At 42.5% G+C, this 71,147-nt stretch overlaps 2 protein-coding genes across 3 annotated transcripts; one reads left to right on the plus strand and one right to left on the minus strand.

Annotated features, from left to right (window-relative positions):
• The first annotated feature begins 11,976 nt into the window (after positions 1-11,976).
• CCNYL1 (cyclin Y like 1) lies at positions 11,977-49,403 on the plus strand. 2 transcript variants are annotated; one of them, XM_027588000.2, is made up of 10 exons: positions 12,011-12,483; positions 23,583-23,657; positions 25,287-25,321; positions 30,675-30,775; positions 33,844-33,879; positions 36,323-36,374; positions 37,634-37,753; positions 41,726-41,892; positions 45,190-45,352; positions 46,745-49,392. In XM_027588000.2, exons 1-10 carry the CDS (start codon positions 12,258-12,260, stop codon positions 46,859-46,861), a joined length of 1,092 nt encoding a protein of 363 aa, XP_027443801.1. In that variant the 5' UTR covers positions 12,011-12,257; the 3' UTR covers positions 46,862-49,392. The 2 variants fall into 2 exon arrangements, with proteins under 2 accessions (XP_027443802.1, XP_027443801.1); XM_027588001.2 differs by lacking the exons at positions 30,675-30,775; positions 36,323-36,374 and having other exon boundaries at positions 11,977-12,483; positions 46,745-49,403.
• Positions 49,404-53,334: 3,931 nt separating this feature from the next.
• On the minus strand, positions 53,335-60,622 carry FZD5 (frizzled class receptor 5). Its single transcript, XM_027587999.2, has 2 exons — positions 60,492-60,622; positions 53,335-60,214 (listed from the first exon to the last, which is right to left on the minus strand). Exon 2 carries the CDS (start codon positions 59,949-59,951, stop codon positions 58,179-58,181), a length of 1,773 nt encoding a protein of 590 aa, XP_027443800.1. The 5' UTR covers positions 59,952-60,214; positions 60,492-60,622; the 3' UTR covers positions 53,335-58,178.
• Between the last annotated feature and the right edge of the window lie 10,525 nt (positions 60,623-71,147).

Consider the following 71,147-nt stretch of genomic DNA (forward strand, 5'->3'; position numbering starts at 1 on the left):
TTGATAGCATAGGTTGGCCTCGGCGGGGGTGGACATGTCCTGACCCTAAGCAGGAAGCAAACATATGCACAGTGTTAAACGAAGCTACTGATGAGGGTTCCTGCCGAGAGAGAGGACCCCTAAGGAGCCTAAGAGGAGTCTGGAAACTAACAAAAACTTCCCTAGAGGGGCACACAGGTCAACGTTCGTTCGGCCCAGCCCTGAGCTAGTTACTGCCCCTGTGGCCATTACCTCTGATCTGACAGAAGGCGTGAGGCTTCAAACTGGGCAGAGGAGCCATGGCCTCAGTCCCCGGTCTGACTAACGGAGTCAGACATCATCTCCTTCGCTGAAATCTCACTTGCAGATCTCAGATAAGACTCCCACTTCTCCATTCCCTAGGGGAAGGCAGGCATGAGGGAATGGGAGGGAGAGACGGGGAGAGAAGAGTGAGATGGAACGCTGGCAGACGGCAGTCGGTGAGTTGGGGTAGAGGGAGTCTGAGGATTGGGAACCCGTGTGTAAGCTCGGGCAAGGGGGAAAAGAGATAGGGAGAGGAGGAAGGGAAAGCCACCCGAAGGCCTTAACATGGGGGAAGACAGGTCTCGCTGAATGAGCGGGACCTTTCCAACCTGTGGAAAACGACTCATGGAAAAAAGTCTGAGGCTAGTTTAAAATGATGGCTTATCCAGTTTGTCAGATGGGGGAGTGGGAGGGCCAAGGGGGATGGGGGGGGGGTGCACAGAGGGCTTAGGACTCAGGGCCCCCGGCCTCTGCCTGCGAACCTTTACCTGGCACTGCTATGTCATTTCACTGATTGATAAGAGTGTTGCAGCCTTTCTGATACAGCTACGCTGTTGTGAAAATATGTCAGGTCCGGTGGTTCTCCAGTGGTTTCCTATTTCCCAGAATACACTCTGAAGTCCTTTTTGAGGCCTGCAGGATACTTTAGGACAGAGTGGTACCTGCTTCCTCCTCTGACCTCACCTCCTTCCATTCCGCCTTGCTTCCTCTCCCACTTGCCTCCTCTCACGCTCGGGCCGCTCTCTGCCCCTGTTAGTCTGCTAGGGCCGCTGTAACAAAGTCCCCGATTGGCGACTTAAACAACAGAAATGAATTTTCTCACAGTTCTAGAGGCTGGAAGTCCAAGACGGTGTGGCAAGACTGGTTTTCTCTGAGGGCCATGTGGGAAAAATCTGTTCCGGGTCCCTCTCCTTGGTTTATAGGTGATTGTCTTCTCCCCATGTCTTCACAGGACCTTCCCTCTCTGTATGTCTGTGTCCAAACTTCTTCTTCTTAAAAGGGCACCAGTCATTTGGATTAGGGCTCACCCTAATGATCTAATTTTAACTTACTACCTCTCTAAAGACACTATCTCCAAATATAGTCACATTGTGAGGGAGTGGGGGTTAGGACTTCAGCATATGAATGGGGGGAGGAGGCAGTTCAGCCCCAAACAGCTTCCTATCACAGAAGACTCCCTGACAACATCCAAAATAGTGTCCCTATTAGTTGACACACATTTTTAAAAAATATTTTATTTATTTATTTGACAGAGAGAGACACAGCGAGAGAGGGAACACAAGCAGGGGGAGAGGCAGAGGGAGAAGCAGGGAGCCGGATGCGGGGCTCGATCCAAGGACTCCTGGATTATGACCTGAGCCGAAGGCAGACGCTTAATGGACAGAGCCACCCAGGCGTCCCTAACTGACACACATTTATTCATTTATTTTTCGAAGGTCTTCCTCTATTTAATTTTTTTAAAGATTTTATTTATTTGTCAGACAGAAGAAGGGAGATCACAAGCAGGGGGAGCTGCAGGCAGAGAGAGAAGCAGGCTCCCCGCTGAGCAAGGAGCCCGATGCGGGGCCCGATCCCAGGACCCTGGGATCAGACCTGAGCGAAGGCAGATGCTTAACCAACTGAGCCACCCAGGCGTCCCCGGTCTCCCTCTGTTTAAATGTCAACCCTAGAGGGACAAATTCTGTTTGGTTAACTGATGCATCTCCAGTGCCTGCCTAGTCACTGCCTGGAGAGTAGCAGGCCCTCAATAAATATTCATGAACCAGTGAATGCATATTATGAAGCTATTGCAAATTACACTGCAAAAAATCAACGACAGAAAAAGATGCTCGCGGGATACTGTTAGGAGAGCATGGTAAAAACAACTGCGTGTGTAGCATCATTTTATGTTTAAATCGTATGCATGTAATTTATCTTTATTAAAATAAAACTTGGAAATGCAACAAAACGCTAACAGTGGGGTGGTTCTTGGTGTAGGATTTTGATTTATTTTGATTTCTCACTTATGTGTATTTTCTTATTTCTCTTCAAAGAATATATATTACTTTTGTACCAGGAAAAAAGTTATTAAAAGTTAACAGAAGATATTTTTGTCATGACTTTTAGCTGGCTATTAAGAGGAAAAAATACATTATTAATCCTTTTTGTGGGGACACAGTGAATGGGCAGTCTCTCAGAGTACAGACTACGGAGTCAAGTCCTCACTTTCCACTTTCTAGATTTGTCTTCTTAGGCATGTCGGTCACATGCACTGAGTCCCTGTTTCTCATCTGTAAAATGCGGTAATAGTGGTCCACAAAAGACTTGGGCTGTCTTTCATCCCTGACTAGAATTTGATTATTCTCATCTCAGTGATTTGGAAATTTCAAGACGCCAAGGATCAGAGACCAGTCCAAGGGTTTGGCTCACCCTCTCTTCCCCGCCTAGGGCAGGCCAAGGAGTATCCAGATAACCCTCCCATTGTTTCTGGGCTTAAGACCTGGTCTGAGGAGAGGTGAGTCAGGCACTTGCCACAGGAGCCCCATGTAAGGGTGCACAAACACTCAGTAATTAAGATAGATAAATAAATAAATAAATAGCATGTTTTGAAAAATAAAATTATGTTAAAAATCTATAATGAACAAAATACCAACAATTTTAATAAAGATGGGATAAGCATTACCAATTTCCCCTTTGCCTCAGGCTCCGTTATGGCTCAATGTGTTACTGCTTCCAGCCCACGGCCTGAAGGTAGGGAACCTGCAATTATTCAAATCATTATTAATTACTACTCAATTATAATTAATTATCCAAAGGATCATGAGCCTCAGAATTGCCATTGTTCACTCTGTGATTGTTTTGGCTTCTAGACAAGCCCCTGTAGGGATACCCATAGAGAAAGGCATATTTTTCTGACCCTGTTTCTTTCTTTTTCCTCTAGAGACACCTAATCCCAATTGCTAACTAATCAGCCATCTCCCCTCACCGAAGACTCCGAGGGGCAAGCATCTCCCTATTCTTTTATAGAAACATAAATTGCCAGCTAAGTATGATTTCTACCCAAAAGAGTGCTAAGCAGAGTTTGCAGATGTGGCAGGCTCCTCCCTTGATACTTTTGGGAAGGGCACATAGACCTTGGCATACCTTGCTTCAGAAGTAGGCAATAGCAAACAGCATGCTCCTTCCGTCTACTTCCCAGAAGGGAAAGTCCTTATGTAATGGGAACAGATGGGTCAATGGTACCAGGTGGAGAGTTGCCCTGAGGGGCTTTCATATTACCACATCCTGAGATTTTGGTGGCTATATTAGTTTATGCATGTAAAGCACTTCACAGTGCATGTTCGCAGGGAAATTACTAGTTAAACATAGCAATCACAGTAACATTTAAAGTCATGTTTTCATGAGATGGTTTCATTTTACACTGGACACTTCATTTGCTGAAACCATAGATTCTAAGTTGCTCTACCAAAGTAATCACTAGAAAAATGCGATGTTGTCAGCATGTAGATTTTAGGAGATTTCTCCGATTGCTCCTAAATTTGATTTAAGGTGAACACTATTTTCAAACATACAATTCGAAACATCACAAAATGCACATAACCAATGGCAAATTTGTTTCTGAAAGCACCTGCAGAAATCTGTGTTCTTCCTAACTTCTAAAACACTCAGAGAGCAAGGAGGGAAAGGGATTGCTTAGATGCCAGGTAGTGCAGAAGATTTAGATTTGGTTACAGTACATTTAACGTGATCCATTGTAAGGTGATGATCTGGACAAACCTGATCATAGTGAAGGAACTGGCTTGGTTGGGGGGGGGGGTGTTTTAATTGAAGGAATGTTGCTCACCACACCTCTCCCTCCCTCCCCCACATTTTTATATTAAATAGTGTTTACCAGAGAAGTGAAACCCACTGGGATTTTATATTTGTGTCCAATAAGAAGTCTGACTACTCTGAGACCACCACACCCTGAGGGATACCCAACCGGTCCCTGATGTTCCGGCCTCTGTGGGCCAGGCCCCTGATGTGTGAGTGAAGAAGCTGCCTGGGCCCTCGGGCCTCGGGAGTCACGACATACAGAAGGCCGGAGGAGCCCAGCTGACAGCCAGAACCGCTGCTCCAGACGGATGGCCCCAGGTGAGCCAGCCTGGCCGGCTCCAGTGGCCAGACTCACTCCAGCTGAGGCCGCGGGGGTGCTGGGGCGGCGCGCGTGCACAGTTCTCACCGTGTCCTGCCTGCTGTCCTCACCCACACACACTTGAGGGCATTATAAAATAGCTGTGGTTTTAAACAATGCTGTCAGGGAACAGAAACTAGAAGCAGAGGCACAAAAGAGAATAGAGAATACCAAAAAATAAGGAATGGTTATAATCGCTCTTGAATTGTGATTGTTGGTCCTCTCAGATTCAAATTTTTTCATTCATGTATCCTCTCATTCCAGAAAAGTGTATGAAAGGGCTGCAAGCCAGGCATTATACTTAGCGCTGGGGATACAAAACCTGAATAAAATAGCTCTGTCCTCTGGGGAGTGCCTAGTTTAATGGGGGTGGGGGGGTGGGGGGAGGCCGTTCAAACAAGTAAGCAATTCTCATACAATGTGATACAAGGCTGCATCCTGGCAGAGGTTTGCCGAAGGGACTGATTGCCCCAAAGATGCAGAATTTTACAGTCTTAAGTCAAAGAAGCTTGGCCGCAGGCTCTGCTTGATATAAGCCTCAGAGCATGAGGAGAGGTTGACCGAATGGCCCAGGTGGGGCAGCTCCAACACTCCAACAGGCAGACTGGGTTGGGGTGCGGGCTTCGGCTGCTACCACTTCTGTTGTCTCAGTTTTCCTTTGCTTCTTCTCAGCCAAGCATTGACTCTATAACCAGACTATCTTTTTTTTTTTTTTTCCAGAAGAGTATTCTATGTCATCTGCATAGTAAATAGAACAGAGAAGACATAGCTCATGGGATGTGGGGCATCACTCGGGGAAGCACCCTTACAGAAGCGGGGCCTACTCAGCAGAGGGGCCAAGGCCCTAGCTCCTCCCTCCCCAAATGCAATCTAAGTTGTTCGTTTTGTTGTTGCTGTTGTTTTTTTAAGTGCACTTTCTCTACAAATGTGTCTCTTAAGACAAATTTCCTGGTCCCTACATCTATCCAGTTTGCCATCCTAATCCCTTATGATAGAAAATTCTAGAGGTAGTGCAGGGTGGACTCTGCGCTGTGAGGATAAAGATGGATCTGTCTCCACAATAGGGCAATAGAGTCATCACGAGGAAAAGATCATGCCCTGAAAACTATGAGCTCTGTTCCTAGGGGACAAACTTGGTTAAAAAGGCTTCTTTAAACTTTTCCCTGCTGTCAAGTTTAATGAGACTCCTCCTCCTACAGTGTTTCTAATATCAGCGTGACTTCAGGAAGCTGCTGTCAAAAAGGCTACCCGAAGACACAGAGGGGAACATGTTAAATCACTGCGAGAGAAAGGTTCTAACTTCAGTAAGCCACCTTGGCCAAGGATTCCATTTTAAGAGTAAAAGTGACACATCTAAGATTGACACATCTTAAAAGCAACAAGGTATCACACAAGCGAAACAAGTGGAAATAGTGAAGCCTGGGGTGGTAGGGTGGGTAAGGAGGATCCGCGAGAAAGGGAAAAACAACCGAAAGCTAAATAATGTATTTATTTCTCCTCAACCTAGTTCTTTTTTTTTTTTTAAGATTTTATTTATTTATTTGAGAGAGAGATAACACCAGTGGGCTGAGGGGCAGAGGGAAAAGCAGACTCCCTTCTGAGAAGGGAGCCTGATGCAGGGCTTGATCCCGGGACTCGGGGATCATGACCTGAGCCGAAGGCAGATGCTTAACCGACTGAGCCACCCACAGACTCCTCTACTCCGCTTTCTTCTAAAGTGGATTTGGCAGTGAGTTTATTTCTGGGGCAAGTGTGCAGGGCAGCTCTTTCTAGAAACTGGTTAAGTACAGATCACATGCCTTTATAGCCTTTGGATCTGGGAGTAGAACTGGCATCTGCTTCAGAAAACCAGGAGCCTGAACAGCTGTGGGCTAAGATTTTAGATTTCCTATAGCACTTAGACAAATGCAACTGGAAGCAAATAAGCCATTAAACAGCAAAGAAGAGAAAAGCCTCCAGGAAAAGCAAAAAGAAAATCCTGGCCTCTTAAAACCGTAGGCCCTTCCTAGAACTTGTCCTAGAAAGGGACCCGATGTTTGGAGTTGTAATCACAGTGGACATTTGGGGCCAGAACCGACCTGTCCAATGAACGTTAACTGCTCTAATGGTATGGCAAACTAACACCTTTTTATTTATTTATTTATTTATTTATTTATTTATTTTTTTACTAACACCTTTTTAAAAAAATTTTTTTCAGAGCATCATTTCAAATAAATTAACATTCTGATCTCAACTGACTCAGTGGGCAGAAAGAAACCTGCATCCTATGAAAAGAGAGAAGGCAGGAGAGCAGTTCAGAAGGTGTAGAAAGAAACAGATGGAAGAGGCACTGGATAGTTTTCTTAAGTATGAGTACCAGCACTGTCAAATGCCCCACTTACTGAAAAATACCAATTATAATTTTCTAAAGTCAGGAATGAGAAAAGTCAAGTTGTTCCACGTCAGATCAGATATAGTAATAATTCTTAGCATTTTGTCATTAAGAATATGGTGATAAGGGGAGACTCTCTGCCCAGAAAAAAATGTACATATTACCTACACACAAAATCCTATTCTATGACTAATCATTATAGTCAAGATGGAATCGAATTAGGCACAACACACCTGTAATATATATTCCTAATCACTTGACTGCCATAAAATCTTTCTTGCATCTAAGCTAGTTTTATTCTATAGTTTAAGCCTCTCTCCACTTTTTTCTGTCCTCTTAGCTTAAGAAAAGATCATTACAGAACTCTGTGTATAAGTTTTTGTATATGCTTGCAGAGGGATATGAAATTTTACCATGATCCCTTTTGCTTTAAGCTGAAACTTCTCTAATCTTTTCTTACAGATTTTAGCATAGAGTGCTAATTAATGTACAATACGCAGTTATCCCTTCAGCATTAGTTACTCAGCTATATGATTACGTTTTCTGAGCCCCTCTTGCAGTTACGTGTGGCCATATGATCAAGCTTTAAGTCAATGATATGTAAGTTCTATGCTATGTGCATCTTCTTAAAAAATCTCCATTCCTTTCCTCCACCCTGATGTCTGGAATGAAGAAAAAAAAGTGAGGCAGGAGAGGAAAATTAATTATAGTCTCTTATATGGCTCAAATAGAATAGAATACAAGGCCCTAAAAATGTAACTACCAATTATTAATCTAATTAAAGAGGCACCTGGGTGGCTCAGTCGTTAAGTGTCTGCCTTGGGATCAGGTCATGATCTCGGGGTCCTGGGAACCAGCCCTGCATGGGGCTCCCTGCTCAGCCGGGAGCCTGCTTCTCTCTCTCCCTCTGCTGCTCCTCCGGCTTGTGCGCACTCTCTCTCTCCAATAAATAAATAAAATCTTAAAAAAAAAAAAAAATTCCTCCCAGGGGGTATTCAGCCATCAGCAGGCACAGACAAGTTCTCAGGTTCTATCACAGAATCAAACTCTGCTTAATTGAAATCACATTACTACTCTTTGCTTCCCTTTGTTCTGTCATCGGAGGATAGAGTTTTTTTCTTAATGCTCTCCAATGTCCTCTTCACACAAAATATTTTAAAATCTATTTTTATAACAATGCTTTCCAATGTTTTCTTAGCAAGATTTAAGATTCTTTAATTTTCAAAGTCATACATATCTATTTTGATGTGTGTCTATTGTTAAATGCAAGCACTATTTTATAACATAATCTTAGGCATCGTCTCAAGTCTACAAGAATCATCCAAAATGGCATTTGTAGGGGTCTCTGGGTGGCGCAGTTGGTTAAGCGACCGACTCTTGGTTTTGGCTAGGGGTCCTAATCTCAGGATTGTAGGATTGAGCTCGCGTTGGGCTCCACACTCAGCGCAGAGTCGGCTTGGGATTCTCTCTGCTCATCCTGCCACATGCTCATGCTCTCTCTCTAAAATAAATTTTGGGGGCACCTGGGTGGCTAAGCATCTGCCTTCAGCTCAGGTCATGATCCTGGGGTCCTGGGATCAAGCCCTATGTCTGGCTCCCTGCTCAGTGGGGAGTCTGCTTCTCCCTTTGCCCCTCCCCCTGCTTGTGCTCTCTCTCTCAAATAAATGAAATCTTAAAAAAAATAAACAAAATGGCATCCATGACATTCCTAGAACTTCAGACAATATTATTATTATCATAGAATGTAGTCACTGAGGATTTAACAAGATATTCACTGAAACCTAAACTTTACTGAACCTTTTACCATTCTACTGTGGTTTCCCACATTTCAATTTATTGCCTATTTTTGTCCCCAAACCTTATTTACATCTTTTAAACAATTAAATTAAGCATTAATCATCCCTGCTTCTCTGAATTTTAGATCTTTATCTTTTTTTTTCTTTTGAGTATAGTTGACACACGATGTTACATTAGTTTCGGGTGTGCCTGCTTCTCTGATTTTTGAGGTTACCTTTTCTTTCTGCCATCCTAATAAAGGAGGACATTCCTCCCTTTGGTCCTTTTTTGGGTACCTTATGTGGTTAAAGGTTTGTAAATGTTCGTACTTTTTGCAATTACATGTCATTTTCTTCTTAATTTTGTTTTTACTTGCACCCCAGAGTTGTTGCAATTTCTTTTTACTTTTTGGGGGGAATAATGGCCCCATCTACTTTTGCGACATACCTGTTTATACTAGAGCTCCTTGATTCGTGGTCAAATCTCTTCAATTTACCCACCTTTGAGGGAAGATATTTACATTTTGTAAATAAGTATATTGAGCTTTTATGAAGTGCTGACTTCTCTACACATTGTCCTCTCTTTCCCAGAGGAGCTTTCCAAATAGAAGCTTATTAAAATAGAGGAACATAGAGTCACCAGATGAGCACTTCCTAAGCCTCTCCTTTATCATAAATGTCTGTGTGGCCACACAGATCCTTTCTTCTTCCTTGCTTTCCTATCAGTCCAAAGCTAATCTATCCTGGCTCTGGAGTACATCCACTTCTGCCTCCTTGGGGACCTTGCTCTTTTAATTCTCTCATCTTCTGTGACTTCAAACTTTTTTTCTCCATTGACTCTTACCTTTAACATATAAATAGACTCACTTTTTTGGGGGGCGGATATTAAAAAAGAAATCCTTGATCATACAGCTCCCTCTAACTACTACTGCATCACTCTTCTCAGTCAGATGTTTGGGAAGAGAAGCTCTCGGTTCTGGGCTCACCTCTGATTCATTTCTTTATTCACTACCTGCCATCTGCTTCACACACATCCTCAGTCTCCCAGTCTCCCAAATGCCAATGGCATTTGTAACTTTCCCCACCCTTGACTCCTCAGGGAATTACTTATTGCATGTGTACTGGCCAGGCACTGTTCTAGGAGCCGCCCTGTAATGAGAGGCAGATGTGACCCCCACCCTCACGGGACTCACCTGATCCATCAGCCATTCCTGGTCCTTTGAATTCACCACTCACCTTTTCAGGCTTTACTTAAATGCTGGCTTAAATCTCTCTATTCTCCAGTCTTTCTTTTTTTTTTTTAAATCTTTTTAATTACACACATCTTTTTAAGACAATCATTTCTGTACCCATGGCTTAAATTACATTCTATATATTCTAATGACAACACAATTTTACATGTTTTTTCATTTAAGTTTTATTTTACATAAAATGCTTCATTTGCTAAAACCGTAGATTCCAAGTTGTTCTACAAAAGTAGTCATTAAGAAATGTTGTATTCTTAGCATGTCAAATTTAGGAAATTTCCCCAATTACATTTTTTTTCTTTTTTGGTTTAATATGTGTGTTATTTTTGAAAATACACAGGTTGGGCTATCACAAAACAGACTTAATCAAAAGAGGTATATATCCAACTTTCCACCAGAGAGCTCCTTTGGGGTGTTCCACTTAACAGGCGAAAATTATCTTCCTCCTCAAGCCTGTTCCTCTTCCTGTATTCTATCTAGGAGAGAGTCACTGTTGTCTACCCCATCCTCTAAGCCAGGACCCTAGCGGCCATTTTTACCTCCCCCTTCACTTCTCCCTCCATATCGAGTTATCAAGCCCTTTGATTCTACCTCCCCAAAGATCTGAAGTCCTTTCCCTCCTGTTCAGTCACTGCCACCGCCTTCTCTCCTAGCTGAACTTAAAGTCTCTGAACTGGTCTTGTTGCTTCCTTCAGTCTTGACTGTCGCAAGTGACCTCCCTACAAACAATCTGATAGTGACTCCTCGACTACATATTATTCAATTGTCTCATGTTTGCAGGATAAAATCCATCCTCTTTCCCCCAGCGTCTACTTTGGGGTCCGATAGGTCTAGGTTTGAATCTCAGTCTCAAGCCCTTTCCCTCAGTCTGACCTCAGACAGTTGGACTCTCTTAAGTCTTTTTTGTCATCTGTGTGAGCTCACTGAGGGCAGGAGGGTTTCCTGCATACAGTGCCTAGCATGTGGGAGAGAATGTTGAATGAAGAGAAAACATTTCAAAATCTACATTAAAAAATTGTCCTTCCTTCAAAAAAAAAAATCCTGATGTAAAATGTCACTTCCTCTCAAGTTTTACGTCTATCTTTATTTTCTGGTAATCACGATGAGGTGCCTGTCGTGATCTGCACTATCTAGGATCAAATCCTGGCCCCACACCTGAGCAATCACGTGGACTTAGGAATGTTATTTCATCTCAATTTCTTCTGTAAAAGGATTATTTTTGAGGGTTAAATGAATACCTCGCTTGGAATGGGGTTGGGCACACACTTAAGTGCTTGCCGAACATTAAACTATCATTATCATCAAATCAGGACCGTGTCACCCCACTTTGTGGTTCTCAACTTTGTATGAGAAAATCGTGCTTTATGTGCTGTTGGACAAAGAAGATAAACCTGGAAACTCCTGTCGTGGAAGGGAGAAAGAGAAGGGAGAAAAGCGAGTTGGTGAATCCCAGCGTTTCTGGGCTGGGAGGTACGAGTTCGGTCCCTATTTTACGGATAACGAAAGGGAGGGTAACCTGTCCTCGAGTCTCATGCAAGACACACAGCCACAGTGCTTTATTGAGAGCAGGACCAGGGCTCCGGGAGTTGCTGTGGTCAAGTTGCAGGCGAAAACTAAAACTTGGAAGGCAGGAGAGGAGGAGCATTTAGTTACAAAAACGGTCAACAATTCGGGTGGAACTAAGTTCGGTGACCAATACATAAAATGAGTCAGCTGTCAAACGGTGGAACAGAGTTGCTGAGGAAATCGGCTCTATACTAACAAGACTTTCTATAAAGCCCACCGACCCAGGACGGCTTGGAGTAACAAACGCCCGCTGCGCTTCCCGCAGAACCGGAAAGCTCCCGGCTGCGCGAGATGAATGGAAACCCGAGTCCGTGGCGCGCCGCGCGGAGGGCGGAGCAGCCGCGGGGCAGGGGCGGGGCATTATGAGTCACGTGCCTCCGCTCCGAGGCGGGCGCGTGGAGGGAACTCTGGGCGTGATTGGTCCCTTGTAACCAGGTGACCACAGAATGCGTTCCGGTTGGCAGGTGCGAGCCAGGCAAGCGGACTTCAGTCTGGAGGTGGCGGCGGAAGGAGGAGGAGCTCCGACCGCGCTCTCTCCCGGCAGTGGCTGCGCCTCTGAGCGCTTGTCGGGTCCCCACCCCTTTTAAATAAGCCGGGCTGGTCGCCGCCCTCACAGACTAGTTGGCTTGGGGGAGGCGGCGGCGGCGCGGCGGCGGGGGTGCGGCCGGGGCCGGAGCCCTGCCCGGGGCCCGGCGGCGGGGCGGACCGGCGGGCAGCGGGCGAGGCCGCGCCTCTATGCGCGGCGCAGCCCCGGCGTAGCCCGGGGCTGCCGGTGCCGACCGCGCCATTGTTGGGGGAGGGGGTAGCTGCTGAGCGCGGCGGAGTCAGGGGCGAGCGAAGGCGGCGAGGAGTGGAGGCGCCCCATGGGGAACACGTTGACCTGTTGCGTGTCCCCCAATGCCAGCCCCAAGCTGGGCCGGCGTACGGGGCCCGCGGAGCCCGACTACGAGTCTGAGATCTACGAGGCGGCGGCCGGGGACGCGGTGGCAGTAGCGCCGGCGCCTGCTGCCGTGGAGCCCGCCGAGTTGGATTTCGGAGCGGGTGAGGGCCACCACCTGCAGCACATCAGCGACCGGGAGATGCCTGAAGGTAGGGAGGAGGCGGGCACCTCTCGTCCCTCTCGGGGGCCGGCGCTGTCCGCTCTCGGGCGGTCCCCCGGGACGGAGCCGCCGCCTCGGGCTCCTTCCTGCCGGGAGCCGGCTTTCCCAGGGCTGGGCGCCGGGGATGAAGGCTGGCTCGGCTTGACGTCCCCACCCCTTATTCTTTCCTCGTCGTGTCCAGCCAGTTGCTCTCCCTCTTCCTTGCCCCGAACGCTCAGTTCTTTACCGTATTCCCATTTCCCAGCCCGGCCTGAGACCCTCCAGTCCGCAACCCCTTCCTGTTTGTCGGTCTACTTAACGTGTCCGGGGACTTTATAAAGACTTTTTGGTATATTCACTCCCCAAAATGTAATTACCCCAACTTCAGAGTATCCACCCCATCTCCCTATCCTTACCAAAGCGAAGAAACCAGGTAAGAGCCTGATGGTATCCTTCCTCCCTGATACGCGGGACAGTTAAGACGTATTGTTAAGGATTTGTTATTTAAATTCAAAGTAGAGATTGGCCTGTGAGAGTCTATGTGGTGTTCTTAAGTAGGCTGTTTTCAACAGCCTCGATAGAAGCTGCCTTCCTCTAACTATAATTTGAAGACAGACGGAAAGAAAATGATGGGAGGAAGGGGCTTGAAATAACTGAACGGTGTGAAATGTTACTGCCAGGGCTGCGACAATAGTTTTTATACCGAACGGAGAGCCCAGGGAGTTCTCATTACTTTGAAATTCCCACTTTGACCCAAATATGTCTTCAGCCCTAACCTCAGTGACTTAACAGACTTCACTTACTTGTTGCCTGTTCTAAAAATGAGAAGAGAGGTGGTCCATGAGACTATTGGTCAGAAGTTTACAAAGAGAAAAAAAAAAACCCATAAATTTAGACCTTAATTTGTAATATAAAGGTTTGGTAATTAAGGTGTCATCTTGGGGCGCCTGGGTCGCTCGGTCGGTTAAGTGCCTGCCTTCTGCTCAGGTCGTGATTCCAGAGTCTTGGGATCAAGCCCCTTATGGGGCCCCCTGCTCAGCAGTGAGTCTGTTTCTCCCTCTTCCTTTGCCCCTCCACTTGCTTGTGCGTGCGCGCGCTCTCTCTCTCTCTCTCTCTCTCTCTCAAATAAATAAATAAATAAATAAAATCTTTTTAAAAAAAAAAAGGTGTCAGATCTTGCACAAGAATGTTTGTCTCCTAATCTCCCTCTCCTTCCCCCCCAGCTCCTGTCTGTAGAATCTTGTTCAACTTTAAGAATGTTGGCGTGAAAGTTCTTCTGACTAACTGTTGGGGGAGGGGAAGAGAAAAGAGGAAATGTTTGATTTTTGCCTCTGGAATTTTGGAAAGGGATAACTAGGTAAAGATAATTCTGAGTAACTGCCTGGCTCTTTAATGAAGTCTTACATCCTTTGAAGTAGAAAACATTGTATCATAAAGATGTTAAAGCCCCATTAGCCCATTTGTTTCATTTAAGTGCCCCAGCTAATTTCATCATATCCTAGAGGAAATGTAGCTTTTTCTAAGTAAACTTTAGTTGGGCTGTTAATTTCTTTGAGTTATAATAATTAAGCCTGTGGATTTACCCATATGATGGACATGGCTTTGTAACTGCAAAGTACTGCTTTTTCAGAATATTGAAGTATTGTAAGAGAATGAACAAATTATATGAATTAATTGTACTTTTAAACACAAAGCATGTAAGAACTTGAGAAAACTTCCGCTCTGCTTGGTGCTGTAAGGTAAACCTCTGAGTGATTTGACAAACTAGTTAATAGACGGGTAGTGTTGGATGAGAGACCAAAGTTGGACCTTTTTATAATTCTTTGAAGATTTGCAACACATCTTCATGTCTGTCTCATTTGGCCCTTCCAACTACAAATAAGGCCCATGTGTATTCTCCCCGTGTTGCTGATGAAGGAGGAGAGACTCCAAGATGGGCAATGACTGTGTAACACAGCTACTGAACAGAAGAGACTGACATGGAGGTGATAGATTGCCAAATTCAGTTCTAGGGATGCCTAAGAAACTCTTTAGAATGCATCTGGTATTTTATTATTTATCCATAGGATAGACCTATCTCCACTCACTTGTTTTATTTCCATTCAAAGTTTATTGTTCACAATTCAGAAGCAACTTTTACCTCTCCCTCCTATGTCTTTAATCATTACAGTAGAAAAGACTAAAAGTAGAAGTCTTGATATAGCCTAGATTAACCAGTCAGATAAATGGGTTGATGCGTTTAAAAGAGTTTGTTCTGGTGATCTCTAATTAAAGCCAAGAATGCCCTGGACAGAGGAACATTAGGAAAAGCTGATAAGGTAAGGTACCCAGTATTAAGCATAGGACTATAAGGAGTGTTAAACTAGAAAAGTTAAAAAAAAAAAAAAAGTTCATGAATACACAACTTACCTTTTGTGTTTAACATGATAGTTTAAAATTTCATTTCAGTTTGTCTTAATTTTCTTTGGCGTTCAATAAAATGATAAGAGAAGCCTCAATTTCAGCATTTGCCTATTAGGTTTCCATAGAAACAAGGTCAGAACACCAAATAAAAGTACAGGCACATTGAAAGTTTGCTTTTAATGTCTTTATTTTGGGCAGTTTTATATCAGTTTCCCTAGAAACTAAGAAATACCTACTTAAATATAAAACATTTTGGCTTTTCTACAATGAAGAATTTAATTGGTTCATTTCTTAGACAAAATCATCCATACATAATGTGCCTTTTTTTCCTGAAACATTTCAGAAGAACATGATTTCTTCAAGCCATTTCAAAGAGCTATTCCTAAGAACCTAGTGTAGATGTCATATAGACTCAAAAGAATTTTTCCACTACCTTACCTTTATCTAACAGCATATCCACAATAACTGATGGTAGTATCAATAACACAAAATAAGACACTAACATCCTATTATGCGGCCTCATTACTATTCATCAACTTTTCATATAGCCTTTTATGTTCTGACCTTACAGGCTTCACTAATTTGCTGGCCAAAAATGCTCTCTCAAGTGACCCCTTCTTCCCCCTTCCTCTGAGGAGTGGGGAAGGAATTGGCAATATGATGTGGAAAAACCCCTGAGCAACAGAGCTTTCCTCTTTCCAGTAGCTATTTTAAACACTTTTGTTTTGCTTTTTTTTCGATGACAATAGGCGTTTGCTGTAAAAGGTTTAGAAAATACAAAAAAGTCATTCACTTAGAATATCCAGAATTTTTATTAATATTTTAGTGTTTATTCTTCCTAAACCTTTCATATGTATATAAACATAACATTTTGTTTATTTCACAAAAATGAGATAACTTTATTTTTGCTGCTCTATAACTTTTTGTTTTAAAGAGAAATAATGACCTAAAGCCCCTGGAACTGTGCTTGACACCGAGAAAGCACTCCAGGATGTATTTCCATGGAGCTGCACAAAGCTCTACCACATGCCTTTTAATAACTGTTTAGTGTACCATTGAATGCTTGGAGCACCATTCATTTACCTACCCTTTATGATTGGGCATCTCTTCCAGTAAAACAGAACACAATCCCATTATCATGCTTTATTCTGGGGACACAGATAAAAACTGGTGCATTGTACCGCTCTTTAGAATTCAGATGGTATACTTTGTCTTATGACCTAGTCATTTTGTAGGTAAAGTACTTTAACATTAAATGTCCTTTGACATGAAAAACTGTTGGTTTTTCACTGGATGTTAGAATTCCTCTTTGAGATTTTTGTGGTTCTTGGTAGCTTGTCTTTAATTCGGAATAACTACTACTCTAAGATCTGAAAGTAATGCTGGTCTAAGATGACTAATCAAAAGAAGCATTAGAAGAAATCTTAGTTGGGAAAACTGGGAGAAACATAACTGGGTTTGAGTACACTGAAACATGTTTTTTGGGCACTGTTTCAGATGCAGGACAGACTGGTATACAGGACAGAGCCCCTACCCTTAACTCCTTACATTCTGGAGGGACCTAGGGGCAGACAGCACATGAATAATAAAAGAACCTCAGGTAGAGAGGTGCTGAAAGAAAGTGAAAGAAGGTAAAGGATGGGAGAAGGGCAGGTTTACAAGAAGTGGTTAAAGACTGCTGCTCTCAAGTGACAAGTACACAGCCCTAAAAGTGCGAGGGAGCTGTGAGAGGATGTGGGAGAAGAGGCTTCCGAGCAGAGTTCCTCCCATGGGAATATGCTGGTGCAGGCACAGGACAGAGACACGGGCACGGCAGCAGCAGGGTGAGAGGGATGCCAGCAGGGATGCGGTGGGTTCAGACCTCATGTGCCTATCGGGCCTTCACAAAAAATAGGGATCTTAGTTTAGTTGTAATGGGAAACCAGTGGAGGATTATATGCAGGGGAATGAGGTTAATTCTTTAAAAAACAAAACACAAAAACAACAGGCTAGCCCTGTGTGAGAATGTGTAACATAGGCATGGATGGAAGCGGGGAGACCAGGTAGAAGGCTGGTGCAGTAGTTGAGGTGAGAGCCAAGAGTGGACTGAACAGAAAACCATACAGGCCTAAACCATAGACTAATAACAAAGATATGAAGGGCAAGTCACAGAAAAAAATGCAGATGACCCTTAACCATGTCTTCATGCATAGGAGAAATGCAAAATAAAAAACTATACTGTAGCTTCTCTCCTTTTGAGAGAAAATCCGATGATGCCACATTCTTTGGTGAGACTGTGAAGAAACAATTATATTCATATATTGCTGGTAGAAATGCAAAATGGTTTGACCCCGTGAAGGGGAAATCAGCACAATCTCACAACGTTGCAGACACATTTAATCCAGAAACCCTATCTCGAGGAATTTATTCTGAAGATATACCCCACAAATATGAAAACCACATATTCACTAAGTTTTTGTTGTAATATTTTCAAAAGCAAAGTATTAGCAATAACTCAAATGTCCGGTAGGAGCTGGTAAAATCAACTGGTACATCCACATGGTGAAGAGCTATGGAGCTGTAAAAAAGAACAAGGTCTTCACTGCTGTGAAGTGATCTCTAGGATATGTTACATGGAAAAAGCAAGGAGAGGGTATAACAGTAATCGACATGACAGAAGCAGAGGAACTAGGGATTTGCTTAAAGAAACCAAAATCACTGGGAGAAATTCTTACTAATTGTGTGACTTTTATTCCTTTCCCTTTACTGTTAGCCAAAGCACATATTTGCTTAAGGTGATATTTGGGTGTGAGTAAAGCGTGGGCATTTCATACACCTTCTAATGAAATGCTAAATGTTCACTTTTTGCTTTTGAGTTCCTTTGTAAGAGCTTTGTTTTGTCATTTATTGTGCTTTATAGGTATATTGATTGCTCTTGCATTTCTTTTGATCCTCACAATGTTTTGAGTTACACAGTATAAGAATTAAATGTTTTACACATGAGGAGACAGGCTCTCAGAGATACAAACTGAGTAGTCCAAGTTTTAAAAATGAGACAATAGATCAGGGATATAAATTACAGATATATGACATACTAGAATAGAATTTATTGAATGACTTATCATGTGGGCTACTTTGGATACTACTTTTTTTCCTCACCCTTTTGTGTGTGTGTGTCTTAAAGTCATTAAGCTTTAGAATTAAAATATTAACATTGCCCAGGGTGAAATAAAAATAAAGGTAACTTGCAGCCCAGAAATGTTCTTTGAAGTTCAAGAAACTGAGCAAAAATACTCGTTAGAAGTGTATAAAGGAAGAAAGGTGTACTTCCCTCTATGAAATGTCACATCTCCGTTACAGTCCCTAAACACGGATTGAGAATTAAAACAAGGCAAGACTGAGAACCAAGGTAGACGCGGGTACAGAGGTGGCTTGGAAGCCAGAGTTAGGAAGCAGGAGAATTAATTAGGAATTACCTGGAAGGAGTGGACTCAGGGATAAAATCATCAGTGTACGTGGTAATTGTAAGCCTTGAAATATTTGTGCTAATGGGCCATAAAATGAACACAGTGTACTGTATAGGGATGAGAGCATAGTTCAGTAAATGCAGGAAGCCATAAGTGAACAGGTGCCCAGCAGTTGGCCCAGAAACTGCTGACATCTTCTATTTAATTGGAATATATTGAAATCAATATATTGAAATCAATCTCTTTGTGAAATACACTGCTCTGACAGTTTCTTGGTCACTACCTTCTCTCCCTAATATTTTTACATTTATTGACATTTATAGTTGCATAATTTTACACATTTAGCCTTTGATAATGCATTTCATTTTTTCTAAGTTGCCTGTATTTTCACATTTTTAACATCTGTGCATCTTATAACTGGGGGACTCCTAGAGTAAGGGAAAAGCAGTATTGGATGTCAGTGGCTTTTATAGATTTCCTCTGTATTTACATTAAGATCCAAGTTTAATTTTTTTTTGAAGTCCTACTTTTCCTACATCAGCCTGTCATGCTGTCAAATTAAGTTGCAATTTAAATTGATTTAAAAAAATGATGGGTCTTAAAATACAATTTGAATCATAACTTCTAATCATGAACTCAGGAATATTTCTCTTAGGTTAAAACATTCTTAGAGGTTTCTAAAGAAGTAATTTGGGGGGCGCCTGGGTGGCTCAGTCGTTAAGCGTCTACCTTCGGCTCAGGTCATGATCCCAGGGTCCTGGGATCGAGCCCCGCATCGGGCTCCCTGCTCGGCGGGAAGCCTACTTCTCCCTCTCCTGCTCCCCCTGCTTGTGTTCCCTCTCTCACTGTCTCTCTCTCTGTGTCAAATAAATAAATAAAATCTTAAAAAAAATAATTTGGGGTAGGTTCACATACAAGATGTACAGTAATTTCATGACATCTCTTTAAATCACTGTGCACGCGTGCATATGTGCATGTTGGTGGGAGGTGGGGACACTTTGCTTGATAGTTGGCAGTCTTACCTTTGTGATAGTGCAAATAGGGTAGTACAGTTTATCACAGTTGTCTTAGGTTCTTGGGAAAACAGTAGTGGACAGTGCAGAAACACTGTGCATCTGAGTTTAATATCTAATGGCTTAAGTACCCATTCTGTAAAATAGAAATGTGGTTTTTGTCATTAGCAAAAAGTGCAAGTTATATAGAAAATTGTCATAGGCTAGAGACAGAAGATTACTATTTTCTGAAAACCTCATGCAAACTGACAACATTTTAGGGTCCTCGTAGGTGTAATATGTAATAATACATACAAGTGATAGGCAACTCACCAAAGTGGAAATAACACTGGTAACTGTCGGGAAAATAGTCAAACTGTGTAATCAGAAATGCAAATTAGAGACAGTGAAGTTCCTCATTTACATCAGTAGGAATTTTTTCTTTCAAGTATGGGAAGTCAGGGTGGGAGTGAAAACTGGTGCAGTTGATAGCATTATACACTAATATGCTCACCTTTTTTAGAAAGCAGCTTAATTAGTATTATACATTGAGCCATGACGATGATCTAACCTTATGGTCTAGTCATCCCATTTTGGAGAGCTTTCCTAAGGAGAAAAAAACAAAATTATTTTTAAAAAACTATGTATGGGAAGATTTTCCTCATAATATAAGAATAAAAGTTTGTAAGCTCCTAAACCCTAAGAATAGGGGATTGACTAAAGTATAGGAATAACACTTGGTAGGCCACTGTGTATCCATTAAATTGTAAATATATTAGAATGGGGTGGAGATTGCTTCTCAGGAACAAAATAGGATGTAAATGGTACACTAATTAGAGCTATTTTTTTCTTTTTAAAGTGTAGGTAACAAAGTAATGGTTGTGAGTTGATGAATAATTTTTAAACAATATTATTTTGGCTCTTGCAAATTTTTGTTCGTGATCAGATATTTGTTAAAGGAATGAGCAAATGACTTTTATCTGTTTGCGCCTTCAATGCAATCATCTGTACTGCTGATTAATCCAGGTCTCTTTCAGTTACAAATTAAAATCTAAAAATTTTTTTTTAAAATACTGACTTCTGTAACCAGAGTTAATGGAGTAAATTGGGTACTACTTGACCTAGGAATTAAATGGCCTGTCTCAGTTCTGCTCTCCTCTGTTGATATATCCTAGAAAGGCTCCCCTCCCCCCCCACCTCCCTAACCCCATGATAGCAAAGGAAGCCTGGGGCAGCTCCAGACTAGCCAAGAATCCACAGCTCTGCCTTTCTTGCTTCTTTTTTTTTTTATTAAAGATTTTATTTATTTATTTAGAGAAAGCATGCGAGTGGGGGGAGGGGCAGAGGGAGCGAGAATCTCAAGCAGACACCATGCTGAGTGGGGAGCCTGACGCAGGGCTCGGTCTCATGACCCAGAGATCATGACCTGAGCTGAAATCAAGAGTCAGATGCTTAACCAACTGAGCCGCCCAGGTGCCCCAGCTCTGCCTTTCTCAGTGGTTTTTTGGAAGTCCCAGGGCAACAGTGGCTGCCCCAGCCTAGATGGGGTAGGGGGAGTGCCACTTTCCTTCCTGTCACTTGGGCTAATTGTGCTTTTCTGCTATTTCTTTTATCCAGGGCCTCCTGATTTTTATATTTAGATTCATAGTAGCATATCTTGGTTTGGGGAAGTGTGTGTGTGTGTGTGTGTGTGTGTGTGTGTGTGTGTGTGTGTGTGTGTCCTTCCTGTCACTTGGGCTAATTGTGCTTTTTTTCTGCATGTTGCTATTTCTTTTATCCAGGGCCTCCTGATTTTTATATTTAGATTCATAGTAGCATATCTTGGTTTGGGGAAGTGTGTGTGTGTGTGTGTGTGTGTGTGTGTGTGTGTGTGTGTGTGTGTGTGTGTGTGTGTGTGTGTGTGTGTGTGTGTGTGTGTGTCTTGGTTTGGGGAAGTGTGTGTGTGTGTGTGTGTGTCCGTCCTGCTGTGTGTGTGTGTGTGTGTGTGTGTGTGTCTTGGTTTGGGGAAGTGTGTGTGTGTGTGTGTGTGTGTGTGTGTGTGTGTGTGTCCGTCCTGCTTCCCCCTTGTCTGGTACTTATTTTTCGTGGATTTCCCATTGAAAAGTGTTAATTAAACTTTCGTGCCATAGGCACTGATACATAATGTGTTTACTTCTGCAAACATTTCTGCCTAGTTTTTAGATTCGCATGTAGTATATTTGCTTTCTTTTTGGTAAGAAGTGGGTCATGAACTCTTTCAAAAGCCTTAGGTTAGAGGCAGCTGTGAAAGTCTTTGTCACTTTGAGCACAGCTGAATTCATTTATTTTCCAAATAGCTAACATTGTCTCATTTTTCAAATATGTGAAAAGTTTAATTTTTATGGTTCTTTTACATAAAAATGTTGAATAGAATAGTTTCTCCAAAAGCAGTCTAACAAAGTTCAGATTCAGTGAAGGAATTTCCATGAAGAACAAAGCTATGTTTAGCTATGTAAATTTCTAGTGCTGGCAGTACCATTAAAATGGATGGTTCAGATTCCTGTTAAACCAGGAAGTCCCAAATGATGTTTGTGAAAGAGTCTAACTATATTACTTGGAGGAAAAAGGGATTCTAGGTAGATAAATTGTGAAATGTTGAATTAGACTATATTCACTATAAGACTGATTAGTTTTTAATGGACATTTTGATTCTCAAAGAGCCAGAGATATTATTTTCTATTAGACTGCCAACATCCCTTTTAAAAACAGAACAAATATTATGTGGTTTGGGAAATACTAGACTTAACCATTACTCCGTCAGGATCTTGGTCTGGTTTCTTACAAGATTGGCTAAGTATTTTGGGATGGACATTGCTGAGGAGTGTCGTACGGTGGGTTTTTTTTTTTTTTTCTTTTTAAGAGAATTTTGAGTTGTTCTTACAAAGGTTGTTGCAATATGAAAGTCATTTGTTTAATAGAAGTATCAGACTGTTTTGTCAAACACCATGAAGTAGCCCAAAAATATATTTCAGAGCTCACAGAGCTTAAAAAGAACAAAGATTATATGTAACCAGACAAAAACCTATTTCTGCATTTCCTTTTTTTTTTTTTTAAAGATTTTATTTATTTGAGAAAGAGGGAATGAGAGACAGCATGAGAGGGAAGAGGGTCAGAGGGAGAAGCAGACTCCCCGCTGAGCAGGAAGCCCGATGTGGGACTCGATCCCTGGACTCCAGGATCATGACCTGAGCCGAAGGCAGTCGCTTAACCGACTGAGCCACCCAGGCGCCTTATTTCTGCATTTCCTATTTCTTGCTCAGACTGCTTTGCTTATCAGACTGTCACTAAACATCTTGAGGAAATGCAGAGATCATTTTGTTTGGAATCTTAGACACACCAGAGGTTTGGCTTTTTTTTTAAATGACAACTTTATTATCCCCTATGGTGGCAAACCTTGTTCTATGAAAATTCAAGTACCTGTTTTGTATTCTTGTGTAAATAGAGAATTTCCCCACTTGGTGCAAGGTGGACTACAGGCAGACATACCTTTACATAGGCATGGACAAAATTTTTTACAAGTAGCCCCATGATCTGCTCCAGAAAGTACTCTTACTGAGCCCCAAATTAATCATGCAGCATGGATGGAAGAAGCCAGGAGTTCAGCTTTGGAAATTGAGAGCAAAAGTTAAAAATTACTTGCTATCATAGAAGTGTACCTGTAGATTAGAACATTGAACTTTTATACAGTTTTTAAAAATCTGCCATGATGGATAGTCCCCCACATAAACCACAGCTAACTAAATGAGTTCATTTGTTGAATGGAGTTAGAATTAGCTATTTGATTGTTTAAAGAATATTTGCTTGCCAAAAGCAACTTGTTTGGTTTTGGCATATTTGATACATTGAGCTGGTGTCTGACAGTAATAGCCACAGCATAACTTAGTTTTTGAGACTGCTTTTGGAATATGCTAGTAATATCAGCTTAAAGGATAGTGACAGGATTTTTGATAGTTAAGTAGGAGGGGGAAGGCACACATATAATTCCGTCTAAAAGTTGCATAGATTATTTAGGTGCAGGTTAAAAAAAAGTTTAAGACACAGCCTGGTTTTATTCCACATATGTCGATTCTACAATTTTGCAGTTTCCCAGTATAATTTTTATATTGTTGCCTTTACTAAAATTGGCTTTTTATCATTACTAAAAACTCTTCCCAAGACTGCTAAGTGATTAAAATTGATGTGCAGTTATTTTTAAAGTCATGTATTTTTCTACTCAAATTATCACACCTTTTTCTCTTCTTCCTATACAGAGTTAGCTTTGGAATCAAACCCTTCTGACCATCCAAGGGCAAGCACAATTTTCCTGAGCAAATCTCAAACGGATGGTAAGACAGTATTTTTTTCCCCTGAGAAGATTGAAAACTGTTTTTGTTTTGTGTTTCATAGAAAGCCCCTAAAAGAACTCATACATTAATTTAAATGTTTCACTTTTTCATGTATTCATTTCTTATTTTAATATGTGATGATATACTTTAATTGTTACTGATTTAGTTAGCAGAACACGGAGACTCTACACGTTTTGCCACCTCTTTATCAACACAGTCACTTGTGACCACATGATTTGATGTGGTCTAATTCTCCATACTATCTTGTCCTCTTCCCCTGGCTCCAAAGAACACAGGCTTTAAAGATGAGTGAGATAGGATTTAGGCCACAGTTAGGTTTTCATTTAACAAATAAAATTTAAAAAATCAGTTGTTAATTTATGGGGATTGAATCTGTGATTCTGGCCCCATTTTACGCTATGCTCAACCAAACAAGCCTATCTCACATCTGCATTTATTCTACTCTACTCTAATGTAGTGTTGTGCCAGGATACATGGGAACAAACATGCCCTGTGAGATTTCCTAGAAGGTTAGCTTCAGCAACAGAGACCAGTATAAATTGCCTGTGTCCTTGATTTATAATGAGAATCAGAACTAGAGTTTTTAGCACTCCTGCTTGCCTGTTTATTTTCCTTAATGTTATGTTAAATCCTTTTTTATTTGAACTAAAAAGCCATACATGACCAGGTTTTTCAGTTGATTATGACAGCAGGAGTATAAAAAGTGAGTGTTCCATAATATTTGAAGTATGCCGCACAATAAAAAATGGGGGTTTTTAACCTGCATTTTCAGTGTATGTACATAGCCTGACTTGAGCAGATCACTTCTGGTTAGGATTGCTGTATTTCTCTGTTTCTTCCAGAAACATAGCCTGCCCACATGTAGAAACGGTGTGGAGACGGTAAAAGCAAAGCTATCTCATGTCTCTTTTTCCTCAGTCATAAAGGAGGCAGTGTGGGAAACAAAGTGGGTTCCAAGACCCTCATTGGAGCTTTTATTCTTCTTCTGGTCTTTGTTAGAGCAAAGTGATTTTGTGTGCTCTAGATACATTCAGTTAGATTAGCACACATTAAAATATAAATTTAAGATAGATACTTTCCAGTTGTGTAATGACCCATTTTATTTTTTTAGCAAGGTATTTTAGTAGATCACCAATAAGTGCTTCGGGATGCTTCTAGGATACTGATGTATCTAGAAATTAGTGCCTGGCCAGAAACTGATTCTTAGAGCTGTCAGATCCTGGTAATTGAAGTAAGTTGTATGTAAACATAGAATTAGAAAATACTGTGTAGTGGTTCAGATATTCAACAGGTAAACATTTTTATTAGTTAAATTTTTCACCTGGCCTAGTTTGCTTTGTCCTTTTCTTTTGTACATGGGGAGCCTTTCATTTGTACCTAACAAAGAAAATCTGTTAGGTCAGAAAGTAAAACTAAGTTTTTAGATTTTACTTTATAGGATTTATCTTGCTAGGGGATTTAAATTATAAGTTTTGTGGGAAATTATATTTTAAAAATGGAATTTCATCTTATTTTGTTCGTTGGTAATCCGTCAGATAAGTAGCAATTACTTTTACTTTTCTCTGACATTTGTATCAGAATTGATCAGTTAATTTTTTTTATTCTTAGTGCGAGAAAAGAGGAAGAGCAACCATTTAAACCATGTAAGTAAACAGTTGAAAAGTTAAGTAAGAAATTAATAGTTTGAATTAAAAGTATGTTTGCCATTATTCCTAAAAAATATAATGGATCCAATACTGTTAGCACTGTTAGGACCTCTTTTTGTAGATTTTCTAAATCTCTTCTATTTTCCTCATTATCAGATGTTTTTAGGAAGTCTCTGGCTCAGTAGTGCCCATTTTTTAAGGGTTCTGACATTTAACTTAAATTTAAATAACGTGGTTGTGGTATAAAGTTCTGCCTTCAATTTTTTTGCCTTAATTTTTTAATCTTATTTTTTAACCAAAGTAACCAAAACATAATAACTAAGTTAATTTTTAGCACTATCGACTTCCTGTTGTGCCAGGTGAAAGCTTAGCTTCATCACTCCACCGTGGCCTTATTTCCTTGCCTCTATTCCGTCAACCTGTGTCATGGTTTTTGTTAAGTCAGAATCAATGTGTATGTTGTTATGACTATGCAAATATTGTTCCCTGCTGAGCCATATAGTTCTCTGCCTGTGCCTTCTCCTGTATACGCTTCATTCTTTTTCTTAAATATTTCTGAAACCCAAGCATTTCTGCACTTCTCCAGGATAATCCAGTCCCCATTTTCCTAGCCAACATGATCTCACACAGCCAAATGCTGTAAGTAGCTCCCTGGCGGGTCTTTCTGCTTTCACATTCTTCCTTTTTTTTTTTTTTTTTTTTGTGTGTGTGTGTGGAATTAATTTCCTGACGATGTTCACTTGCCTATTTTCTAACAGCTAATTCCCCCCCCCACAAATGTTGTAACATTTGTCACATGTCCATCAAAAATATTTTTCGTTTACTAAAACACATCTGTTCCATTTTTTTCTTGGACACACTCTTTTGTCTTTCTATTCTGGTAGAGTAGACTGGTTTTCGCTAGGCTGGCTGTGTCTGTTTTCCTGGGATATCTCCTTGAAGTCATCTGGGATCTCACATAACTGCTGTCTTGTTGGATCCCCTATGTCCTAGATTCTCTGTTGCCCTTTGTGTTGTTATATGCCCTTGTTTTACTGGAGCACATTTTTCTGGGAATGGGCAGAAGTTTTTAGAGATCTGGCTTCTCTGAAACTCCTGCTGTTTGATAAAGTATAGAATTCTAGGTTGAAACTAATTTTTGCAATTCTACAGACATTTCTCTGTTGTCTTCTCATTTACAATGTTGCTCATAAATCTGTTGACATATCATACATTGTACATTTCCAATTTTAGTTATTGTTCCCCCATCCCTTCTTTCTCTGAAACCTTCTAGTACCTTCTCTGTCCCTGAGATTTTGAAATTTCATAATATGGTTTGATATGGACCTTTTCATTTTACTGGGGCCAGGAAGTCTGCAGACCATCTCTTCTAGTGAATGTCTTTTTTTTTTCTTTAGTCTGGTATTTCTGTCATTCGGATGTTGGCCCTCTTGGACCAGTGTTCCTGCACAGATCTCTAATTTTCCCTCTTCCTGTTTTCCATTCTGTCTTTGTCCTACTTCCTGGGGACTTCCTTGACTTTATGCTCTAACCCTTCTCCTTCTATTGAATACTGAGTTTTGTCTATCTTATTTTTAATTTATACAGTTCTCTTATAGTCTATCATTATTTATAGCATCTAGTTCTTTCACCCGTACAATTTCTCATCTTTCTGAGGGTTTTTAAGAATTTTTTAAATTTTCATTTGCGTCTTAATTTGATCATTCCCATCAATTCCTTTTTTCTGTTTTGATCTCTCTTACTTGTTGGAGGCTTCTTTCAAATGTGTAGTGGTCCCTGCCTGTATCTGTGATCTCACTGGAAGTACCACAAGGGAGCAAGACTTTTTCACTAACAGGCCTCATTCTCGGTGTTTGGGGGCTGAGTCTCTGAATTCCGAGCCTGCCTTGGGTTCTGTAAGACAAACTGGCTTTCTTGTTCCTGTCCCAGTCTCTGTTCTGCCATGTCAGTTGCCACTCCTTTGTCTAGTCTTTTCACCTTTCAAACATTAAAAAGCACCTGCTATTTATCCTGTGTTGTATATAACCTCTGAAAGGAGGGGGAGAGGAAATAGATTTGTGATCAGTCCACCATGTTTTTAACTCAAACTTACTATGTGTTTTGAAAGTATAAATTTAAGTTTAAAGTTTTAACTCAATATAATTAATGATATTAATTCAGACAGTATTTCCGGTTATACCTATAATTAGCATATTACACTTTTCTTCTAAGGCCTTGATTAAGAATTCAAACCATGTACCTTGTCATATTGTCCCATTAATGCACAACATAGATGAAGTTTTCATTAATGCATAGTGTTGGAAATTTTTAAGTGGTCTTATGAAAAAGACAAAATTTGTCCTGTGAAAATGGGAGACACAAAAGTGAACTTCAGCAGTAGATACAATGGGCAGGTCAGTGGCTGGGGGCAGGATTTCAACAGGTACTTGACCTCTGATGGTAAGGCTTGGATTGTGATTTCCTAGACTTCTAAGTATGATTATTTTCTAGTCTTTGCCATTGAACCATAAGTCTGTGAAATAACCTTCGTTGTAAAGATTGTAAAAGTCCATCTATTCTGTTAGTGCTCAATGAGTAAAGATAAACACTGCCTTTGTCCCTGCTTATTCTAGTAACCAACTGAAATAATATCTATGAACACTTAACTGCCAGTACTGTTTTTTGCTATTTGATTTTTTTTTAATTTGCATTTTATGACCCTATTTTTGTCAGTGTTGTTTATTGAGGCTGTAAACCAGGGATGGTAAGCCTTTAACCATAAAAAATAATTGTCTTAAAATTTTGGCTTTTAAGCTAATAAATAATTATAGCTAATATATACAGGCTTTGTTCAGAGGCTTAATTCTGCAACCCTCTAGTTGAATACTAGGTATTACTGAATACTGAAAAGTAGGCCTGGCCTGATGGGGAAGTGTTCAGTGTTTCTTTGGTTGGATCTAGCCAGTAGACTAAGTTGCTGATTCACTAGGCCCCCCATATGGCTGTAAGACCACATCTAATTAAAATTTTTAAATGTTTCACTAATATTTTCAAAGACAAGCCAGTATATATTCGTAATAGACAAAAAATTTAATGGAAGAGAGTGGGAGCAAATATAACCCAAAGCTCTACTAACTGGTCTGTATTTTGGTGCGTTTTCTTTCTGTTCTTTTTATGGCTCCCCAGTAGAGGTTTTTGGTCGGAATTGACTTTTATTATGATATAATATACACCATAGTATACCCTACTAATAGTGGCCTTAAAAGAGAACTTTCTTCCATTTAGAGTAAAAGTATTTAAATGAATTTTTCATTTTTCATGCTGTATTTATTGAGATTCTTAAAATAAATTACATATTCACTGAATAGCTTTAAAGAACATAACAGTTTTAGGTATAATTGAACATTTCTGGCTTGAAGGAGAATTTAGTGATACTTTTCAAAAATAGAATGTCTGGAACTTTTTGTTAATAAGAGGTAAATGGCTTTGCAGGAAAACATCTGAAATAAGCAAATGGTGTTTTTATATACCGTGTGGGTATTTCTGATTATTGGCTACTGGCAGTTTTTAAATGCTCTGTATTTTAAAAAGTTATCAACTGGATTTTTTTCCCTTACCCCATCTGTCGTGTATTTGAGGGGGATGCTGACAGGAGAGTATGACAGCATGGCAAACGCTATTTCATCTTAATAGGAGGAAGGAAGGCTCATCTGAATTAGTAAAAAACAAAAACAAAAACACAACAAAACCAAGCATTAAAATTATTGGTATTCTGTGGTATTGAATGCTGCTATTACTTTTAACTACTTACAGTGACTGGGATTTGTTTATTGGTCTTACTTTAAGGAAGAGAATTGTCCTAACATAGCTTAGGCTATTTCAGTATTTGACTGTTGTTATATACTTGGGCTCAGGCTCTTCACAGATAAATGGATACTTCTAAAGTGTTTTAAAGATGGTTTATTCTATGGAGGGTCTCCAGAAGTTCATTGTCACCTCTCTGACACTATGCTAATAAATTCTCACTAATTTGTAGTAAGATTTACCTTCCAGTTATAACTGATTTTAAATAATTTGTCAAGCACTTATTGAACTCCTAATTTGTCCCAGGTTCTGTGTTCAGTAGCTGGAGGTAGGAGTAAGAGTCCTCCCTTCCCTGGAGAAGCTTACTTTCTTAGGAGGGAGACATCCTGCAAGCAATTGGTAGCATGTATCAAGTGGCAGATTAGATATGTGAGCATTCAGAAAAGGGAGAAGTTTTGTGGTGTGACTGCTGGCAAAGGTATCCTGGAGGTAGATGGGGTCAAGCTTTCTGGGACAAGGAGGAAGAAAAAGGCGTTGTAGGCATAAAAAGCAGCATGAGTGAGGCAGGAAATTGTTGTGATGAATGTCAAGCAACTTATAGAATAGAATTAATAAAATTTTTAAATGAATGGAAAGTACTCAGAGGTTCTCACTTGAGTAATGTGATGGCAGTCTTATTTAAACATGAAGTTAAAGTGAAGTTCTCATAGTAAGCTGTTTTATGGATGTGAGAGAATCTTAAAGCAGTACTCTCTTGCCCTCCAGATAAGGAAACTTGAGGCCTAGAGAGACCTACGCCCCCCCCACCCCGGTCTTATTAGTGATAGAGCAACCCTGGTACAAACAGCCTCTGACTTAAGAACATCTGTGTCATCACACTGTCTCCTGAACTGATACATTTATTATCAGCTTTCATTTCTGCAATAAAATGTTCTTGCATCAATATTATATAAGGCATTATATTTCATTGTAGTAAATGAATAGTAGAAATAGTCTCAGCTGCTTTTCATTTCTTTTTTTTTAGATTTTATTTATTTATTTATTTTAGATTTTATTTATTTATTTGGGAGGGAGAGAATGAGAGATAGAGAGCACGAGAGGGAAGAGGGTCAGAGGGAGAAGCAGACTCCCTGCTGAGCAGGGAGCCCGATGCGGGACTCAATCCCGGGACTCCAGGATCATGACCCAAGCCGAAGGCAGTCGCCCAACCAACTGAGCCACCCAGGCGCCCTGCTTTTCATTTCTTAAGGAAAAAAAAACCACTGAAATCTTATTCTAAGCTTCTTACATTATTATAAAGGGAATTTATAATAGGTGCTTGCCAGGTTTGATAATAGGTAATTTATCAAGGGCAGTAGTTTATAACCCATTCCTTAAATCTTGTGTGGGAAAGTTAGAGCATCCACTGGGTTCCCATAGAGCTGCACATGATAGCACACTCAAGCAGTTCATGAAGTATAAGAAAAATCTTAATGCTTTATCGTTTGACCTTTTAAACCGAGGAAAAAACACACTTTTATAGGTTTAACTTACTGTGACATTTTCTTCTATTTCCCTTCCCCTTCAGGTATCTCCAGGGCAGCTTACTAAAAAGTATAGCTCATGCTCAACAATATTTCTAGATGACAGCACAGTCAGCCAACCTAATCTTAGAACCACAATAAAATGGTGAGTACAACTAGGTTGCCAAGGGCTGAGTGACAGACCCCCTCATGCTAAAAGCATCCTAGCCATACTTGGTCATTTCAGTCATTTAATTGTCCTTTTCAGTGATCAGGTTAAGAAACTGGTGTCTATTTTATATTGCTTTCCAGGACCTCAGTCTGAATATTCAGTTTCCATTTTAATCTTAGAGTGTATGGTAGAAGGGAAAGCCAGTTAGCAAAAAAATCCCAGGAAAAGTACACTTCTTACTTAATACATTTCCATTGTTAAGACATTGTTGAACATAATGAGAGGGAGAGGTACTTTTTATTGGATGTTTCTAGAAAAATATTTCTTTATGAGTTATGGGCCTAAAACAATGTGTACTACTTTGGAAGCTACTCTTGAAAGAAGGAATAGTTTGTCCCCTACTGGCGGCAGAGTGTATCTGCATTTAAATTTAATTTGATTTTTGTCAGATTTTCCCCATCATGCATTTTTTTTTCCTGCACTATTTCTGTATGAAAATTAACTTCTCCTTCCTATCTCCCAAAGAGGGGGAAAATATACCAAATCAATATTAAGGAACAAATTCTCAAGCTTAATTTCTTTATGGATGAAATTTTGCTCAACTGAAAATAATAATTTAATAGATATACTTAATTTTAACTTTATATATGTGTATAGATATAGAAATATACCTCTAGGACACTATATCAGTCCATATATAAGAAAACCACAGCAGAGAACAATGAAAGAGAGAGTTTTGGAAACATAGCTGTGGTCAAGTTTATATTTCAGCAAACACGAACAGTGTTGTGATGGAAACTATTCCTTAATTTCTGGTAACACCTTATAATCCACAATTAAAGTTGCACTTTCAGAACACCCTAAGATGAACCTTTCAAGCTTACTTAAGGGAGGAAAAAAAACCCCAAAACTGGATATGCAGAGCTTCCTGACTTCATCACGATTGGCCAAAGAACATTATTAATGTCTCTTTGGGACGTGAGTGTTGATTTTCCGGAACACAGTTTGGAACACTACTTCAAAATATTAATATTCTTATCTTTAATTTTCAGTCTTAAAAAAATTGGCTTATAAATTCAATCTTGTTTCTGATGTACCAGCTTTGTCAGCTCATTAAATTATCAGTAACTTCTACTTTAATTAAAAACAAGTTCACAGTCATAATAAGGTCACTTTCCTCTCTCTCTTATAACAGTAGTGGAGATCAAATTGTATTTCAGCAAAAACTGAGCCCCAAAATTCTGAAGTCCTGAGCTTTGACACCTAACAAGTAATCACTGAATGTTTTTATTCAGCCAAGACACTAAATCCATGTGTAAAAAAAAACTCTTTTTTGGTTAGAGTCCCCAGCTTTTGAGTTCAAAAGATTCTGATGTTTTAGTATATAATTCAGAAGTGGTTTTAAAGATTAACCTTGCTCAGACAAGTAGGTTTCATGCTTGTTTTTCCCAACTTAGTCTAATTTGTGGAAGTACAGTAAATTTAATTTGCTTTCATGAAGTTTTAAAAATAACAATTCAGTGCATTTATTATTGATGAAATAAAGGTTTACTGAGAAAATTAATAGGGCAAATTGGCTTTTAGGAATGATTTTGAAAAATGTTTACATTGGGGGTAGTGCATTGTTCTCAGTGGTGGGAGCCTTATTAGAATCACTTGTGCAACGTTTTCCAAAAATCTGTGTTTCAAAAATACATGCATTTCCCCCTTCCCCTACCACAGTCTCACAAGCCTTTTGATAGCCTGAGGAAGGATACGAGGCATAATTGTATGGACAAAAGCATCCCAAATGAGTCATTCATTTCCAGATTTCGTTGCACATTGCAGTCACCTGGGGAACTTTAAAAGCACTTCTGATGCCCAGGTCATACCCAGTGTCAGTTAAATCAGACCATCTGGAGGTGGAAGCCAAGCAGTTTTTAAAGCTCCTCAGGCGATCCCAGTGTACAGCCAAGCTTGGAGAACCACTGCCTGGTTAGAGTGTGGGAGAATGAGAACTGCTTCTGACCACCTGTGGGACCTTGGGCAAGTCAGTTTTAAGCCTTGGCTCCTTATGTGTAAGATGGGTTGTTTAATTAAATGCTATGTAAGGTTTCGTGGTTCTTTTCAGCATAGAACTTGGAATTCTGTGATTTTAAAATCAAATTGAAGATGAAACTGTTTGAAGCACTATAGAAGTATCCATCTTTGATGCTGATAGCGTTATAGGCCTTTTTACAAGTGCTCATATTCTGTAGACCTAGCTCTAAAATTCAGATTTGCCTTCCCTCAATTGTTTTGAGCTTCATTTTAGACATTTTGAGGGCAAAGGGAAGCATATAACCAGGAGAACCCCTTTGTTGCCTAATACAAAACGTCTGTGAATAACTTAGGACTATAGTAACGTAAAGAGTGTCTGAGGACTTATATCTATCTGTTCATTAATATTTAACTAATTTGGAAATACCTGTCATTAAATATTGTACTGTGTAGTATTATGTTGCATTGTTAGCACTGCTTATTTCAGGGTAGCTAGACCTGTCATTGATTTTGTGGGTACTTATATTTGCTATTAAATTTTCTAATTATGATCTTCAATTACTTGGTATGGAACACTTTTAGGGAAACAATGGAAAGTGGGTGGGCTTGGTGGATAGTAAACTAAATCAATTGAAATGCAGGGCCTAACCTTTTTTTTTTTTAAACACAAAAATTACCGTATGACTTAAATTTAAGCATGTGTACAAACAGATAAAACTTGTAGAGGAGGAGGAAAGATTCTGTGAGTAGTACAATGACAAAGGACAAATGTCAGGGAAAATGTGTAATAATTTATATGTTATAATTATGGACCAAAACAGGTCTTCTAACAGTTGATCCTTTTTTTTTTTTTTTTTTTTTGCCAAAAGCCAAAGGACTAAAACAAGGGGGAAAGTGCCCATATGAACTGTTCTGAATTAGAGGATTTCAGGGCCCCTGGGCCCCTGGAAGGATCCTCTCTCTCTCCCAACCCCTTTTAAAATAATGTCTTCATGCCTAACATGATAAAATCAGTTGTTACAATTTTCTTTTTCCTTCCACAGTGTGACCTTAGCAATATATTACCACATAAAGAACAGGTGAGCTCTTTTAAAACCTGTCTTGTTATTCTAGCTAATTTGCAAGATATTAAGTTTAGTGTTAGGTAACAAGTATAGATATTATTAGAATATCTAATAGATAGTAGAGTGCTTTTATTACACTATTGAAGACTCAAAGAGTGTTCATGTGGGTTATATTGATATTTACTGTATTAGAAATTAAATTTGAGGATTTAAAAATTAAATCCACTGTATGTCAAAACAGGGTTTTTATGGCACTATTGAAACTTTGAGCTAGATAAATCTTTGTTGTGGAGGGTTGTCCTGTGCATGATAGGATATTTAGCAGTCCCCCTGGCCTCTACTCACCAGATGCCAGTAGCACATCTCCCTCCCTTCACACTGTGTCCCCGGACATGGCCAGGTGTCCCCTGGAGAACAAAATCACCCCTGATTGGGAACCCCAGTGTTAACATAAATCATTTTTTTTATTAAAAGTAACTTTTCCACAACAAAAAAGTTGAGTGAAAAGTATGTCATTGATTTACAGTTTTACAGATCTCTTTACTATCTGGCTTAATAGAAGACAGCTCATTCTCATATCCTGTCTTCAGTGATTTGTTTTGAAGAAACAATATGAAGACCCAGCCTTGTTCAGATATTTAGTTGGAAAAAGGTGTACTTTTAAAGGCTTCAGATATTGTGGATATTCTATGATACTTTACTAAAAGTCCACAAGTGCTAGTTTCGTAGATTATAATGGATTTTATATATATACAAATTCAATGGAATTTTAAATCGTATCAGTGAACTTGTACTGTGTTAATACCCATTGATCTATCTTGCACACTAAATGGATCTTTTACCTGTATGTGGTTTTAGAATATTATGCATTAGTCAGTTGGAAAGTACTAGTTCACGTTTCTTTATACAGTGTCAAAAACTCACTTCTGTTAGTATCACCACCTGTCTTATCAGAAAAGCCTTTAAGTATTGAGAAGCTATCAAGCTTACAGTAGATGAAGCTCACAGTAAAAGGTACATATTTTCCAAAATCCTGATTTTTTTAGCTTGATAATCTGAATTTTATCATTGGCAACAAATACTTTATTTTTCTTGAAGTTCCAGGCTCACTTTGGTTTTTGTCTTTTTTTAAGATTTTATTTATTTGAGAGAGAGAATGAGCAAGAGAGAGCACAGAAGCAGGGCGCAGAGGGAGAAGAAGAAACAGACTCCTCTGCTGAGCAGGGAGCCTGACGTGGGGTTCAATCCCAGGACCCTGGGCTCATGACCTGAGACGAAGGCAGATGCTCTACCGACAGAGCCACCACCCAAGCGCCCCACTTTGTTCATTTTTTAAAAAAAATTTTTAGATTTAATTTTACGTAAACTCTACACCCAACATGGGGCTTGAACTCACGACCCTGAGGTCAAGAGTCCCATGCTCTACCGACTGAGTCAGCCAGGAGCCCCTCACTTTGTTCATTTTTAAGAGAATGACTGTCAGTTGTACCTTAAAAAAAAGATGATGCTCTGTGAAAAAAGTGGCTTGTTCAGCTCACAACTAAGTCACAAGTGCCTTTCCTTAACTGTCTTTCAGCATGCAGAAGTGTTTCATAAATACTTATTTTAGAATATTAGAAGGATCGAGGTTTAGTGACACTGTTAAATCTTACTGCTTTATCAAGGATGTTCTTTAGTAGAGCAGAATTTTTTTCAACTGCAAGCGGCAGTGAAGACCGGAATGACTAGGTACGGCTGGGTACCACTGCCTTGATTCATGCGCAAAAACAAACAGTTTTACTCCCTTTTATTTTTTTATATAGTCACTGCAAATGTCAAAAGTGTATGAGCAAGTAATGTCTTTAGTATTCCTATAAAAAGTTTTGACTTCATGGGTCTCTGAAAAGGGGAGCCCTAGAGGCCTACAGACCACACACCTGGAGAACCACTGTCTAAATGGGCACGGCGTGTTAGTGTGGTAATCTTTTAAATGAAAAGACTGGTCTCTCAAAATTTAAGAAAAAAATTACATTTTTAACTCAAACTATTTAAGAGAGACCAGAAGAAATACGTGATAATATATAGAGAACTATAGAGAGAAAAAAACAGGAAAAACATGAATTTAATATTCACATTTATTAAATTCTAAAGACTTTTTGTCCACCACTACTACTTTATAAGATGTTCTTATGTATTCCAATGTGGGGTTAGAGGAGTAAAAATATATTTGGTTTACTAGCATTGCCTGCTAGGGAAAGTCAGTGTTCTGAAAGGCAGCTCTGGCTTGGCTGGTTGTGGTAGAAGAGATTTCACAGAAGTCAGGAAACCCTCTGAAGGCCAGAATGCAAAAGAATTTGTGAAACTGTTTGCTTTTTGAAGGTTAAGCTTCTTCCACTCCCCTCTCTACTTCCAGCAGGTACTCAGTACTAAGATATTAATTCCTGAATTAATTTTTTAAATGCACGTTCTTATTTTATAGAGATGCAAATAGATCCTTGGATATTTTTGATGAGAGATCACATCCACTCACAGTAAGTGTCAGTTTTTTATTGAAGTTGCATTTTTCTCTCATGCAGTTGCGTTTATTTCATGCTGATTTGATTTGAAATTAACTACCAGGAGAAAATTACTCCCTCCAGCTTGAAGTCAGAATCATCTTAAGTCTTCTTCCCTGCTCCATGTTGTGTCTAATCATTTTACCAAAGGAATGATGTATAAGGTATATGCTAGAGCAAGAACTGAGCTGCAGCTTTGTAGAATTAGTGAGCTAAAGTGAGTAAATGGACCCAGATAACAGAAAATGTATCTTTTTAAAAGATAATTTTCAGTAACCACAAATATAAGTATTTGTATATAAACCTAACAAGTATGTTATGATCTCTGTGAAGAAAATTAAAAAACAATTTAAATTTTAAATCCTTTAAAATAACAATTTTATTTTTTTTATTTTTTTGAGATTTTATTTATTTGTCAGAGAGAGAGAGCACAGGCAGGGGGAGTGGCAGGCAGAGGGAGAAGCAGGCTTCCCACCAAGCAGGGAGCCCGATGTGGGACTTGATCCCAGGACCCTGGAATCATGACCTGAGCCGAAGGCAGATGCTTAACCATCCGAGCCACCTAGGCATCCTTAAAATAACAATTTTAAAACTCACTTCCTCAGGTTCACTACAGCCACATGTGGCTGGTGACTCTTGCATAGGTCAGCACAGACTTAAGAGTCTTATGGTTACAGGGAACTGAAAATTTTTTTTTTTAAGATTTATTTATTAGAGAGTGTGCGCATGCACACACGTGCAGACAGGCAAGCAGGGGAAGAGGGAGAGAGCAAGAATCTCAAGCAGACTCCCTGCTGAGCGTGGAGCGCCACGCAGGGTTTGATCTCACCACCCTGAGATCATGAACTGAGCTGAAACCAAGAGTTGGACGGACGCTCAACTGACTGAGCCACCCAGGTGCCCCAAAATTGTTTTTTCAAAGTTGATTGCAGAGAAATATAACATCGTGATCAACCAGACTCTTGAGCCTAAAAATAGTTTACATTTAGATAGAAAGGAATATATATAAATTTTCTGAGGTCATGCCTGTATTTTTCTTTAACGAATGGTGGTGAGTACTGAATCAGTATGGTATTTTGAGATCCCATTGTTTATATTTAAAAAACTAAGAGACATGTTACCCAATCAAAATCATTTTGAGCACCTGGGCCCAAATGTAAAGACTGCTGTATTATGGGCACTTAAGTATTTTTCTTCGGTGGATACTTATACTGCATTTTTTTTTCTTCTTTCAGCGAGAAAAGGTTCCAGAGGAATACTTTAAGCATGATCCTGAACATAAATTTATTTACAGATTTGTTCGTACTCTTTTCAGTGCTGCACAGCTAACAGCTGAATGTGCAATAGTAACTTTGGTAAGGTATTTCTTCTTTCTTACAGCCTCTTTTTTCAATTTCAGTCTTTGCACAGGGTATGGTCCTGCCTTTCACATAAAATAGGTTCCTGAAATCATCAGAAGTTTATTAAGAGAAACCTATTGAAAGTAAAATACACACATTCGAGCTTAATAATATAATCATTATTTTTCAAAACACTGCTGTTGCTTTTCTCATCACAAAAGAATTGCTGTTAAAGGCAGGAGGAGAGATTTCTCCCTCCACGGTTTTTCCCTCCATACCTCAGCACACAGATGTACACGCAGTGCACACACATACACACTCAAAAGGTGTGCTGGGGGGAGCTGGGCTAGGACGGGGCAGTAACAAAACTGGTCCACAGGCAGAGACTCATTTGGTGTAGGTCTAAGCTGAGTCCCAAATTATTTCAGTATTCCCCACACAGTTCTCATGTGTGTCTTGAGAACTATTGCCCTAAATTCTCTGTTTCTTGGATGACGGGTGTGCATCCATCCCTGGTTCCCTCTTGTGCCTGCCTATGAAGTTGCCCAGGGTTATAGTGCCAGAAGTACTTTTAAGGACCTTTGTGTTATCCATACAGAATTCCTGTGGTAAGATTTTATCATTTGAAAAATAAATACTATTTAAGTGAGAGGCAGCTGGGGTTATTTTCACTGCTCTGTACAGCAAACCTGTATGGGAAAGTTAATTGCATGGTCTGGTGGGAAAAAATACTTAGGTCAGCGCCTGTACTCCTTTAGTATCCAGCTAGAATTTAGGAGGGAGGCTTGTGCTTTTGAGTAGAGACCCCTCAGTGGGCCCTCAGGCCATTTGTTTGAGCTACAGACCATTTGGAGTGCTTAGCCCAGGCTGGAGAGAGGCAGGAGTGGTCCTCCCACATGGAGAGCAAGGCGATGCTGGAAGGAGAGCATCTGGGTTGGAGAGGGGGAGTTCTTGGTGGACAGGTTAAGTGTGACATACCCATGAGGCAGCAGAGTGACACTGTCTAGTCATCACTTGAAGATACGGAACTGAGCATGAATCCGAGCTAGACATAGGGAATTTGGTAAGAGTGGTAGCTGTTCAAATGCAGAGAAAAGTATAGACTAAAAAGTGGATAGAAGCTAGATCTGTAAGGACTAACAGCATTTAAGGTACACGTCCTCAGAGGAGTGGCTAGAGTGGTAGGACCCAGGAGGGAATAATAAAAGAGATGCCAAGATGAGAGGCTCAAGGAGAGTGTGGTCCAAAGGCCGAATGCTGCCAAGCAGTTGCCCACTGCATACCCATTGAATACCAAGTCTGTGTCACTGTTCTAAGTGTTCGGGGACAGAGGAGAAGACAGGTGGAATAAAGTTCTTGCCTTTATATAGCTTATATTCTAGCAAGGAAGAAATGAGTTGTTTTTCCATTTGTTTTGTCAAAAGAGTGTTACCTAAATATTTCAGGTAGTGGTAAATACAGGGAAGAGAAAGCAGCGTGAAGGGGTAAAGTGATCGGAGGGGCTCACCATTTTAGATAGCATGATCAGGACAAGCCTCTTTAAAGAGGTAACACCTGAACCGTGACCTACCTGAGGAAGATGATGAACTCTGGCATTACAGGCAGAGGGGACAAATGCAAGACTCTGAGATGGGAGCATGTTTTGTATATTCAAGGAACAGTGAGGTGGCCAGTGGTCAGAGGAAGAATGAGGGGAACAACATGCCAGATGAGGTCACAGAAGGGCAAGGCCGGATCTTCTGGGGTCTTGTAGCTCGCGGGCCTGGGAAGAAGGGAAACTGTTACTTGTTTGATGGGAAACCTCTGGCAGATCTCGAACAGGGGTATGAAGTGCTGTTCATTGAAGAGGCTGTCCTGGCTGCTCTGGGGACAACAGACTGTAGTGGGAGTCAGAGTGGAGGCGGGGAGGTAAGGAGGTGGTGATGGTGATACAGCTGAGAAGTGACAGATAGAAATCAGTCAAATCACCAGCGGAGGTAGAGGTAACAAAAACGGCCGGCAGATTGGAATGGGATTAAGTCAAATGGAGGCCCCAGCAACGAGGCCAGTGGTAGTGCCCTTTAGGTTACTAGGGAAGGCTTGGGGAGCGCAGAGTTGGGTGGGCTGAAGGCACCAAGGACCTGGGGAGTGATAGCGGCAGGGGGTAGACTACCCTGGGTTAGGAAGTGGATGGGAGATGAGAAGCCAGCATGAGGCATTTTTCTGTGAGCAAAAACAAGAGGAAGCTGGCTGGGGCTGGAGCTGGGGGCGGGGCTGTGTAGGATGGGGGCAATGGGCAATGTAAATCCATTCATATTGCGGAAAATCTCTGGCAGGGAGGGAAAAAATTCTTCAAAAAGAGATTAACTGTGTGAATAGTTCTGCACAAGTGGGATGGGATCACCGAAAGAAGAGTTAACTTCAGTGAGAAGAAGAAAATCTCATTTCCACAGACAGGAGAGCCAGCAGAATCAGTGAGGCTGGGCAGATTCCAGGTTTGCCAGTAAAGGGGATAGAGGAAGTTGAGAGACTGCCAGTATTGTATAAGTGCCTCTCATTATTCCCATGAAGTAGAGAGTTGAATCGTGTAGGTTCAACTTGTTCATTCTTAGGATACCTGAGAGGCCTGAGTTTGGGGGAATTGGGAACAGAATTTCACTAAGAACATAAAATGTTCAAGAACCATTTGTTTTTGAAAACACAGTTGAGTTTGGAAAATACTGGCAAATCTGAGCTGGCAACCGGACAACCTTCAGACAATAAACACACACTAAAATTGGACTTCTCTTCTTGTCAAATGGCATATATACCCTTCTGTAGAGAACCCTTTGAAGTAACAACAAATCATGGCTTACCTCTGTAATCTTTACTCGGCTGGGAACCGCCCAGGGCTGGGTGGAGTGGACATTTGATACGGGTAAGAGAGATCCTGGAGTCTCTTAACAGCGAGTGTAGAGGAGTGCCCCAGTGCAGGGAGGCTCTGTTAAGCACTTTAAAACCAACAGAACTGACTAAGCTGCGGGTAACGGAAGACAGAAACGAATTACCGTGAAATAATGAGATGTGAAAGTGAGGGCATGGGAGAAGGATTGTCCTTTGTATGCATGTATGTTCCTTTCTTTTTTCCTTTTTTTTAAATTTATGTTAGTCACCATACAGTACCTCATTACTTTTTGATGTAGTGCTCCATGAGTCCTTGTTTTCCTATAACACCCAGTGCTCCATGCAGTACGTGCCCTCCTTAACACGTCAAGCAGAGAAAGTCAGTTATCATGTGGTTTCACTTATCTGTGGAACATAATAGCATGGAGGACATTAGGAGAAGGAGGGAAACATGAAGGGGGGGAAATCGGAGGGGGAGACGAAGCATGTATGTTCCTTTAAAAGACACTCTATTAGGGGACTACTTGACAGTCGTAAAGGCTGGCCTCCAGCACACCTGTTTGTACTTGCCGTCCTGCCATGCCACACAGCAGCCACTGGGGGGCTCTCTTGACCACCAGTTTCTATCTTCAGGCTTGTGCCACAAAAGGCTGACTTACTGTGAAAAGGGAAGGGCAAAAATGTGCTCAATATTAACCAGGGTTTTACATGTTCAAGTATTGTGTAAAATGACCGTGTAACGACCAGCCAGGTGTGGTATCTTGCACGGGGTAGGCACTCGGGTTTATTAAACAACTTGAATCTGCAATCAGTTGTATTGAATCACTTCCCTTTATGAATGGGAAGGTTAATAACCCAGTGCCTGTCTTCAAGATGCCCTTTGCTGAGATGTTCATTCATTCCTGTGACCAAGGCTGGAAATTCACATGGGCAGAGTAGGCAACAGAATTATCTGACCTACAACTGTGACCTGGCCTCTGGCTTTGGCTGCCGGGGCCAAGTCTTTGTAGACCTTTGTAAGAATAAAAGGCATGTCAAAAACAGATGAAATCTGTCATTCCTAACAGTTCTTATCACAGCACTTAAACTGAACTAAAATCAAAGACCAGTGCTCTACTTTTGCAGGTTTACTTAGAAAGGCTTTTAACTTACGCTGAGATCGACATTTGTCCCACTAACTGGAAAAGAATTGTTTTGGGAGCCATTCTTCTTGCCTCCAAGGTTTGGGACGATCAGGCTGTATGGAATGTGGACTACTGCCAGATCCTCAAGGACATTACAGTTGAGGACATGTGAGTTTGTAAGGTTTGGGTGAACTTTCTAACCATTTTCCAGTGCCTCCTTTGCTCCGGTAAAGTGTACATTTCAAGAAATATTTTTAAAGGTTACATTGTGCAAAGAACTGAAATAGGCATAAAATTACAGACTTCCTATCTGGCTATGGTATAACAGTTCCTATTTCCCATCATTAATTGGTAGGTCTTGATGTGTTATTGTTTTAATAATCTGCTTGGTAAATTGAAGTGTATATTTCTGCTGATTTTTGGCATACATTTTACAGGCTTATGCCTAACACAGTATTATAAATAATCTTCATGGCTTTCTTAAAGCTGTCTATGAGTTCCAGTCCATTTTAAAGAGGCCTATGTCTGACCTTTAAAATAAATGTTTGGCCACTGTTAAGGTCTTAGGGTCTCTAGACCATTGAGAGGTTATACCTTCAACATGAGTCAGCTTTTGCCGGTCATTCTGTCCTTTTTGTTTGAAGTTCTGTTGTTACAGAAACCATGGTACAAAAGTAGCCACATGTATGAAGGTTTCAGGTCCCAGTTCTCCTGCCTCCTCCCATGCTAGCAGTATTGCACCTATTTAAAAATAGGTCTGAGTTGTTAGGAAGCTCCTGTTTCTCAGGCAGTCCCGAAAAGCAGCCCTGGGCCCTGGGACATCAGCCAGTGCCCGTCGCATTCGAGAGTCTCTGGGGCCACTCGGCAGTCACAGCAGCGTTTTGTGGGGCCTTCTGTCAACCATGAGGGGGGTGCTCACAGGTGGCATGCTGACGCGGGAGTGAAACACCAGACTTAACGAGGGCTTTCGATCTGGCCACCCTGGCTTCCGTGAAGGGCCCTGAGGGTGGTAGGCAGGATGAGCCAGCGAGGTATTTCCAGTAGATTCTCGAAGTGCCCACGTGAGAGTGAAAATGTCTTTGTGGGTGGCATTTGGGAAAATGTGGAAGAACACGTCTTGATTATACGGAACAGCATAGGAAGATTAAGATCATGGCAGGCAGTGGCAAGTTTGTTTTTGTTACCTTTGCCCGTTACTCTAGATAAGATTGTCATTCGGAATTACCAAAGTGCATATTTACAACTGAAGTGAGGACACTTATGACTAGGAGAAGAGACCAGTGATTGTTGGTGGCTGTCCGAATGGCTTTTGATGATAGTGGAAACTGAGTGGGCATGGAGATGTTGCTCGCGGGCATGGTAGCAAATGGGGTAATGGCAAATAATGGATTTGAAATGAAACAAAAGTACTTTTGGAAGTTGCAGAAACTAAAGTGACTTTGATCACCACTGTCATCAGTCTGCAAATTCTGGTCCCTTGAAGGAAGAAAAATTTGTAATCTTGAACACTAGCCCTAACATGGTGGCAACTGAAATTTTCTCAAAACCTTCAACGAACCTGGCTGGGACTCTGACTCTAGGGAAAACCTCAGAACATGCTGGGAAGTGTGTGAGCTCCTAAGAGTGAGTTTCCAAGAGCAGTGATGGCAGTGTCTAGCTACGGGAAGACCAGTTCCAAACAATACTTTTTGTTATAAACAGAGAAGCACCAGGAGCTATGTTGATAATAAATAGGCTGCTTTTGTGTATGATCTTTGGAAATTGGAAAGCATTACAACAAAGTGTTTAATACACATTTGTTTTGTCCCCCTGCTGTTGACTTCGATTTCTAATAGTCTCATTTTGAGTCTTAAATTGAAAAATTGGTGTCTCTCTCTTCAAACTTTCCAACATCTATGCTTTAGAATATATTCTCCTTCAAAAGAATAAGTTAAACTGAGCAGCTGCTATTCAGAAGATTTGCTGTGCCTGTAAATGGTGTGCTATTCAGCCGTTTGGCTATTTAAAAAAACAAAAAACCCAGAAGATGCATATTCTATAGGCATAATGCTTTTCTCCAGTGATTAAACCTTTATTAATAGACATGTTAATCCTATGAAGTACTGTATTTCCACACAATTAAAATGTGTTAGCGGAGAAAATATAAAAGGGATAGTGAAGTGCATTTATTCCTGTAGTAAATTAAGTCCTGATTAGCTGATTATCAAAACATTATCTGATTTACATTTCTATAGACTTACAGCCATATGAACAGGAAATTAAATTTGGAAGTAGGTTCAGTTGGGTTTAAAATTCAACAAATGAGAACCTCATCTCTGCTCATATTCTGAATGCTCTCCGGACCATACAGGAGAACATTTGTTGATCTGTCCAACAGATAAAATACTAAAACTTTAAAACCGAGAAACCAAATATGTTATAAAGTAAGCTGCTTGTGTTTGGGTATTTATCATTTTTATGTAATTCTCTAAGGGATGACTGTGAAAGTGGTCCATTTTATATTAAACATTGGGCAAGTGAGCCTGTATGGTCATGTGGAGCAAAGGACTGCTCCCAACGTTTTCCTTTCCTATTTTATTGACCTCCCCCCTGCGGGCGTGCTTGTTCTGTTCTGGCAAGGGGGTGGCGCCACATCTTGGGGTTGCATCCCCAACATGAGAGAAAGGCTGTTTGAGTCCAGTGCTCTACCAGAGGTCATATTATGGTGAGTTTAGTCGAGCCAAGACATCTCTTTGATCATTCTGCCCTCCAAAGTTTAAAAACATGCATCCTGTCCTGTCAGAGTGACAATTTCTTGCTGTAGTGAAATGAAGGCGAACAGAAACTTGCATTTACGTATGCCCCTTGACACAGCCCCCATGCACTGGGCAGGGGGAGGGGATTCCCTTTTCCATCCAGTGTGGCTTATTTATTTATTTATTTATTTGAGATGAATCCTCGTTGCTTCAAGAGTTTCTCCCCCTCAGAGATAATAGCAGTGGCTCTCGATGGATCCATTTGTTGCCGTGGTGATGTGCCCACTCCTTTTGTTGGCTCGTCTCTACTTCAATAAGCCCCTTCCTGTTATCGGCCCGGTGAAAATGTCTGCAAGTTCTTCAGAGCTAATCAACAGCATACATCATTCCTTTCATCTGATCACTATAGTGGGGCCTCGTGAGTGAGCATGGAGCATGAATCGTACAGCTGCACTAATGGAACTCTGAAGAACGAGCCCCTGAGTCAGCAGCAGGAGTGTATAAGAGGGCCTTAACCTCTCCCCCTCGTCCCGAACTCAAAGTGCTGGGGTGCAGAAAGGACCACGGATAGCTGTACCTTGTTTGAACGTTAGTGTGCTCACCCACTGGGTAGCCTCTGTTTGTTCCAAAACAGAATTTAGAGCCCTCCCAGTAGCTCAGAATGGTACTTTTGAAGTTCGCCCAGTTGACTAAAATTGTCTTGTGTTGGTTTTGTTGTCTCCTCCCCCAGGAATGAGATGGAAAGGCATTTTTTGGAGCTACTTCAGTTTAATATTAATGTTCCCGCCAGTGTTTATGCCAAATACTACTTTGACCTTCGCTCCTTAGCAGATGACAACAACTTGAATTTTCTATTTGCTCCTCTTAGCAAAGAAAGAGCACAAAACCTAGAGGTAAGGCTGTGAAATCATTAGTCGGGGTTTTCTGTCAGCCACCAAAACCAGCATCTGTGGCTAAATCTCATTAAGCAGCGATTAGCAAAATGTAAAGCTTTTAAATTAACACATCGAAGAGCTTATTAACCCTTTGGTGGCATATTTCCTGTGTCTTTTATGATTTATATAAGGATTTCACGTTATTTTAAAAAAGTATATAGATATTTCTTCTGTGACCATAATTCAGAATATTTTAAGTCAAATTTAATCTGTTCTTAATGGTTTTCCATTTGAACCTCTACCCTTCCATATAATCATACATGAATAATTTCTTATGATTGTATCCTTAATCATATCTACGTACTCACCATTCTTCTTTTTTAAGATTTTATTTATTTGGGGGAGAGAGAAAGAGTGAGCATGAGCAGGGGGAGCGGGGAAGAGGGAGAGGGAGAAGCAGATTCCCCACTGAGCAGGAAGTCTGACACAGGGCTCCATCCCAGGACCCTGAGATCATGACCTGAGCCCAAAGGCAGACGCTTAACTGACTGAGCCACCCAGGCGCCCCTCTACTCACCATTCTTAACAGTCTTTTACTCAGTTCACAAATTCATGCCAGTGTTTTCTACAGATACCACAGTTCAGTCCCATGAGTTTATTAGACAAAGCATCCGTGGCTCACCTGAGACTTAGGCTGTATAATGTGTGTTTTAGGTACTGTTGTAGAGAGCCCATGGATTTTTAATGGAAATGGTAATGTATATGAGACAAAGGAATTATGGTTTATGATTTTTTAGTGAGTATACAGCAAAATTATTCACAACTGAAATTTCAAGACATTTAAAATGGACACTTTTTGTGGTACCTTGGTGTAGTTTACAGTAAGGTATTTTCTACCATGGTTAACGTGCAAGTGAAAATAGCACTTTTTGGTGCTTCGGTCATTAGATCTCTGACCTTCCGATAAAGTCCAGACATGCCTGCCCTGTTAGAATTGCTTAGAGAATATAATAACCAATGAAGACTAGAAGTTGAATGGCTGAGTAAACGCTGATTTCTGCCCAGGTGTATGTTCATTATGTTGAAGGAACAGGTGTGCAGGGACAGGTGATACTGTTAGGAGCCTGTCAGCCAAATTGGAACCCAATTTGTAAATAAGCAAATTCTTCGTTGCCCAGTGATCTAATCATAGCCTTTTAAGGATATTACCTTAGTGAATTGGCAGGAAGTAGCATCCCCAGAATCTGGGAATGTAGACTTCCACAATCCAAAGTAGCAGTAACTGTCAACTGTCTAAAGGAGTGTGGCTGTGTGGCTTATCAGTGATGCTTTCTGTTGTTTTTTTTTTTTTTTAAGGTTGGAACCCTTTTTTTAAATTGTTCTTGTGTTCTATTTGATTGACTTTCCCAGGCCATTTCCAGACTGTGTGAAGACAAATACAAAGACTTGTGTAGAGCTGCTATGAGAAGGTCTTTCAGCGCTGATAACTTCATTGGTATTCAGCGTTCTAATGCCATCCTCTCTTAAGGGAGAAGGGGAGGGGTTGTAACATCATGAACCCCTCAGTCTACAAGAACTGGAGAAATACCACCTCTCCTGCTCAAAAACCAGCAAAGTTAAAATTTTCATCTAAAAGACAGACTTCGAATTCAAGAAACTCGTGGATCCACCGCAAGGATGATGCTCATAGGAAAGAATGGGACATTGTCAACGCAAAACACTCTTGTCCTTTTTAATGTAAACAGAGTTACAAAAACCACTCCAAAGCAAAAGCTCCAACCCACACACAGATATCTGCTTACTATGTAGGCTGATAGCTGTGAACTGAGGGTTTTTTTTTTAATAGTTTAAATTTTTAGACTTTAAAGACACTAACTATATAACTTTTTTTTCCTATTTTTCTTGTCCCCCTTCCCCCATATTGCTGCATATTTCTTTAGAATCAATGCAGTATTACCGTGAAAACATGGGACTCCTAACAACTCATAAAGCCACTTAGGAACAGACTGTAGCATTGTTAGGTATTGAAGGGTTCTTCCTTCCTCCTTTATCATTGAAGCTGCTAGTCCTTATTGGCAATCAGTTTAAACCAAAAAGTTGAATAACACTTGTCATTCAAATTCTTTGCAAGCACTACTTACTAGCATATTAGTATGTTTAGGATCATAAACAGAGAAAGTATGTTATCAATGATTATCTACTTCTATTGGGTCCACGCTGCGTTTCTTGTGAACTATAATGGTGCTTCTCATTTTCTGATGATGTTCCTCTTTATTAAATACATGTATTAAAGGATATTTTCATAATTCCAACCAACATGGTGGTCCAGTGGTAACAAGCAGGTAGTGAAAAGAAGGTGTCCTGAAAAATTTTAGTGCAACTTTAAGCTTTAATCTAGTGTGCTTGGGCCCTCTGGGGCACTGCTGAAGGATAAATGCTTTAAACTTAGAAAACATCATTTGAAAGTTTAATTACATCTCTTGTAAACTTACCCAGTTTTGTCAATTTTAAATATTAAGCTTTCCATTTTAATTTTTTGTTTCAGCCCCTCTTGAAGATGGCACACATTGGCTGAAACAAAAAAATTAAAATGAAAAGCTTAATATTTAAAATTGACAAAACTGGGTAAGTTTATAAGAAATAACTAAACTTTCAAATGGTGTTTTCTAAGTTTGTAGCATTTATCCTTCCACAGATATTAAAGCTTAAAATTGCATTAAGAATGGAGGGATGCCTTGTATCATCATAGACGTGCCCTCCCCTTTTTAAAACTGTTCTATGCAGGGCTGTGCTGTTTACCTGCTTTGGTCACCTTAATTTCTTTTTTCTACATTTGTAGAGTATGAAGAGCAGTGGTAATTCACATGTAACAAACCAAAAGGAACTGGACTCTAATAGTAGTGAGCTGAAAGTAGGTGATCTGAAACAGTTCTTCTAGCCTACCTGTTAACCTGGCTGGAGGGGTCTCATTTCAAGTCCTGCTGTTTAAGAGGAACCCTTACCTCAGGCTTTAAAGGGCAGGGAGTTAAGTAATCAATCTTCTCGGAGATTGGTAATGATGTCACTTAAACTTGAAATGTTAAAAAAAGATTAGTGTTCTTAACCATGTGAAATCTTTCTCCTACCTTCTCAAATGTAATCCTAGGAATTTTGCCTGTAAACATAGCATTTCTGGGCCAGGAATACTTTCTCTCAGTATAGCAGGGCTTCATATTCTATTGAGTGCTGCAGGTTCCATCATTTTTAAAGGACACACAAATGATAAATAACAGTATGTAAAATATTACAATCTACCACCTCAAAAAACATTGTTAATGGAGTTCGGAGCTTGGAGATTCAAGTATTGATTGCAGTTTTATTTTGAAAAGAATGCTACAACTTACGTGGTTTTTCTTCCTCATGTTTATATTAAAAGCTAATAAACTCTATTTTAATTAAAATATGACTAGTGTGTTTGTAACCTTTCTCAGTTCACATAGCATTACATCTCTGCCTAACTTCAGTGCTTTCAGTCAGCTCTAATGGTGAGTGGGGTCTTAAAGCATTTTCAAGCTGACCATGATTTGGTTTGACCCTTGCCTCTGGTTACAGTGTTACGTATTTCTTTGACTTCTGCTCTTTTCAACCTGAAGATCATTTAGTACACTTAAATCACTGGCCACAGTACTCAGAGGCATTGTGCATTAGATGGCATCTTTGAACAGCTCATTATTGTACCAAGAGGGGAAAAAAGCACACTGGAAGATTAAATTAGGTAGAATATACCAGAGAGAAGGGAATTACAGGAATAGTGTAGAAACAGAATGTGAGTTATATGAGGATTTTAAGCAGTTAAAACCTAGGAAAGAAAATGGAAGAACTAGATTTGTGGTTGCTGTAAAGAGAAACAGCCCACATATTTTGACTTTAAAATACTCCTTTTCAAACTTACATTTCAGTGAGAAATATGCCAAATCTTCATAAGGTTTATGACACTAGCCACTCAGGTTGAGCAATATACTCTGTAAACCCTGAGAGTCTTGCTGTATTTTTGTCCACCTTAATTCACTACCTAAGGTCAAATCTTCAGCTGATCACTTTGTTCTTGATAAACTGCTGACAGGGTTAAATGATCTGATTTCATTTAGAAGGGCAATCTCTCACAAAAACATTGTAAGATTGTACCCTTTACTATGCCAACTACTAAGCAGAAGTGCTAACATGAGCAGTCAAAGGTTACATAAAAATCTGGGAGGAAGAACCCTGGACAGGACTAGCTTTAAGAACGAGTTAGCAGAATAAGTAGAATCACACATTGTTCTTTCCTTCTTGGCTGTAATTCTAGATGGCAGTACAGCCATCTTGATAAATGGGAAATTGAGTCAACTCAGGGTAAAAGTAATAAACATCCCTGAAAGCTAGTAGGTTCTCTGACAAGGCATGGAAACTGGTCACTAGTAGTTTAGTAACTATGGCAGTTTTCTCAGGGCTTTATACCTAGGAAGAGTTTGTTCCCTAAATAATTAGACTATAAAAGTATCTACCTCATCTATCTTCAGTTTTAGTTTTTTTTTCCTTATTGGACTACTGACCGGTGAAAACTTCAACTCTGATATATTGTCAACTGAGTTTTTAAGTCTTTACAAGGAAAAGACAAAGGTCTGAAATGTGTGTCTGAACCAAGTGAAACTGCCACTTTTGTAGGTCAAAAATGGCTGCTCACGAGCAGTTTCACATGGTTCATCCTAAGACATTCTTAAGGCCCAATGCTTCTGGTTAAAGAGAAACTTTCTCCTTGCTGTATCATCAGATTCCATCACGACCTTCTCTTTGACATTTACTCTTAATGTACCCCATGTATGCCCATACATAATTGAAATCCAACACCACTGAATCTTGGTTTTATAACGGTTCAAGATTCATTTCTTGGTTTAGTTTTCCTATATGTACAAATACACTATTCCTTGATTTAAAAAAAGAAAGCTGAAGCCAGTATTTATGGGAGAACCATGCACTCTGTATCCATGTTATCCAATGTTTTGGAAAAGTTGAGCCACAGCATATAAATTAGCTAAAATCTTTCATCACCAAGACCTCTCTCTACTCACATGTGATAGGACTGCAACTGTTGCCTCACCCAGAAGCGGCTTTCTTGAGTACAGAGCTACTTGGAAAAGCACTTGAATCTGTAGATGACACGCAGCATGTATCACAGTAAGATTTGACAGCCTAAAGTCTTAACTGTTAGCCACTTACGGACCTGGTTGACCAGACACTGTGACAGCAAGAAAGCAAAAGATCTAGAAGCCTTCCAGCAAAGCCTATGCCTGTAGATACAAGTGCAAGCAGCTTGGTTTTGGAGGCAATTTCCACTATTTTTAAGAACATGTACTTAATGTGACACAAATTTTAATACCAGAGTTTGTGGTTGGGGATTTCTAGAGTGCAGAAAGAAGAATGAAATCATATAGAAATGAAGAGGAATCTGACATCAAAGGAAAAAAGATTAACGTTCTTTTAAAAAGGAACAGGTTAGGTGTTAATGATTATAACTGCTGGGAAGGGAACTACGTAATCTGGATTAGAGAAATTCGATGATCGCCTCAGAACCTAAGGTCCTCAAGAAGGTATCGATGGCATCCACTTCAAGACCTCAAATTATTCTGGTTTTTTGTTTTGTTTTTGAGAGAGAGAGTGATCAAGCGTTGAGGCGGGGAGGAGGCACAGAGAGAGAGGGAGAGAGAGGATCTTAAGCAGGCTCCACGCCCAGCCCAGAGCCTGAGGTGGGGCTCGATCTCCCCACCCTGAGATCATGACCTGAGCCAAAACCAAGAGTTGGATGTTTAACCGACTGAGCCACCCAGATGCCCCTGCTAGCTTTGTCTTAAAACATCTATTCCTTCATCATCTTACCATTCTCAATTCTACTAACCTTCTAGCCCCCCAGATGGGGGCCCCTTTATCTCCTCACTTTGGAACGGAGTTGCAAAAGCAGATCTTCCATGTGTCCCCCTCCCGCTGCTGATTAGGGTCCTCCCTCAAGATCATCTCCCCTCTGCTAGTGTCCAGTGGCAATGCTGGATGTTGGTTACCACTATGACCCATTTCCAAAGCATTTGCACCAGGTTGCAGGAAATACAGGATCTATGTGGCTCCCAGGCTAACCGGCCCTTGTAATCCCCTATAATCTACTTGAGAGAGCTCCTGGTTTCCCCCAAGCAGGTGTTCCCCGAATACTGCCCTTGTTCACTCCCCTGACCTGCCCACAACTGGAGGTGATCTCCTCAGTCTCGGGAGCATCCCCACCTTCCAGCTCCAAGACTCACTTCATCCGGCATTAGGAATAGATGCCTCGCTTCTTAAGGTAGCCCTCTCACCTTATGGAAGGGATTCCGTTCCAACTTTTTAACACCAGCCTTCTACATCCACCCCTCCACCAATTTATCCCCTTCTGCTTCAAAACTGCACCTTCCCAATGCAAGGATGGGGCAATTTGACCTTGCCTGGTCCTTTACTTGTCCTATTATTTTTCGAGATACAGTCCCCAGACCACCTACCTCTCATCAGCTGAAAGTGCCTATGAGAAACGAAGCTTCTCTAAATGCAATGTGGAATCCTGGATTGGATCCTAGAACAGATAAAGCGCATTAGTAGAAAATCTGGTGAGATCCAAGTGAAGTCTGGAGTTAATAGTGATGTGCCCGTGTTGACTTCTTCATTGGGACGGTGTACTATGACGATGTGTTAGTGTTAGGGCCAAATGGGAAAGGGGTATACAGGAACTGGATTATCTTTGCAACTTTTCTGTAAACCTAAAATAATTCCAAAATAAAGTTCACTAAAAAGGAGGGGGGGAGCAGCAGCTTCTTGGGCCCCAGACCTACTGAATCTCAATTCCTAAAGCTTAAGTCTGGGAATCTACATTTTTAATAGGAACCCCAAAAGATTCTATCAATTCCCTTTCCATTCCATGACTGAACAGTTGCTTCTTCCTTGCTTTACCTTAACCTGACCTAATCCTTTACCTCCTCTCAGCCCTAAGATAAGTACTATTATCCCCTTTTCACAGATGAGAAAACTGAAATCCCCCAAGATTAATACGCCCAGGATCACATAGCCCATAAATGGTGGAGCTGGAGCTTGAATCCCTAGCCATCTCGCTGCCAAGGCTTTAGGCATAACCATTCTACTGCCTTTCAATCCTGTTTCCATTAGTGACAAACTAAAGACCTCTAGATCACTACAAGAATTATTACCAATAATACCCTGGACCCACCTATTTCTTCAACCTGCTAGGTCTCTACAGCCCCTTTGGCTCTAGCCTGTGGCTTTGCCCCGACCCCCCTTTCCAATGGGGGGAAGTGAGCAATGCGAAAGTGCCGGGAAGATGCGCCAACCACAGAGTCCTGTGCGTGGAAGGTACCGTTGCTCTTTGGTCAGGATCCAGCTCACCTAGTGTATTTTCCGTTCTGCTTCTCCCAACTGCCCAAACTACTGTAGGAATCTGATTAGCGTTCACAGCACTCACTCTGACATTAAATTACATACTCTCATATCGTTATTCACCCCTTATCGGATTTGTCTGATCTCCCCTCAACAAAATTTTCAGCTCCTAATGACCCAGCCCCTCCTACATACGTAGGCCCCGGAGCCTTGCGGGAGAACACGAACACACTGGGCATGAACATGAGGCAGTGGTTCACAGCCTGGTGGCCGATCTGCACTTTGCCAAAACAGGAGCCAGCAGAAAGTATTCGACGGTGCAGTCGTGTCTCAGGTTTACTAAGCATCCGTCCTGATTATCAGGGAGGTGCCAACTCGAAATCAATTTCTATCCTCTTATCTGGGCTCCCTGACTTGTATTTAGAGCTTGATATCACACTGGGGGGCTAACTGCTGACTGATAAACAGTTTTGAGAGTACCTGCCCCCCAACCAGACACACAAAACAACAGCATCACCTCTATTCAAAGAGGTTCAGTAGAGAGTACAGTTGGAGGGTTGATGACAGAGAACACAATCGCAGGCAATGTCTCTGGTCTTACGTGTATTTCCCTTCATTTCTTCAAGTGAATCAATGATACAATCACAGGATCGGCAGGAGAAACCTATGAAGTATATTCAAGTAAAACATGTGTCCATTAGTTTTGCTTCTGGTGATTGGAATTTGCTTGATTTTCATATTAATAAAAACATTGCCGCTTTAAGTACATCTGAGAAATCTGATTATGAAGTCAGAATCCACCCATCTCCTTAGGTACTCTTAGGAAGAAGTGTGTGTCTCCATAAAAGCCTAAGGAGAAAAAGACGTGTACAGCATCTTTTTATTTTCTTTACCATTGCTTTAATGCACTTTAAAATTTATCTACATCAATTGGGAACAAAGAAACAAAAATAGACATTTCTTTGTTTTTCATAAATAACTACTCTCCATATTTGATAAAAATTTCAAACCATTATTTTACCTTCCCACAAATATAATACATACAAAATCTTTTCTGAAATAATAAGGTCAGCAAATTAAGTATCTTGAGACTAACATAACCACATACGACTGCTGTTCTATGGACTTCCAGGAACAAGACAAGAAACAAAAACTTCTATCAAAATGCTCTGGGTTTCCTTTTGTTAATGTTACAGATTCAGAATTATAATCATCTGCCAATAATAATTTATAGATTCAAGTTGATTGTCTACAAATAAAATATCGCTGGCTCTGATCTGTGAGTTCTGGATTTGACACGACAGTGAGGATGCTGCGTGACAGGCACTATACATATATGAACATCAGAAAGTACTGAATGCCCTGGACTCCAACTACTGACTCGGTATGTGCCTCATTTGGCTCAGTAATAAATTCACCTGCACCAAACCCGTATCAAAAGTCACTAAATCTCTCATATATATAATATATATTATGTATATACACACCCACAACACACACATACTATACATACAGTTTGTAACAACATGAAGTAATATTGTCTCAAAATGATGTACCACAGACATTATCCTGGCTGAAATAAATCCTGTAATTGTCACTGAGCTGCTAGAAGGTTTTGAGGGTTCTGAGTCAGGTTACTTAGTTACTTCCATCCTGCCCACCCTTTGCCCAGCTTTAATGTCTTGGTAGCTTTTTTCCCCTCAGAATCACCCTCCCCCCACTCCAGGCATATTTTCTTCCCAGGATCACTTGATTGGACTTGGGAGGCAAGAAAGGGCATGCAGAGAGAGGGAGCAGGCAATTCTCAGCCACTGTACCTCACACCTGCCTAGATTTGTGATGTTCTCTGTCCTGTTTGCCACATTTGGTGTTAGAAAGCAGTTATTCAAAGCTTTGTCTCTCCTACCCCCCTTGGTCTTTCTGTAGAGCACAAAAGTGAAAAAAGCCTCTTTAGCAGGGATAGCAGTTCATTAAAATATACAACTACATTTCCTAGCTCTGGGGTTCCCATTCTGTACTTGAGAGTGCAGGTCACGGATGCTGTTATTAAGGTTCAGTGTGGGATCCATGAGGTTTTCTCCCGGCAGCCTGTGTCAGGATTAGTGCAGCCCTGGCCCAGGAGGAAACAGCCTAATGAATACCAACTTGGAAACAGTGCTGTTGGCACATTATTTAAGCTTGTACATGCGTACAATTACACACCACACACACACACACACACACACACACACAGGCCTGTCACTGGGAACGGTCATGTGGAAAGATGACAAAGGTTTGCAAAGATAAACCAATAAGGCACCAAGAAAAATTATTTTCAGCCAATTTAGACAACATCAAAATGTGAGGAGGGAAATAATATAAGTTAAAGAGCCTTCCTAAAGTCTGGCCAACTGATTCACTAAGAGGTCACATTAGTTCCTTTAGACAACCTTCTAAATCTTCTACGAAGTGAGACAATGCTCAAAACTGAACCGTGAAAGGGGCATGTGACATTAAACTGAACCATAAATCCTCTCCAACTTCACAAAGCTATCTGTGAAGAAGTTGCTAGACTCCCCCCCACCCCAACACAAACACAACCTTTCCTTTTATTTGTTTTCATGAGTATGGATTGTTTGCATAATAAAAATACAAATCAGGGGAAAACAGTGTGTGAGATGGAAGTAGAGGGTGACCATAAGTAGATCCAACCTCTCTCTCCTGGGTAGGGTGGGGTGGTTGACAGGAGTAAGACTTGAGGGAAGCAGGTGGTAATTTATCTTTGAGGGAAGGGAGAGGAAGGGTAATGGGTGAGAACACAGACTGAAAACAAAGGGACACCTCTGAAAGTTAGTTCTGCAACTAGACCCCAAAAGGCATTACCTATATTGCCTCTCCTTGGCTGAGTATCCTTTGTCAGCAGCCTTGTTTTTTTGTTTTTAAAGTAAATTGGTTGTTCTTTTAGGCTTGGCATGTTGCCAAAATGAAAAAAGAATTTTTTTAAAATGAAGAATTAATCCACCTTCATCCATTTCATGCCACAACTTTTAGATATGTTGTGCATCATATCTGGATTCCTCCACAAAGAAAAAGAAGTAAGGGGGACAAAGGCAAATTAAGCACAATGACTGAAGGCAGCAGAACAATCTATGTACTTTCTGGGAAGACACACGAAATGAGGGAAGAAGTCAAGGTGATCACAAAAGGTCCTCATCTGACGAAAAACAGAAGAAATTGGCCCTCAGACAGGGAATCTACTCCAAGGTTCTAAAAAGCAGCTTCTGAATAAGGGCAGGAATAAGATGTGCAAAAAGTTCTGTAGCTCTATGTACTAAGTTTTGTTGAATCTACTGAAATTTTAACTTGTGCATTTTTATAAACACAAAAGCTTTTGACAGTCTGCAAAACTACAATACTAGGCTTCTCCCTGCAGCGAAGTGTTTCAATTCACTATGGGAACTATGCATTTCTTTCCTTAATACCCATGAAGTGAAAACTGACCTGGATTTAAATCTTACTTTTCCAACTTTGGTATAAATGAGGGACAAATGCCTAGACTCGACATTTTCCTAGGGAACCATTCTAAAATTTTAATTGTTTTTTTGCCGTTTTAGCTTCCTAAATGTAGTCCCCACTCAACCCTGGTTACTGGTGTTTTGCTGGCCAATGCACTATCACCTCCTTCCCCAAGCTGTGGCCTCACACTCTTCATGAAGGAACAGTTAAACAGATTAGAAAAGCAAACAGAATTCTTTAATAGTAAAGAAACTCGTGTGTGTGTGTGTGTGTGTGTGTGTGTGTGTGTGCGCGTGTGTGCGCGCGTGTGTGTGTTTTCATATATAGGCTTTCATATATGAATGGTTAAACAGATTTAGGAACGCAAACAGAATTCTCTAATAGCAAAGTGCATGTGTATTTGCATGTGGATGCATGCAAGTGTGTGCTCATCAGAAAAAAAGTGTGTGCTTTCTCAGAAAAAAAAAAAAGAGAGAGAGAGAGAGAGAAACAAATTGACGTGGGGGAGAGAGAACAGCTTTCCTCCTGCAGTAGCAGGACCCTGATCCATATTTTAAAAGCTTACGCAAGTGTATTATGGGTGTCATTTGTTTTGAGTGACTGCAGAAAGCCATGTTTTGCTGCTTTGGGAATATCTGGCTATTAAATTAGTCCAAAGTCCAGGGACACTTATTTTCCCTCATTGCTGCCAATGTTTGTTCACAGGTAGCCAGCCTCCCTCCCCCCAGTTCAAGCACCCCATTCAAGGGTGGGTGTGGTTTCTTAATCACAGCTCTCCAGGAGAGGAGGAATAAGAAAAGCAAAAAGACTGTTTAACATGATAAAGGAGGTGGGATGGGGGTGGAGCAGATAAGAGAAGTGTTGGAAATTTACTTAATTACGGGAGGTATATCCATTTTAGTCCTTACAACTAAAAAGCAGCCCCTTTAACAACTATCTCTAAGTACTTCCAGAAGAAGGGAGTGGGGGTTTAATTTTACCAAAATCAGAACACAAATTCTTTTTTAAAAAAAAATTGGGATCACTGAAGCCTATTAAGAACCACCCACTCCTTCTGGGGCACAAAGCTGCCATTTTACCAGTCTAGAACTCAACCAATCACCATCCCTTAGGTTTTCACTTTTCCAAATATTTATACCGGCACTCTATAAGGCCACCTCTAACTTATTCAAGACAACACTGGGTGCTGTTAAGAATAAGAATGATTACAAGCACTACAGAAATGAAACCGAAGCTCGATAAATAAACAAAGCTAGGATGGCACACAAAATCGTTAAACACTCTCTAACCTTGTCACTTTGGGGAGGCCCTAACCACATTATGCTCCCCCTCCTTGGCATGGATTGGGGTTTCCCCTAACTTAGGGACTATAAACAGAGACAAGCAGCTCACCTTAAAGCATCTTGGACACTTTAAGCAATGAAAGGAGAAAACAAGCTGAGAAAGCACACCCAACCGCTTCCCAGTCATAGAAACCTAAACTTTCACTGTTCACATTTTTTTTAAAGACACAAGTATAGGAAATATATTTTCCCAATTTAGACCACACAGTTCAAAGAAACCTGAACCAAGCGGAACTTCATTATAAATGCCAACCTTAGGATTGTAAAGCCCCCAAAGCAAAGGTAAATTTTGTTGCCAAAATGCAACAAAGTTTAAAATTAAGAAAACTACATATAAATTAAAAACAGGGTTCCCCTAAAAAAAAAAAGGTAGTAAGAAACGCAAAATAGAATACACGTGAGCTGAGCCCCTTTGAGAAGTCCTGGGACAGGTGCTCCCTTGAAAGGGCCCCTTTCCCCTCTCTCCAGGTTGCCCCAGGAGGGGGCATCAGCACCATGAAGGTAAACGGAAGTGAACTTGGCAAAGCTACCAAACAAAACAACCCCCAACCCCCCAACTCCCGGCCCTTCTGGGCCTCGGCCTCCTACACGTGAGACAGGGACACCTGCTTGTGGTAGGCGGCGGCCGCGGCGGCGGCTGGGGGGGGGCCCGGCGGCCCGGTCCTGCCCGTGAGCGCTGCGCTCGCCTCATAGTCCCCGGCGGCCGTCGCGCCGCCGTTCTTGTGGCCCCGCCGCGGGCGGCAGCAGCAGCGACTCGTGAAGCGCCGCCACGACTCCACAGTCTTGCCGGACCAAATCCAGACGCCCGACGTGATGCCCACCACGAGGCACATGAAGTACTTGAGCATGAGCACCCAGTACTCGGGCTTAGCGCGCGGCTGGCCGGCGTCGGGGCCTGGGCACGCGCAGGTGAGCGCAGCCTCCCAGCTCTCGCGATAGTGCTGCTCGTACAGGTAGCAGGCCACCACGATGCTGGCCGGCACCGTATAGAGCAGCGTGAAGATACCGATGCGGATCATCAGCTTCTCCAGCTTGTCCGTCTTGGTGCCGCCCTGCTTGATGACGCTACGGATGCGGAAGAGCGACACGAAACCCGCCAGGAGGAAGAGGGTGCCCACCAGCAGGTAGAGCACCAGGGGGCCCAGCACGAAGCCGCGGAGCGAGTTCAGGTTCTGGTTGCCCACGTAGCAGATGCCGGCCACCGGGTCCCCGTCCACGGAGCTCAGTGCCAGCGCTGTGATGGACTTGACGCTGGGGATGAGCCACGCGGCCAGGTGGAAGTACTGTGCATAGCCCGCGATGGCCTCGTTGCCCCACTTCATTCCAGCTGCCAAGAACCAGGTGAGCGACAGGATGACCCACCAGATGGAGCTGGCCATCCCGAAGAAGTAGACTAGCAGGAAGACGACAGTGCACAGCGCAGGGCCTGTCGTCTCGTAGTGAATGTGGCTGTGCTCGCGGCTGCAGGCGACGCTGGCATGGCCCACCACCAGGCGCACCAAGAAGCCCAGCGACACGCACAAGTAGCAGGCGGACAGGAAGATGATGGGGCGCTCAGGGTAGCGAAAGCGTTCCATGTCTATCAGGAAGGTGGCCACCGTGGTGGAGGTGGAGATGAAGCACAGCACAGACCACAGGCCAATCCAGAAGGTGGCGAACGTGCGCTCGTCCGGGCTGAAGGAGGGCTGGTAGCAGGGCACCGCGCAGTTGGGCACCTGGCCCGTGCGCACCTTGTTGTAGAGCGGGTGCGACTCCTTCAGGATGGGCACGAAGGGCTCGCGGCACTTGCACACCGATGGGCCCCCGGCGGCGCACTCGCCCCCGGAGGCCGGGGCCCCCGCTGGGCCCGGGAGGGTGGGTTTGGCCGGGAAGGGCCTGGGGGGCGCCGTGGTGGCCTCGCTGCGGTTGTAATCCATGCACAGGACCTCGGCGTCGCGGCCCAGCACCGGGAGGCGGTCGCAGCTCATGCGCTCCGGCCAGGCAAAGCCGTACTGCCGCATGAGCGGCGAGCAGCCGGCCTTGGCGCGCTCGCACACCGAGCGGCAGGGCGGCAACGGCTTGTGGTAGTCGGGCAGGCAGATGGGCGTATACATGGAGCACAGGAAGAAGCGCAGGTCCGGAGAGCAGTGGATCTCCACCAGCGGCCAGAACTGGTGCACCTCCAGGCCAGCCTCGTCCTGCGTGTCGTGGTTGAACTGGTTGGGCATGTGCGTCAGGTTGTAGCCGATGCCGCGGCACATGGGCACTGTGATTTCCTGGCACACGGGGGCCTTGGAGGCAGCCGCCGCCCGGCCGGCCAGCTGCGCCAGGAGCAGCAGCAGCAGCGAGGGCGGTGCGGACGGGTCAGGCCGAGCCATAGCCCCCTCCCTCCCCTCGCTTTGCCTGCCGCAGCCCGCGCGGGGCCCACGCAGCCAGGGGAAACCGGGCCGGCCTTTCCGCCGACTTGTGTGTGGCGCCGCGCCTGGCAACCTGTTGGTTTCTTTTTCTCTTAAATTTGTCCAAAGATAAACTGTTTCGGGAAGGCGCTGCCTCCGCAGGCAGCGCTCAGCTCTTCGCCAGATAGGGTGGGGAGGGACGGTTAGGGCTCTGGTTCCAGGGAAAGTACTCTCTAAAAAAGAAGCTGGGGGAGAAGAAAAATTGCAACCACTCCCAATTAGAGGGGAGTCAACGACACAGTCCCCGCAAGCGCTCTCCAAATCTCTAAGTTAACCTCTCTCCCCTCCCTCCCCTCCACCTCCGGGAACCAAACTACTGACTCCCAGCCCATCGCCACCCCCCGCCTCCTTCCATACTGGGCCCTCCGGGCTGTACCCCGGGGTCGGAGAGCTCAGCCGCCCGAAAAAGGGCTGAGGAACCGGGAAAAGAACGGGGAGAAAAGGGCAGGCGCGGGCTCTCACCTTCGCGGATCCCGAGAGAAACGGATTGTCGGCAGGCAGCCTGGGTGCTCCGTCCCTGGGACACTCGCTCAGAAATGCGACTCAGAGACGGGCTGGCACCCGGAAAGTTTGACGATAGGCTGGGTATCCGAGGCGCGGCACATGGCAGCAGGTGGGGCGTCTCAGAGAGGGGGTCGCACCCTGAGCGCGGTCGCCGCAGGCCGGTCACTCGCCCTCTCCTCCTCCGGGGCCCCCCGCATGATCCGAGCGGGGCAGAGCAGGAGCAGGCCGTGCGTTCCACCGGGGTCCGGGAGCCGGACGAAGGGCGAGCGCGCCTGGCAGCACCTGGGCGAGAGGAAGGCGGTGTGCGGCAGCCGGGGGATCCCGCTGCCTCACTGCACCGCGAGCAGCCGGCGCTGGCACCGCCGGGACTGCATGGTGCTAGCCCGCCGCCGCGTCCAGCCCGCTGCTCGCCTCCTCCCCTGCAGGGGGCTCCGCGCTCCAGCGGACTCCTGGGGGCGGTGGCGGCGCTCCCGGGACGCGCCCGGCTCGGCTCCTCCCCCGCGCTCTCTCACTCTTTCGCCCACCTCCCGCGGGTACAGAACGGCGCGCGCTCGGCGACGGCAGCGGAGACTCGGACGCGGGTTGACTGGCCTGTCCCGCCCCGCCCGGGTCACCTGCCTCTAAAGCCCGCCGGGAGGCCCCGCCCCTTCCCCGCCCCCTCGCGCTGGGGCTCGGTTGGTGGGCCGCCCCGCCACGTTCTCCGCGCGTCCCCGCCCACTGCCCCGCGGGCTCGGCCTCTCCCCCGGCGCCCTCCGGCCCCGCCCGGAGCGGGCCGCCGGGGAGCGCGGGCCAATAGCGGGCCGGAAAGCGATGGGGGCGGGGCGAATGCTAATCTCTCCTTCTCGAGACCCCGGGCGGGAAACCTTTGCTGGAAGTCCCTACCGAGTTCTCTGCGGGCGCCCACGGGTCCGGGGCTCACTTTCCCGTAGTAGACTAGCTCATGAACCCTTGCTTCCAGAGCCCCTGCCAGGTCTCTCTGCAGCTAAAAATCCTTAGCTTCCAGCGCTTGTTTAAAAGAACTGCTCGAAGAAGCATTCTTAACCGTGGCACCTGTCTCCGCTCTGCGCTGTCCTCATACCAGGTGAGCTCACGCTGAGAGAAGAGCGAAGGCTTCTTGAGCCCCTACTGTGTGCCAGATAGCGCGTTAATCGTTTATATCTTAATACAAGATCTCAGATCTTTACAGTTCTGTGAGACAGGTACTCCTTACAGGTGAAGGAACAAGGGTTTTGAAACTTGACCAAGGCAACCGAGCTAATACTTTCCCAAGAAAGCCGCGACATAGGCAATCTTCACCCCAGTATTCCGAGCGCCTGGCACATAGTAGGCGCTCAAATGGTAACTCGGGATTCGAACCCACGTAGCTGCATCCCAGTGGTAACCACTCTCCCCCCACCCCGCCATGTAGTCTCTGTATCCCCCTGTCTTCAACCTTTACTTTAGCATTTCGTCACAGAAGACTCGAGAGATGTTAGTCCTTTATCAGTCGAAGTTTAAAATCCCAGGCAGTCCCCAAGATGCCTGCAGGGAGAAGCGGCGCTGGCTCGCGGCTCGGTAGTGGGTGGGCGCCTGGCCCCCCGGGGCTGCCTGCTGCTGAGCCGCGTATCCGCGCGCCTCTGGGGAGCGGGGGCGCAAGGAGCAGTCCCCGCCCGCGGGAAGACCCGCTGGGTGCCCCGGCTGCTGGGACACACAGTGGCGCTCTCCAGATAGGTTATTATGCTGCAAGTTTTTAAATGTCCTAAAAATGCCTCTTTTCTACGTGTTCTAATTAGGTTGGAAGACTGAGGTGTTTAGCATTCTTGAAATTCATTCACACGCTTACAAAGAGGGTTTGAATTGTTTCCCGCTCCCCCACCCCTTCCTTCCTCTGGGAAGGAGGAAAAAAAGCAGGAGGGCCTGGGTACTTCAAGGAGTCAGGACTGGACTAAAAGGTTGAGATAGATAGACCACAGTCATTGTCGTTCTGTCCTGGATCCCGTTTGTACAGACTGGGAGACTGAATTGCAGAATAGCCCTCTCCCTCTTGCTTACCAACAAGGCTTTGTGAACAATAATGAAGAATATGTACATTAATCCCAGACTCAAAGTTTAAAATGAATAAATACTATTGTTTCACAAGCATCAAAACTATTAATAAATATGTTTAAAATGTACCTTACATCTTTAATTCCCTGAAATTCTACAGGTGTTCATATTTAATCTCTTTTGTGTTTTGGAAACACTTAGCACTCTGGGTCGGCAAACATCCCAGGGTTGAAAGTAGTGGGAGTTGAAAAGCTATGGAATAGTAATCAAAAAGAAAGGGAAACCCTCAGTGGAAAGTATGTGCAGACTGTGAACATGCCAAGCAAGGGCTGTCTCATTCTGTGCCCTTTATGCAACGTGTGTATTATTGGGGATGGACAAGTGGTGGCTAATAATAAAAATTATTTGAAGTTGGAGAATGTTAATCACTCACGCTGGAATTTAGCCAGAATACTTGTGTTATTTCACTTGGTTCTGATTCAAACAATGTTATCTACTGGTCTGTAAATCTCTCTCTTAATCAAGAGCGAAATGTTATTTTTGCTTGGAGGTCTCTAATAGTAGTAGTAATAACAGCAGAAAACTGCCAAAAGAGACTTATTGTGTAGTTTTTTGTATCATTTAAATTTTTGCTTTTTTACGTATATTACTTCAATTTCAAGGTAAGCAGTTTAAAACATGCTGATTGTTTAACATGTAGTAGGCAGGCTGCTAAGTAATTGATTTACTTTACCTCTTTTAACCCCTCACAACAATCAAATGGAACCCGGAACCATAACAACTTGCTTGAGGTTACAATCTAGTCCATAGAAAGGATGGAAATCAAAATGTTCTCCTGTGTCATAATTTATTATTCAACAAGCTGGAAAACACTACATAATCTTGTAAAAGTGCAATTTGTTAGCCCCTAGAACATTGCCAAGCATTCTTTTCTATTCATTCGCCCATCTATCCTTTCATCTAGCCATTTGTCCATCTGTCCATCCATCCATCCATCCATCCATCCATCCATCCATCCATCCAAGAAGCCAAATTTCTGAGTTGAAGACACAACTGCCATGTTAAACATGTTTCTACAAAGCCAAATTCATGAAATTCAATTTAAATTATTGTCCAAGGTGTGTTTATTAACTGATGAAAATACAGAGGACAATGCTAAACATTCCATCACAGAAGTATGTGCTATTCCAAAAGTTTTGAAGTACTGGCTTTGGATTTTGTTATCAGGGAATAGTTGGGAGCATTTTTAAATCTTACTAAATTTGTGTTCCTTCTACATGTATTGTTCTGTTGAGACACCTGAGAGTTCAATGCTTTAGGAATAATAGGTAGACTTTGTATACTCCTCAGTATCTTCATAATCAAGCCTGGAACAGTATGCTGCACATAGATGCCCTCAATAAATATTTATGAAATAAATGGATGAGTGATTGACAACATGAATGAGATTACCTTTCTAAACTTTAGCAACTGGTATTGAATCCCTATGACCTCTATCTCTGAGGTTGACCATACCCTGTTAAATGCAGCATGAGTCCAAACCTTGTCTTGCCTTTTGTAGGTGAACCACCTAACGGCTCCAAGTGCTCTTTCCTTGCCTGTATAATGGAGATACAAATAGTTATCTACCTCATAGAGTTGTAGTGAGGGGTCAACGAATTGATATGATAGAGGGTTTAGAACCTGGTAACTATATAATAATAGGTCTTAGTCATAATTATTAGTTTCTACTATGGTTCATTCTACTTTTCTGTTTTCCCAATCTTCTATATTTTCTTGTGTGTATTACTTTAATAATGGGGGAAAAGTTACACTTTTTAGATGTACTTATGTCTGAGCACACTCTCAGCTGTCACCAGCTATCTCTGGTATTTAGATATTAGCTAAATTTTATGCCAAAGCAGGGATCATTTCACTTGCCCTGAACCCAAGTGCAACCAGCCAGTGGGTGTGCAAATGTGCACAGTGGTGGCCCGGGAGAGACACCGCCAGCCAACATGAATCCCTCACAGGTGTTTCCAGACTAGTTCCTTACCTGTCCTAGTGCATTTCTGATCACTTCTCTTACCAGATCAGACACTTCTAGATGAGAAACCACAAAACTGACCAGAGGATTAACGTGATGAGTCATTTCTCCATGTACATAATGACAATGTCTTATTCACATCAGAAGCGGAATAATTCAACGATAATCTTTAGTCCTTTCCCCTGCTCTACCATGGTGGGAATTATAGAAAAGTAAAAGCTTTCTCTGTCCCAAAGGAAATGGAAGTACTAATCTTTCCCACATTGAACTGTGGCTCTCAGCAGCACATTATGATCACATTGGGGAGTTTTAAGAAACAATGATGCTTGGGCCCTATTAAATCAAAATCTCTAGTTCAGTGACCTTTGAGATCTTGTTCTTTAGTTTTGTTTGCTTATTTCTTTATTTTTGTTTTTAACTCTCCAGGTGATCCTGATTTTCAGCTAGGGTCAAGAACGACTGACATAGATGGTTCTGTTATTTCCTCAGTGCAGCCCCAAGCTCGGGCCCAGCTGGATCTTCTGCAAAAAGGGTTAATCACATCCGTGTGTAAATGGAACCCCTTGGGAGAAAGTAGAGAGAAGTACCATCTAATTGCGTTGAGTCTGTTTGGGCTGTAGGCGAAACTGAGTAAAGCAACAGGATTGTGGTATAGCAATGAGACTGTTAATAGCAGTGAGGACCAGGGAGGCCTGGGTGGCTCAGTTGGTTAAGCGACTGCCTTCGGCTCAGGTCATGATCCTGGAGTCCCGGGATCGAGTCCCGCATCAGGCTCCCTGCTCAGCGGGGAGTCTGCTTCTCCCTCTGACCCTCCTCCCTCTCATGCTCTCTCTCTCTCATTCTCTCTCTCAAATAAATAGATGATAAAGTAACATTTTACATATATAATCTCCTTTACCCCTGAGAATCTTGTAAGGTTGATATTATTATTTCCATTTTATAGATGAAGAAACTGAGGGTTAGACAAGGAACTTGTTCTACAAGGTCGCATACCTTCTGACTTAGATTTTCCTGACTCCGAAGCCTCTGCTGCCATCGACTGCAGACCGCAAGTTAAGCCCAGCAGAGAGCGTCCCGAGAACCACCAGAAGGTAAATCTTGAGATAAGCAACTTCCCTTGTTCCTTTGCATCCCTCTCCTGGGGACCAGATTGAATCTTAATTCTGGGGTGGCTTCTTGTGGAGAGGGGCTAGTGTGTGAAAACGCCGAGGGCTCTGCTTCATCTAGAATCCAGTGTGAATCGAGAGCCAGCTTGTTCTTTGGGCTTTGCAGACTAGGCATGAGGTGGGACGCCCCTTAGACTAGAACCTTCCTGGTATCTTGGCAGAGGAAGCTCCGGTTTGGTAAATATTGATGCGGCACGTACTGCGGGCCAAGCCCTGGTGCCAGGGTGCAAAGATGAGTAGACTTGCCAGGCAGGGCATGGTGGGAGCACAGCAGAGGCACCCATCCCAACCTGGTGGCTTAGGGAAGACCCAGGCTGTGCCCGGACGGCTGCATATGAGTTAAGCAATCTATCAGGCAGTGTTTGGTACAGGAAATAGAAACCACTTTAGGTATTTCGAGCAGGGGAAGACACTACTGAGAATCAAGCAGGGGCTTACAGAATTGTTGGAAAGGCTGGAGGGGCACAAGTCAGCAGGCTACCTGGACTGTGGGGTTCCAGGGACCACCGCAGCAGCTGTGTCCCAGGAGTGACAGGACGCTGAGTCCAGCATTTAATGCCTCTGGTATCATCTCTCAAACTCTGCTTCCCAGCAGCAGCAAAAGCAGTGTGGTGCCTTCTCCTCGAATCCGCCAGCCAGATCTCATCGGAATGCACCTGGATGACTGCACCTATTTCATATGCAGACCCGAGCTGCAAGAGAGTCTGGGAAATGTAGCTTTGAAGTGTCCAATTTCTCCAATTAGATTACTAGAAGAGGGATCTAACAGAAGCAATTCTCAGTATCTGCTATGGGTGAAAAAACTGAGAAGAATTTCCTAGACAGAGGAATCAGCAAAAGTAAAGGGCATGAGGCCATGACAGAACACAGTGCAAGTGGCTCTCAGTAACAGAAGCACCTGAATCAAGGTTCTCACCTGAAAGCACACTCATGTCTAATCAGTGTGGTTTTAAACTTGGATCCCTACATACACTCCACACGTAACACGCTTTCATTGATACAGTGCTTGACTTATTCAACTGACTACTGCAGAAGGAGAAAGGAAATGAGCCAAAAGCACAAAGAAGAAATAAAGTATTAGGTGATGTTCATGCACACACAGAAAACATAACCTTAAGCTTCTCCAAGTGTACTGTTGCAAACACTGTTGATACACAAGAGTCACCTCCTCTTTCTCTTTCTTAACAGGACTCCAGGTTTTTTGTTTTTTTTCTTTTTTTTCTTTTTTTTTTTTAAGATTTTATTTATTTATTTGAGAGAGAGCGCGCACAAGCAGGGGGAACAGCAGAGGGAGAGGGAGAAGCAGGCTCCCCGCCGAGCAGGGAGCCCGATGTGGGGCTCAATCCCAGGACCCTGGGATCATGACCTGAGCTGAAGGCAGACACTTAACTGACTGAGCCACCCAGGCACCATGTTTTCTTTTTAATCTACTCTTTTCTGCACAGCCATGTTCTCCAGGAGGGACAGGAGCTCCAGTCCCAGCCTCAAGAAGTAACACGTGATTTGTCCAGCTGACCATGCTGCTCCCCTTCTTCTTATCAATATTTAGGTTACACAGGTGCACAGGGCACAGGGCTGGCCAAACCCGGGAGTGGGCCAATGTGAGGCAAATCTGGCTTATGAGAAAGATTTTACTCCAAAGGTGAAGCAGTCTTCTCTCTTGCTGGGTATTATTTTGTCTGCATGCAGTGCCTACCATTTTGGGCACCATCTTGCAGCCAGGAAAGAGCTGAGCTGACACGGGAGAGGGATGACACTGGGGCTGCCTGAACCGCCTGCCTCCAGACTTCTTCTTACGTGATGGAACACACTGCTAATTTTCTAAGCCAGTTGAGTCAGTGTTTTCTATCACCTGCAACTGAGAACGTCGTGACTACTACACACAGTCTATGGGTTTAGGATGAGGATCTGCCCACTTAAACTTGGCTAATGGAAGTTTCTAGAGGAGATTTAAGGACAAAAATTTATTCCCCCTGCCTTTTTTTTAACCAGAAAAACTGTTATTCATCCTTCAAAAAGTATTTGAGACCCAATCAGATGTCTTTCCTGTCTGGCTGACTTGTTATTCGCCTGTATTTCCACAACCCTTCTGCCATTCCTCTGTTAGAGCATTTTACTCCTTCTCTTTCAACAAATAGTTATGGAGTACCTATTATGGGCTTCGTCACCTTCTAGGCACAGGGGATACAGCAGGGGACTAGATGCATGGAGATTCTAGTCTAGCGGGAAGACAAAAAATGACCGAAAACATTTAAATGTGATGACTCGGGGCACCTGGGTGGCTCAGTCGTTAAGTCTGCCTTTGGCTTGGGTCATGGTCCTGGGATCGAGCCCCTCATCGGACTCCCTGCTCGGCGGGAAGCCTGCTTCTCCCTCTCCCACTTCCGCTGCTTGTGTTCCCTCTCTCGCTGTCTCTCTCTTTCTGTCAAATAAATAAATAAAATCTTTTAAAAAATAAATAAATGTGATGACTCTTATCAAAGGGGAAAAAAAGAATTCTATGACACCATTTAAAAGAGGAGTGGCGCCTGGATGGCTCTGTCAGCTAAGCATCCAACTCTTGATTTTGGCTCAGGTCCTGATCTCAGGGTCTTGGGATCGAGCCCTGCCTTGGGCTCTGTGCTGGGCGTGGAGCCTGCTTAGGATTCTCTTTCTTCCTCTCCCTCTGCCCCTTCCCCACCCTCTCAAATAAATAAATATTTAAAAAATAAAAATAAAAGAGGAGGAAATAACTACCCTGAAGTTTATTTTATCGTACTGTGGTTATCTGTTCATGTATCAGTTTTTTCCACTAGCTTGTATGTTCTTGCAACCTCACATTCCTCACCCCTTGCCTGAGAGAGTATATTTTTCCAGAGGTGGCTGCAAAAACATCTCCCGTTCCACATGTTCTGTGATGTAAACCTGCCATTCCTCCATAGGGGAGGGAAGGAGGGGGTCCGAACCCCTTCCCTTGAATCTCAGTGGGCTTGTGATGATTTTGACCAGCAGATGATACTGGAAGCGATGCTGCAGGACTTCACGGATAGGTCATAGAAGGCTATGCAGCTTCTACCTGCTTCTCTTGGAGCACCTGTTTTTTGAAATGTTCTTTCTCTGGGGCACTTCCTCTTGGAGCCTATATGTAGAGGCTCCAGGTGACAGTCCCAGCTGAATGAATGTTCAAGTCATCCCAGGCCAGGAGTCTGACATATGAATAAAGGAGCTTCCAGATGACTCTAGCCCCCAGCCTCAACTCCTCCCCAGCTGTTCAAGTTTCCCCAGGTATCATGAAGCAGACCCAAGCCATCCCCGCTGTGCTTTCTCCTACCTTGTGATCTAGAGCTTCCATGAGCATAATAAAGTGCATACTGGGTTTACACCACCAGCTTGGAGTGCTTTGTTACAGTGGTGATGACTGGAATACTCCAAATCTGCCTTCCTGTGGAATCTTAGATGACCAAGTAGACAACTTTTTTTCTTTTTACTTGACCCAGCTGGTGATCAGCTTAGGCACTGAAGCTCGAGAACTTTCATCCTACTTTCATCCTGTTGAACCTCGCTGTTGATGATATGCATGTGAAATGTCTAATCTTTTAAAACACAAATCTTCACCATTGATCTTAATATCCTGCTGCAGTGAGTTCCCCAGGTCAATTGTGTGTAGTGGGGAAAAAAGTACCTCCTTTTATCCATTTTAAACATGCTTCCTTTTCATCCCTTCTTGTCCTCTTGTTCTTCCCCAAGTAAAGGTATTTCCATTTTATGGCTACCTAGACACAGAGAACTGAGTTGAGACAATAATCTTGCTTTGAGGTGGTCACCCAGAAGGCCTCAGGTGTGCTGCAACACGGAGCAGTGAATTTTAGCTGGTGACTTAAAGGTGGTGGGGCACTCCATTCTAATTAGTCACAGGTTTAGTGCCAAGCTTTTAAAAACTAGTCTCTAAAAAAAAAAAAAAAAAAAAGTCTCAGGGCACCTGGGTGGCTCAGTCCTTAGGCGTCTGCCTTCGGCTCAGGTCATGGTCTCAGGACCCTGGGATCGAGCCCCACATCGGGCTCCCTGCTCAGCGGGAGGCCTGCTTCTCCCTCTCCCACTCCCCCTGCTTGTGTTCCCTCTCTCGCTGTGTCTCTCTGTCAAATAAACAAATAAAATCTTTAAAAAAAGAAAAAAAAAAGCATCTGTTCAGCTCAGTGATGATCCCGGGGTCCTGGGATCGAGTCCCACGTCTGGCTCCCTGCTCAGCAGGGACTCTGCTTCTCCCTCTGCCCCTCCCCCCACTCATGCTTTCTCTCTCTCTCTTTCTCTCTCTCTCAAGTAAATAAATAAAATCTAAAGAAAAGTAAGTAAATAAAATAGTCTCTAAATTTTGCAAGAGGCAATGGGTATCTTCTCGTGGGGCACAGTGTAGTGGGAAGAGCATTGGTCAATACACGCACAAGCCAGATTCCAGGCTTATCTTGTGAGCCAGCTGTGTGTCCTTGGGCATATCACTTAACCTCTCTGGGCCTCATTTCCCTCAACTATAGGAAGAGGAGATTCAACCAGAGGGCACTGCCGCACCCTTTTGCCTCTAACATTCAATGAATTCTGTGTATTTGCCAGTCATTTTGAAACATCTACTACATGAAGTCATGGGAAGAAAAAGCCCGTACTCTGAACAGTTTTCCTTTTTTAGTTCTAAAGTGGGGCTGGAGAGGACCCCTGTTTCCCCCGAAAAAAATCCTCTAGTTTTTGGAGAACACATGTTATCTTTTTCCAAAAACAGAATCTGAACTAGGCTTCAATGACCAAAACCAGAATTCTTTCTGTGCGGGATAAGTGACAACTCCTGCAGCCTATGTCCTTGGGGTGTGGCTGCTGGAGCGCCCTGAGAACCACCTGCAGGCTTGCTTCCAGGAGCCTGGTGGCTCTCACAGCCGCAAGCTTCATGCCAAGTGATGAGAAGGGTTGCTCGGGGCGATGGCCTCTGCCACCTGACCACCTCGGGGAGGAAAAAGAATACTGTCCAGTGAGCAATGCAGTAGGAACAAGTCAAGTGAATCCCAGACGATCTGAGATCTCCTTTTTCCCCCAATCCTTTTTTCCATACAGAAGGAGAAAGCAGTCACCGTCTAGAGCTAGGGGAAGGCCTTCCATCTCACTCAGCCCGGACTCCTTGAACTTCTTTTCTGGTCTGCTAAATATGTCTTCAACAGTTGGGATACTTAGAACTTCAGGGGCTCTAACCCACTTCTTCAGCTCTGCATCCTGTTTTCTCTTACTGAATGCTCACTTGCCAATCTCAAATGAGGGGAATGATTCTCATCTCTGATTTTTAAATTCATTGCAGAATCACCATTCTTTTTTTTTTTGAAGATTTTTATTTATTTGACAGAGAGAGAGAGAGATTGCGAGCAGGGGGAGGGGCAGAGGGAG

This window comes from Zalophus californianus, chromosome 3, assembly GCF_009762305.2.
Source record: "Zalophus californianus isolate mZalCal1 chromosome 3, mZalCal1.pri.v2, whole genome shotgun sequence".
Lineage (NCBI taxonomy): Eukaryota > Metazoa > Chordata > Mammalia > Carnivora > Otariidae > Zalophus > Zalophus californianus.

Bases quoted from the DNA above. Each gene is read 5' to 3' on its own strand.
- CCNYL1 (XM_027588000.2), top strand. From the start codon at position 12,258: ATGGGGAACACGTTGACCTGTTGCGTGTCCCCCAATGCCAGCCCCAAG. The intron at 36,375-37,633 runs GTAAGTGTCAGT...TTCTTCTTTCAG, and splicing joins AGAGATCACATCCACTCACA to CGAGAAAAGGTTCCAGAGGA. The intron at 37,754-41,725 runs GTAAGGTATTTC...CTACTTTTGCAG, and splicing joins AATGTGCAATAGTAACTTTG to GTTTACTTAGAAAGGCTTTT.
- FZD5 (XM_027587999.2), bottom strand. From the start codon at position 59,951: ATGGCTCGGCCTGACCCGTCCGCACCGCCCTCGCTGCTGCTGCTGCTC.